The sequence below is a fragment of the Bombina bombina genome, chromosome 3 (genome assembly GCF_027579735.1).
Source record: "Bombina bombina isolate aBomBom1 chromosome 3, aBomBom1.pri, whole genome shotgun sequence".
NCBI lineage: Eukaryota > Metazoa > Chordata > Amphibia > Anura > Bombinatoridae > Bombina > Bombina bombina.
Genome location: NC_069501.1, coordinates 814,360,820 through 814,432,908, shown reverse-complemented (window position 1 = coordinate 814,432,908; position 72,089 = coordinate 814,360,820). Strand labels below are relative to the sequence as shown.

The window sequence follows — 72,089 nt, the reverse complement described above, 5'->3', positions numbered from 1 at the left end:
GATTGAGGAGAGTGTTGAAAGTGGAGAAGAGACGTTTAGGGTTTGAGGAGTGAGAAGATATGAGAGAAGAGAAGTAGTTTTGCTTGGCTAAGTGGAGGGCAGAGGAGTAAGAATAGAGAATGAACTTATAGTGTAGGAAATCGGGTTCAGAGTGGGATTTCCTCCAGGCACGTTCTGCAGCACGGGAGCATTTTTGTAGATAGAGTGTTTGCTGAGAGTGCCACGGCTGGAGCTGATGACGTGGTGTTTTGCATATTTGTGGAGGAGCAAGGGTGTCCAGTGCAGAGGAGAGAGTATTGTTATAGTGACTTGTAGCAAGGTCAGGGCAGGATACCGTGGAAGTGTGGGGAAGGCGTTTTTGAATAAGGTTAGAAAGTTGGAGAGGATCCACAGTGTGCAGATTTCTACAGGTGTGGAGGCGGGGGGTAGAAATAGGTTTAGCATGTACATGGTGGTCTGAGATGCAAACCTAGTAACAATTAATCGTCACCACTCAAGGGGGCGCAATAGATGGGAAATGGGCGACAGGTTACATCAGAATGGGAGCAGAGATAGGAGAATACAAGATCAAGAGAGTGTCCGTCACGGTGAGTAGGGAATAGGGTGGATTGTGAGAGTCTAAAGAAGTTTGTGAGTGAGAGAAGTTTAGAGGCAGCAGGGGCAGATGGGTTATCAATGAGGATGTTGAAGTCCCCTAGGATTAGAGCAGGTGTATTTGTAGAGAGAAAGTGAGAAATCCAGGCAGCAAAGTTGTCGAGGAATTGGGAGGTTAGTCCAGGGGGGCGATAGATAACTGCCACCTTGAGGGAGAGGGGGGAGAAAATGTGGATGTTTCAGTGGACTTCAAAGGAGGAGAAGGAGAGAGATGGATGAGGATGGAGGTGCTGATAGGAGCAGGAGTGGGATAGTAAGATTCCAACACCGCCATCATGTCTTTCACCTGGCCTAGGTGTGTGGCTAAAGTTGAGACCACCGTGCGTTAGAGCAGCAATGGAAGCAGTGTCAGAGGAAGATAGCCAGGTTTCAGTTATTGCTAGAAGATTGAAAGCGTTAGAAACAAACAGGTCGTGAACAGTTGTAAGTTTCTTACAGACAGAGCGTGCATTCCAGAGGGCACAAGAAAAGAGAGGGGATACGTGCTGTGGGTTAATGGAGATGAGATTGCTGGGATTGCGTGACCTTGAGTTTGTATTGTGGGAGACTGAGCAAGAGTGTAAGAGTGTGGTGATTGCTGCAGGCCCAGAGTTAGGAGAGATGTCACCAGCAGCAAGCAGTAGTAGCAGTGAGAGTGACAGAAGGTGAGAGTGAGACTTGTAGGAGCGCGTATGACTAGATACAGGAGAGTTAGATGGGGAAGTATTGCTAAGGAAACAGAGTAGTTCATGGACAGCATAGGGGATGAGAGAAGGGAGGGAGAGATAAGGATAGTGTGGGGATTATTGATGTTGTAAGGGCATGCAGTGAGTTTTAGGAATATGGCAGACAGAAAGAGCAGAAAGGACATAGAGAGCATTGTGCAGGTGTATAGTTAGTAAAGATTACCTGTTAGTGGGGTCTGCAGTTTCCCCTCCAGTTTCTTAACTCCAGTTCTTAACTCGGCCACTTATAATCCAGAGCCAAGGCTACACAGAGCAAGGTCTCAGCTGTATATAGTAGTGAAATTAGAGTTGGAATGATTTAATTCAAGGCAGCTGTGTTAAACATAGACCAGTTAGGTGGACTGGAGTTACACACTTGTAAATTAGATGGGGGGAGCAAATGGCTGGGGGATGCACACAGAAATTGTACAGTGGAACTGATAACAAATATACAGAAAAAGTAATAAATTCAGACATCAGAGGAAATGCATACCAGTATATTGAAAAAACATTAAAGGGACGTGGAATAGCAACCAGGGCAAGAAATGCAGGGGAGGAAATGCATACCAGTATACTGAAAAAAACATTAAAGGGACGTGGAATAGCAACCAGGGCAAGAAATGCAGAGGAGGAAATGCATGCCAGTATATTGAAAAAAACATTAAAGGGACGTGAAATAGCAACCAGGGCAAGAAATGCAGAGGAGGAAATGCATACCAGTATACTGAAAAAAACCCCCATTAAAGGGACATGGAATAGCAACCAGGACAAGAAATGCAGAGGAGGAAATGCATACCAGTGTATTGAAAAAACATTAAAGGGACATGGAATAGCAACCAGGGCAAGAAATGCAGAGGAGGAAATGCATACCAGTATGCTGGAAAAAAAAAAACATTAAAGGGACATGGAATAGCAACAGGGCAAGAAATGCAGAGGAGGAAATGCATACCAGTATGCTGAAAAAAAAAACATTAAAGGGACATGGAATAGCAACCAGGGCAAGAAATGCAGGGGAGGAAATGCATACCAGTATATTGAAAAAAAACATTAAAGGGACATGGAATAGCAACCAGGGCAAGAAATGCAGAGGAGGAAATGCATACCAGTATATTGAAAAAACATTAAAGGGACATGGAATAGCAACCAGGGCAAGAAATGCAGAAGAGGAAATGCATACCAGTATATTGAAAAAAACATTAAAGGGACATGGAATAGCAACCAGGGCAAGAAATGCAGGGGAGGAAATGCATACCAGTATATTGAAAAAAAACATTAAAGGGACATGGAATAGCAACCAGGGCAAGAAATGCAGGGGAGGAAATGCATACCAGTATATTGAAAAAAAACATTAAAGGGACATGGAATAGCAACCAGGGCAAGAAATGCAGAGGAGGAAATGCATACCAGTATATTGAAAAAACATTAAAGGGACATGGAATAGCAACCAGGGCAAGAAATGCAGAAGAGGAAATGCATACCAGTATATTGAAAAAAACATTAAAGGGACATGGAATAGCAACCAGGGCAAGAAATGCAGAAGAGAAAATGCATACCAGTATACTGAAAAAACATTAAAGGGAAGTGAAATAGCAACCAGGGCAAGAAATGCAAAAATGTGTTGTTAGTAGAGCATTCTAGATGATAGCATTATGGATTTAACTCCAGTTCTTAACTCGGCCACTTATAATCTAGAGCCACTTTGAATCTCAGAGCCAAGGCTTCACAGAGCCTGGTCTCAGCTGTATATAGTAGTGAAATTAGAGTTGGAAATATATAATCCAAAACTCCAGCGAGTGTACAAAAAAACAAAGTGGATACAAAAGTACAAATCAGATTGTTTCAACAATAACCTTTAAAAGAATGTTAAAAATACAATAATGTATTGGTTACATATTTGGAGGCTAAAAGATGACAGATATATATTAAGCACATATGTTATACATTTACCAAAATACTGACCAGTCATAGTCACGATTAAGACTTTTAGGGACCATGGTGTCTAAATTATATATCCAAAACATTTCTCTCTGATTTAATATCATCTCTCTATTACCCCCTCTCCTGGGTGTTTTTACATGTTTAATGATTTGAAAATGAAGTTGACTTATACTATAGCCTTCTTCCAAAAAATGTGCAGAAACTGGAGCATCTTTGTTTTTATGTCTGATGTTGGACTTATGTTCATTAATTCTTTCACTTATTTCTCTGGTCGTTTAACCAATGTAAAATAAAGAACATGGGCATTTAATTATGTATATTGCATATGTAGACCTACATGGCATGTATTCACGTATAGGATATTTCCTTCCTGTGTGTAGGTGGTAAAAAATATCTCCTTTAATCATTGAGTTACAATTGAAACAATTAAAACAAGGGAAACAACCTGTTCTTTTGCAGATGTATGAAGCTTGTCACTTCATACATCTGCTCTCACCAGTCTATATTTGAAGTTTCTCCCTCTTCTATAAGCTGGCATTGGATATTTAAAAAAATCACTTATCTCAGGGTGGCATAATTAAAACACATGCCAATGTTTTATAGAAATTCTGTTAATTTGACTACTTTTTGTGTTAAATTGAGAAACCAAAAAACAATCAGTTTTTTTGTTAAGTTCTAGATATTTTGTCAGAGCTTTGAGTTGTAACAAGTTTAACTGTATCTTGTATTAATTCACCTGGATAACCTCTTTGGGCGAATTTATCACTCATTTCTGTAAGTCTCTTATCACATATATCCTCATCAGTAACCAATCTTTTCACCCTTAGTAGTTGACTTTTAGTAATAGATTTAAGAACAGAAAAAGGATGAAAACTATCAAAAAACAATGTGTTATTCCTGTCAGGTCGTTTGACATAAATGTCAGTTTCCAATAGCCCATTGTCATTATATACCCTAGTTTCCAAAGAATGGATTTCCTCTTCACTGTATGTCAGGGTGAATGTAATGCCATTGACTGATTGGTTAAGATCATAAACAAATGCATGTAGGTATCCAATGTTGCCATACCATATGCCAAAAATGTCATCTATAAATCACCACCAGGTGACGCCATACTGTCTGAAAAGATGATTCTCATATACATGTGTTTCTTCATAATTACTCATGAACAAGTTGGCATATGTAGGGGTGATATTGGATCACATAGCCGTTCCCTGATTTTGCATGTAGTACGTGTCTCTATACAAAAAATAATTGCAGCTGAGTACAATGTTGAGGAGATTAAGAAAAAATTGTATCTGTTGTGGGGTATATTTATTATCTGATGTCAACATTTTATTAATTGAACACTAAAAGGATATTATTGGCACTGTGAACATGTAGTTAAAGGATTTTTGCTCATACTTTGTAAATAACTGTGACATTGAGAAAGGCGTATTACATGCCGAAACACGTTTGTTAGTGTAATTTACTGGCTCTCACACCTCTGTCACCTGATGCCAGTGTATGCAGTTACTGGCCAGGAAACAGGGAGGTGTGGAACCGTTTTAATAAGTGATTGTGTGGTGGGGTGAAGTAACAGGTGTTCCTGTACTTATTTTACCTAAATTAGTATTAAAAGTTATATTTTAAAATTACATATAAGTTAAAGGGTGAGTGCTACAACCCCTATCTTTGCCTGCTTTCTTTAAGTAGGTTTCTTTTGGAACATTTTATTAATTGTCATTATACCACTCAAATGTTTTATTGATGTATACAGACGTTTTACATCAAGTGTAAATAAAATACATTTCTTACTGGGTATATATCGATTTAAGCTTATCAAGAAAATCATAAGTGTCTTTAATGTATGAGGATGTCTTAAGTAAATAAGGTTGTAGGATTTTATCTAGGAATATTGCAATGTTGGTAAAACAGATCCAGACAATAGGCATCCCTGGGGGCTTAGCCTTGTGTTTGTAATTTTTTGGTAAGCAGTATAGCACTGGTCTGAATCTAAATCTGTCTTAGAAGCTGGGTCATTTGAACACTTTTCTTTAGTGTTAAGTGCTTATATTGTTTATAAACTGAGGTTTTAATTTCAGGCTAATTTATGCAATAAATGTATTAATATTCGAATGCATTCTGGCCTATCTAACGTTGTTTTTCTTCTAAGGGTGTACTGCTCCTTCTGTTTTTTCTTTTACAGGGCAATCCAACTGAATCCTGGAATATTGGATTTTATACAGTCTTCTTTGTCTGAAATGTTGGTGGCCATGCCTCCTCCAAGTACGCGTGAAATTAACTCTAAGCCTGATAGAGTTAATGTTAAGGTTTAGCTCTGATCATGAATCTGATATATATCATTATTCATTTAAATTGAGCATATTTGTTCTTTTTTTTTAAAGAAACTTTATTTACTTTAGAGGTTAAAGTCCTTAAATAGATGGGGAAAGGCTGGTTTACTGTTTAAATCCTGTTTTTATTCCTATCCCCTGATGTATTCCAGAGATTATTCCAGAGATTGGGTTTAGTCAGGTATTTCTTTTTATTTTTTTATAATAAAGCTTTATTGGTAAAAGATTTGACAATGTATACATGCATATGAAAACTATTACAACATAGCATCCATTTGTGACTATACACGATATTCTTAACATATCTTCTTTTGTACATCACATCTTTGGTAGTGTACCGTTAAGCAATTGAAGTCAAATCCTTTACTGTCCATATGAACTTCATACATAAGATTTAAACTATAAACTTTGGCAGAAACAGATTAATCAGGCTTTATAGAGAAGATAACAATTATCAGATCTTCGGCTTTTACTGAATACACCGCCGAGAGTATCTAGACACCTGATATTAGTTATTCTTCAGATGCAGAAAGAGAAAGGTAACCAGACAAGAAGATTAGTAAAAGAGTAGAGCGGAAATGGAAAGAGTCGAGTAATGAGGGAAGGGAGGGAGGAGGATGTGGAGAGAGAGGGAGAAAAAAAAAAAAAGGGGGGGGGAAGGGGGGGGGAAACGGAGAGAGATTTACACTATCCATCTACTGTCCACCGGGTCAAAGTCCTCGGCCCTCCCAGGTCAACAACATCATTTCATGAGTGCAGAGTTTGCCAAGTCTTAGGTAATGATATCTTTCTAACCTTAGTAGCTCTCCCACCTTAGCCTTCCATTCCAACATATTTGGAGTGTTTTGTTTTTTCCAGTATAAGGGAATGAGACCCTTTGCGGCATTCAACATTAAGAGGAGAAGCAGGTATTTGTCTTCCCCTATAATCTTGGGCAGCTGGTGATATATTAAATAGTTAGGGCTTGGGGGAATAATAACCCCTAACATTCTGCTCATTTCCCCCAGTACCACTTCCCAATAGGTTTTTATGTATGGACATGACCACCAGATATGAATAAGGGTACCCTCTTCTCCACATCCTCTCCAGCATCCCCCACCAGTCTGTGGATATATTTTTTTGAGTCTTTGGGGGGTGAGATACCATCTGCTTAGTAACTTATAATGTGATTCCTGTATTTTAGCTGAGACAGACACCCTCCTTGCCCTCTCAAATATCTTTAACCACTCTTTATCAGTGATTTCTTGTCTCAAATCTCTCTGCCAAGCCTGAGTGTAAGTCGGGAGGGAGGCCCTGTTACCCATGATCAATATTTTGTAAATTTGAGAAATCAGGTGTGTTGGGGTGTGCGACATGGTACAGAGCATCTCAAAAGGTACATATATAGGACTCCATGGCTGACTGAATTTGATGCAAATAGTGTGAGGCCGATGCCAAAGGAATGGTCTGGAGGATGTAGAGGACCCTGGGCAGCACATTCATTTTAACCACCCCCACCCAGCCCAACCACAAGATGGTTTTGTTCTTCCAATTTGCTAGATCCCACAGTACCTCATCTCTAATACACTTATAATTAATCTCTGCTATGTCTTTTATTTTCAATGTGAGTGAGATACCTAGATATTTTAAGGTATGATGTGCTACTTTTACCGGACAATCCTGGCTAAGGGCCTCAAACTCCCTATGTGGGACCGAGATGTTTAAGATCTCAGATTTGGAGGGGTTGAGTAAAAAATTCGACACATCGCCGAACTTTGTGAATTCGTTCAGGGCGGCCTTTAGAGACCGATCAGGGTCAGTGATCGTCAAAAGTACGTAATCGGCGTATATCGCGAGTTTGTATTCTGAGCCCTCGACTGTTACTCCCTTTATTTGTGGATCAGCCCTGATTTTACTGGCCAGTACCTCTATCGTAAGCGCAAAGAGGAGAGGGGAAATGGGACAACCCTGTCGCATCCCATTGTGAATCCGGAACGTATCAGACAGGGTTCCGTTTACCCTGACTTTCGCGTTAGGCGCGGAGTACAGTGACATAACTCTATTAATAAATTTGAGCCCGAAGCCGAATTTTCCCAATGTTTGTTGCATAAATGACCAGTTAATCCGGTCGAACGCTTTTTCAGCGTCGGTTGATACCAACGCCATTGGAATATTATTATTATGGGCATATGAGATTAGCTGTATGACTCTCAGGGTGTTATCCCTAGCCTCACGTCCGGGGATAAATCCCACCTGATCTGACGAGACCAGCTGTGGGAGGAATTTGTTAAGACGGTTGGCGATGACCCTGGCCAGAATCTTAATGTCCGAATTTAGCAGAGATATAGGACGGTAGTTTTCCGGTCTGTCCTCTGCTTTCCCTGGTTTTGGGATCACGGCTATATGCGCTTCTAACATGGTATGGGGCAATAGAGGGGTCTCCGTCAGTGCATTGAACATTTTCAGCATTTCTGGAGCCAGAATATCCACATAGAGTTTATAATACTTAGCTCCATAGCCATCCGGCCCTGGGCTTTTACCCGCGGTAAGGTCCTTTATGGCCTGCTTAATTTCCACTAGAGTGATAGGGGACTCAAGAGCCTCGGAATCTTGCTCTGTTAGTTTGGGCAAGTCTGCATCCAGAAGGTACTGTTTTATCTTCTGCTCTCTGACAGACAAATGGGGAATCCTCTCGCCCCCCTCCGCCTGTGGTTGAATATTATAGAGGGACTCATAATATGCACCAAAGGTTTCTGCTATTGACTTCCCGTCCTCTTTGAGAACACCCTCCCGATCCACCATTTGGTGGACGTAGTGTTTTGTCCGTTTACGCGCAAATGCTCTGGCCGACATCTTTCCCGCCTTGTCTCCCTGTTCAAAGAAACGCTGTTTCAGGTACAGCGCTTTTTTTTGATAATCTATCTGAAGGAACTCAAGTAAGGCTGCTCTTGCTTGAGCCAATTCCTCTTGAAGTTTATCATTTGTGGGGTGCAGCTTGTGTTCCCTTTCATTGATTTCAACCCTAGACAACAGAGCTTTGTACTGGTTATTTTTTTGTTTTGTCAGCTTAGCTTTTTGCTTTATTAAGAGACCTCTAATAGTACATTTATGGGCTTCCCAGATAACTGTGTCTTGAGACTCAGTATTTGCATGTATACGGAAGTATTCCACTAAAGCCCTCTCGACCTCTAGCCTAAAGATCTTATCCTCTAATAATGTGTCGTCCAACCTCCAAATATAAGAATTGACCGGCACATTAGGCCACAGGATGGTACAACTAACTGGTGCGTGATCAGACCATGTGATACTATTTATGTTACTACTTGTTGTCATGGTGAGGCCTGCTGAATCTGTGAGTAAGTAATCTATTCTAGAATACTTCCTGTGTGGGTGAGAATAGAATGTGAATTTTTTTGTGGTAGGCTGGTGTACACGCCAAATATCATGTAATGCTAACTCCCTCAGTGAGGAGGCCATACGTTTAAGGTTCCTGTGGGGGACACTGGAGAGTCCATCCGAGGTATCTAGTGCCGGGTTTAATGATGCATTTAGATCACCTCCCATGAATAAAACACCACTCTGCACCTCCAACACTTTATGTGATATTCTCTGAAGAAAAAGGTGTTGAGCTTTATTGGGACTATATATGTTAGCAAGCGTAACAAGTGTGCCACAAAGGGATCCCGTAAGGATGATGTACCTACTCTCAGGGTCACGATGTATTTGATGGAGCTGAAAAGGAGTCTTCGAATTAATAAGGATACCCACCCCATTTTGCTTCTTGGGACCTGACGCAAAATAAGCTTCGGGGTAGTGGCGACTAAACCATCTAGGCTCATGTGCAATAGAAAAATGAGTCTCCTGTACAAAGATAACATCCCCCTCCCCTGTCTCTGCAAGTCTCTTAACACTATGGAGCGCTTACCTGGGTTATTGAAACCCTTAACGTTGATCGAAATTAATTCAGTGGTTTGGTGCCCAGCTGTAGGCCGTGAACTTGCCATATTACCTGGAGGAGAGGGGGAGAGAAAAAAAAAAAAAGGGGGGGGTGGGGAGAGAGGTAAAGGAGAGGCAAGTAAAGATTAGGAGAAGAGCAAGAAGGTGAGGGAGGAGAGTTAAAGAAAACCAGGGGGTCTAGAAAAGAAGGGCTGTAAGGGGGAGAGTGAAAGAAAGAGAAAAGTCAGGGAAGAAAATCCCTGAAAGAACGAGATAAGAAAGATAAATAGTGCAAGACTAATGCAACAATATAGACAACAATTTGCAATCCTTGAGCATATATGGCACTATTTTGGCTTGATCTGTGAATCTAATGCAATCAAACTAAGTAAACTTACCAATTAGGGAAAGTGTTCCCTGTGTTCTCACAAAACATATGAACTTTTAAACATTTTACATTAAACAAATACATTCTTTAGGTTAAACCTTAGTCAATTTTCCATACCCATTGTTACTAACTAAATTATTATATAAAAAGAACAAAAGAAAAAATAAAGAAAAACACAAATTAGCACAGTATGTGAGGATGATAACCAGACTTTTACCAAGCCTTACTATCTCTGCACAATGCTTTTGACCCAATTGTGTGATTCACTATATCTATACCTGGAGAGTTATAGTCCCGGGCTTTGTATGGACCAATGCACTCTGCAATCTTCTCTAACGTGTCAAACATTATACAAGTGCAATATAACTGCAGAGTGTGTCCTAATCTGAAGTGTGTCTATAACATCCCCTTACTTCCCATTTAAGTGAGTCTTCTAAAGTGTCCTGAACAACAACAATCCCCCACAAATAAACCATTAACTATATGAGAACTTGTGGCTGAAATATATGAAACAAATGTGCTTAGGCATAGCAATTGTCCAAACCTATAAGGAACAGACTCTTGTCAGTGCCTTGATATATCCCCAGTGGGCATAACTAGAGGAGTATAATGTCAAACCTGACTCCCAGTCCAGATAAGGCTCGTCTCACCAAGAAACCTTGAGTCACCCAGGGAGTTGTTGGATCTCGTCATGCTCCTCAACAGCCTGGTCCGCTGGGGCCCCCGGCCTCCTTGGTGGTGGTCATATGCGGAGTCCTAAGGCTTGATTAAAAGAAGGCAGGTCTTCCATGTTTCTGAAAACATGTGTTGCGTTGTTCCTTGTGACAATTATACAAGTGGGGAAGCCCCATCTGTAGGGAATCTTTTTGTCCTTCAACATGGTAGTGATAAATCGGAGGTCCCGTCTTTTCTGTAGGGTGGCTGGGCAAAGATCGGAATATACCTGTATTTCAGATCCTCTAAATTCTATAAGCTGTTTGGACCTGGCCATCCGTAGAATGTCCTCTTTATCCTTAAAAGACAACAATTTTAAAATTATGTCTCTGGGAGGTGCCCTGTTTGGCGGTTTAGGGCGCAAGGCCCTGTGTGCCCTTTCTATCAGAATTTCAGGGCCTGCTTCTGTGTTCTTAAGGTATTTGACAAAGTCTTGTATGTAGGTCTGGATAGTCGGGGGTTCAACCGTTTCCGGGATTCCCCTCAATCTCAAGTTGTTTCTGCGGCTCCTGTTTTCCAGGTCCTCTATTCGGTCCATTAATGTGTGTACTGTGCTTTCCTGAGCCTGTATATAGCTGGCCTGGAGCTGGAGATCTGAGTTGAGTGCCTCATGTTTCTCTTCAATTTGAATGACTCTATGATCAACTGCAGCTATTTCTTTCTTCAGCTCACCAAACATGGACTTAAAATCTTTCATAGCCTCCTTTATGTCATCTTTAGAGGAGAGATGACTGATATCTTCCTTTGTAATGAAGTTTTGTTGCCTCCCAATAGGCTCAGAGCAATGGACTTGTGCTGTGGCAGCTATAATATGTTGTTCTGGCCTGGCAGCCGGAGGCGCTGTGTCCGCGGCAATCAGGTAGTTCTCCATCATGGAGGACTGGGTGCTTTTTGCAGGTTTAGGATTTCTTTTTCTGGTCATTACCGTGGCCAAGTTGCAGTTCTTACTGCCACTAGTAGCTAACAATTTCTGTGTACTGAAGTGAGGGCTGCAATATGCCTATGCAGGGATAGATCCAGTCAGCAGCTTAGAATTTAATTTAAAATTTAATTTATCCCTGGGGCTTCCGTTAATATAGAGGTATATGGGGGGATATGGTGTTGCTGTAAGGATAAGCCCTTTCAAGTTTACTGGGTTGCTCTCCAGAGAAAAGCCTACAGTTTTATTCGGCCACTCTCCTGTGAATATGGCAGTTCTTCTGCAAAGAGGTTCAAGAAATCTCTGCTGGATTAAATTTAGGTTCTGGGCCCAGCTCTGTGTGAGCTGCTTGTACTACTAGTGATGACACCCTCTGCTATGCTCGGGGAGTTATTCCCTTCGCCTGTATGATAGATATAGGGCGATGGTTTAGTGTCCCTCACAGGTCTGCCCGTGCAATTATAGGCCCAAATCCTAATAGTGCGTGATGTCTGTATAGTTCCGTGCACTTTGCCGCACTATCTGAGCCAGTATCAACCTCGCTGGTCAGTTTTGTAAGGCTATTTACTTCGGCCCCTCCCGCTGTAAGTAATCACAAAGTCCTGTAGCTGTGACCCGTGGAAGGCTTCTGCACCGCTCCGTCGCTATCTCACCTCAGTGACTTTGCCTCAGGGCCTCCGTAGCGGTTGTCGTCACGCTACTGCCAACCGCGGGATTTCAGCAAGATCGGTAGCCTGTTAAAGTGTCTCTGCACGGATCAGTAGCGGCAGCAGAGCGGTAAGGGGGGATAACAGATCGCCACCATCAGGGCTTTCAGCCGTTGCTCCTTCAGTCTGTTTGATAAATCTTTAGGCCGCAGTCAGGCACGCAGCTCCCCAAACACCGGGTCTCCTAGCCTGCTGTAGAAAATTAGTCTCTCAATCAGGGGAATCCGTTCAGTGCATCATCCAATATAATTTGTAGGATATAGAGTGATAATTAGAGTATTTGTTACATAGTGAGAACAACAGGGACTACGGAGCTTTTTCAGCAAGCAGCCATTTCCATTCGTGGCTTGGCTCTGCCCCCCGTCAGGTATTTCTTTTTAATCCTTCGGTAAGGTTGAAGAAAATGTATCTTTTTTTAGTTTCCAATGTTACATTTTGGGAAACTATTCCCAAAGTGCATGGGGGCTATTTCTACTCTGACTTTACATAACTCTATTTCCTTTGGGAGTTAGAATCTATTCAAAGGAAGTTTTTTTAAGCAGGTTATATTTTTATATCTGTAGTATATATTACTGTTATGGCTGTTGCTTTTTTCTTTTGGTTTAATAATCTTTTTGGGTGGTTGTCTGGTGATTCTGCTAGTGAAGATTTTTTTAAAACATTTTGACAAATGTGCTCATGTTTTCATTAAATGTTATGCTATGCATGTCTTTGGCAGTACTTCTTTAAGGGATTTTTGGTTGTCTTGGTCTGCTGATATGATTTCTAAATCCAGACTTTTATTATTAGAATTTGTATTATTTGGGTCTGGTCTGGATTCTATTATCTCTAAGGTGATGGAAGGTAAAATTTTAATCGCCTAATCGTCGCTCTTCCTTTCCTCAGTACCGGGTAAAAATGTGATTCCTTCTTTTAGAAGCTGATTTCTCTGGTTCTGTTTGGAAGCTAATTTCTAACCGGAAAACCCCAAGGCAGAACATGTTTTAATCCAAGGTGTCATTGCAGAAAATGCAGCATGTCTGCAGAAAGAAAAATACATATGCATTAATGATTAGTGCTTTTGCTTGCCGTGCTGCTCCACATCGGGCAGTTCTCTTAAAGCAGTGCTGTGCTCTGGCTGCACTGTGTAAGTTTTCTTTAACACAGTGCAACCAGAGTGAAACACTGTTATTATTTGAGACATTTTAATAATGCAACATTTTTTTTCCACTGCAGTTCATTTGAAATGCAATTTTCAACTGCTGCAATATATTATAAAACTTTATAATTAGATTTATTCTCCAGACAATCAACACATCACAATTGAGCTGGTTCTTTAGTGTAATAATTTAAAATTCCCTTTTAAAATGACCTGTAGAAAATGTTTTGCAAAAAAAAAATTTCATTGCAGAAAGTGAAAAAGAACCTTGCGCAGTCCAACTAATCTCCCTGATCTCAGTTTGCTTGAAGGTGCGGCTCTTGTTCCAGAGAGTCTAGTTAGGGGCAGGTTTAGCTTCTTTCTAGAAGTTCAAGATCCCTGGGTTATTAAAATAGTCTCCCAATGAATAGGTTTCAGAATGAGGCCTTACTTGGAACTTTTTTCTGTCTTATAATTTGTAAACTCCTGTGAAGGCTCAGGCCTTTTTTTGGTCAGTTTTGGATCTAGAATTTATCGGAGTAATTGTTTCTGTATTTGTTGGTACAGGGAATGGGGTTTTATTCTCACCGCTTCTTTATTCCTTTATAGGAAGGAACTTTCAGACCAATTCTGGATCTAAAGGCTCTGAACTATTTTTTCAGAGTTTTTATTCTCTTTTTCTGCTTTTTATTTTGCAAGGTCAGTTTATGTCCATAATAGTTTTACGGGTTATTTATTTTTATGTTCCTATTTTCTAGGAACATCAACGGTTTCCTAAGTTTGCCTTTCTGGACTAACATTTTTAGCTTGTTGCTTTACCATGTGGTCTGGGTTCAGCTTTCAGAATGTTTCCCTAGGTCTTGAGTTACCCTTTTGTTTGCAATCAGAACTCAGGTTATTGCAGTTTCCTTTCTTGGATGATATTTTGGTTCAAACTTTTTATTTATCAGATTCTCTAACCACCAAACTGTTGTCATTTCTCCAGCATTTTGGTTAGAAAAAAAAATGTTTCCAAAGAGTTCACTGGTTCCTCAGACTAAGATTTCTGCTTCTTAGGGTCTCCATTAATCTTTTCTTGACAGTTTTAAGGAGTATGTCTGCCTGTCTAAACCTTCTGTTTCTTTTGTCTCAGTTGTTCTTTCATGGAGCTGTTAGGTTGCATGTTGACGGCTTCAGGTGCTATTCTATTTGCTCACTTTCTCGTGAACCCTCTTCAGCTTTGTATGCTTCGGTAGTGATGCAGGGGTCTAACTTTGCTTTTTCATGGATTAATTCAGATTGAGCCAGTCTATGTCTTGGTGGCTGTATTTATGCTTATTTTGCAGGGGACTCATTAAAATCATTTTATTGTTTACAGATGCAAGTCTGTCAGGATGGGGGGGGGCCTGGGGGTCTCAGATAGTGCACATTTATTTTGGTTTCCTCTGGGATGAGGTTTCCTTTTAAGATTTTCAGAGTCCTTTAGAGCTGGCCTCTGTTGGAAAGGGAGTCTTATCTCCAATTTCAGTTGAACTATATTTTAGCAGTAGCTTATGTCAATAATCATAGTGGGGACTCTCAGTTCCCTTGCCATACCGAAAGTATAATTCATGGCATCCAGGACAGTGGTCTCTTCTGAATATCTTATATCAGATAGTTGATCTTTGGGATCTCCTATAGATACATTGATGGTCTTTTGTTTCATTCTCAGACTTTCCAGGTACTGTGTGAGGTCTATGGATCTTCAACCAGTGTTTGTGGATGCTAAGGTAGTTCTTTCAGTTATTTTCCTTTGGCAGATTGCTAATACTTCAGATATTCATAGCTTTGTTCTAGTTTTGGCAAGTTAAGTCTATTGTTAAATCAATTTTCTGCTTCTTGAAGTCTTATTTTGGTTTTGAAGATTTTACAGGCTTCTCTTTTTGAACCTATTCATTAGGTTTGGTTTATTTTGCCTGTTTTTCTTATAGAAAGTGTTTTCTGCTCTTTTATGTGATCTTCCTTTTCTTATTTTTTAGGATACGGCAGTTTCTTAGGGCTAGATTTGTTTTCTTTCCTAGTTTTGTATCTAATGTTTGTATCAGACAGGAATGTGTTGTTAATGTGTCAAAGTATTATATTGACTCTACTGTAATTTTCAAAAAACTTCTAGATTGTTTGTGTTCTTTTCTGGATACAGAAAAGGGCAGTAAGCCCCTGCCATTTCTTCTTCTTGGTTGAGACTTCTGTTCCATGGCATCCAGGACAGTGGTCTCTTCTGGATATCTTATATCAGATAGTTGATCTTTGGGGTCTCCTATAGATACATTTGATGGTCTTTTGTTTCAATCTCAGACTTTCTAGGTACTATGTGAGGTCTATTGATCTTCAACCAGTGTTTGTGGATGCTTAGGTAGTTATTTTAGTTATTTTCCTTTGGCAGATTGCTAATACTTCAGATATTCATAGCTTTGTTCTAGTTTTGGCTAGTTAAGTCTATAGTTAAAACAATTTTCTGCTTCTTAATGTCTTATTTTGGTTTTGAAGATTTTACAGGCTTCTCTTTTTGAACCTATGTATTAGGTTTTGTTTATTTTGCCTGTTTTTCTTATAGAAAGTGTTTCCTGCTCTTTTATGTGATCTTCCTTATATTATTTTTAGGATAAGGCAGTTTCTTAGGGCTAGATTTGTTTTCTTTTCTAGTATTGTATCTTCGATCTGTTTCAGAAAGGACTTAGACTATATTGGTTTTCTTTCCTAGTTTTTATCTAATGTTTGTATCAGACAGGAATTTGTTGTTAATGTGTCAAAGTATTTTATTGACTTTATTGTAATTTTCAAAAAACTTCTAGATTGTTTGTGTTCTTTTCTGAATACAGAAAATGGCAGTAAGCCTCTGCCATTTCTTTGTCTTCTTGGTTGAGACTTCTGTTCCATAAGGCTTTTTTGGAGGCCTTAATGTATTACTGCTCGTTCTATTAGATAAATTACCATTTATTGTCCTTTTAGGAATTAGGTTTCAGTTATTCAACTTTGCAAGGCAGCAGTGTTTTCCTAAATTCTACCATTTTGATGTTTTTGCTTCTTCTGAGGTGGCCTTTGGTAGGAAAAATAAGTAGCACTTACCGTAACAGGCAGGAAACCAGAGAAAGGCAGTTCATGGGCAAACCACTAGGATGGTCAGGCAGGCAGGGTTTGGCAACAGAAAATCAATCAAGCAGTTAAGGGCTAAACAGGCAGAGTGGTCAGACAGGCAAGGTTCAGCAGCAGTATATCAATCCAGCAGTTAAGGGTTAAACAGGCAGAGTGGTCAGACAGGCAAGGTTCAGCAGCAGTATATCAATCCGGCAGTTAAGGGTTAAACAGGCAGAGTGGTCAGACAGGCAAGGTTCAGCAGCAGTATATCAATCCAGCAGTTAAGGGTTAAACAGGCAGAGTGGTCAGACAACAAGGTTCAGCAACATTATAACTGTGATATCCCTTTAAATCTGAACCTGCTTAAGCACTTCCTTCCTATTTAAGGAAGTGCTTACCACTCAATCAGGGCCTGAAAATTGAAGCTGTTTATCTCTTCTCCTTGCTCCTCTGTGGAGCTACTACCACATTGTGCTATTGTTGCTTTAACCTTCAGGTCTTTTACTTCGCCTTCGATACCCGCTGGGTATCTACAGTTACCTCTATTCAGACCGGGATCATCTTCCGGATTCATCCGCCAATCGGAACTTCTTTCACCACGCCGAAGTCGCGCTCACACCAAACAGACGCTGAACCTAAGAGCTGCAACTTACCTCTCAGCCTTTATTTCTAAAAGGCATTACCGCTCTCCACGCTTCTTACCACCGCTACTGTTAAGATAAGTACCGCTCTCCACGCTACAATTTATTCCAGAGCTTTCCAAACTTTTCATGTTGGTGACACACTTTTTAGACCTAAATCATTTCGCGACACAGTAATTAATTCAGTTGTACTAGCAAACAGGAGGTTAAACTAACTTGTTTTAAGAGATACGGACAGATACATAAATGATATAATAACTAAATGTATTTACAAGTAACAGTATGTGCAAGAATTAAAAAAAAAAAGTTTAATACCACCAATAGCTACTTACTATTTTAATGGGGTGTATGAGGATGAAAACAGTTTCTGAATATTTGGTGAAATATTAGCTAAAGAAACTCACATTTCATCATCAAGCATTTTTAAGCTTCCACTTCCTATCCATATATCAAGAGCAGGAGCAGCAATGCACTACTGGAAGCTAGCTGCAATAAAACCCCACTTTGACTTCTGACTTCAGCTCAGCGTTTAAGCTGCCACCCTCAGAGCTCCGCGAGTCCGATTGACTACTGTCTGCGCTGCAAACACACTGCTGTCCCACTCACTGACTACACATGCAGTCACGAGCCAATTAAGGAGACTTCACGTGCAGTCAGGAGCCAATGTCCTGCCAAAGCCGCCAATGGGAATAGTTTCAATTCCCACTGAGCCGCGCCAATTGGTTAAGATGATCAGTGACCCACTAGGTATCAATCACGTGTCAACCATGTGATATCCGTAGCAGGCAGAAAGTCGGAAACCAAAAAAATAAAAATTTAAAAAATTTGTGCTGAAGCAGGGACACACCTACACACTGCTGCCGACACACTAGTGTGTCCCGACACACAGTTTGGAAAGCACTGATTTATTCATTCATAAAGGTTAAACCTTAAACACCATTGTTTGTTATTGGAGATATCTATAACCTTTATTGTGATTTTCATCTGACTCAATATATTGCGGTTTGGGATTCAAGCTAGTATGTCTGGACTGTGTATATATTTTATTGCGTGAAAGTGTGAGTGTGTGAAGAAATTACCTTTACTTTATCAAGCAGTCTAAACCTTTGCTTTGCTTTATCTGCTTTAATCAGCATTAACTGTTGCATTATTTTGTAACACATATGACATACTCTGAATTTAAATCTCAGTTACTCATAATCTTTCCTGAATATTTATATATTCGTATCTTAGTGAAGTTTCATATTATTCTATCAATTACAAAATTAATGACTCACCTTAAATAAGTAAGTTTAATAAATCATTTTCTCTTGCTTATTTTAAGAAAAGAGCAACAAAACCTTTATTTTTCATATTCTAATTATCACACTATTAGATAACTTTTGGTTATCACAGAATTTTCAGGCCAATAAGGTTATAACCTGTAAAATATAGGATGGATCCTAGTGAAATAAAAAATTAATTCACCAACATTCATCAAAAATTAGAATATCTAGCCAGGGCCTTAACTGAGGTACAATCAGAAAATAAAGCACTTAAAACTCTAGTAAAAGAATGTTTACCAGCCAAGAGCTCAGAAGTCCCTGAACCTCACATTAACTATCCTCAACCCTTTTCTGGTAAACAAAGTGAATATAGAGACTTTAAAAATGCTTGCAAATTACTTTTTTCATTAAGGCCTAAAACTTATCACTCTGAGAGAATCAAGGTTTGTACTACCATCTCCTTCCTCCAGGGGGAGCCTCGCTCATGGGCTAATAGATATTTTGAGAATAACCATCCAATCTTAGATTCCCTGGAAGAATTTTTTTTAGCCATGACATCCTTATATGAGGACTCTCATTCCCAGATGACGGCAGAAACGAAATTGAGATCCCTAAAACAGGGTAAGAGGAATATAGAAGACTATATTACCGAATTCCAAATGTGGATAGATGATTCCAAATGGAATTAAATTAGTTTGAAGAACCAGTTCAGACTGGGCCTTTCAGAATTGTTAAAATTTGGAGATGCCCAAAACCCTGAATGGACTGATGAAATTAAGTACTACCCTGGATCGGCGATTACGTGAAAGGAAGGCTGAGAGAGCTACCTATGACGTACCACCTAGACGTCCGTATCTTTACACACCCAACCAGGAAAAGGGTACTTCAAATCAAACCCCAATGGAGATTGGTGCCATAAAAGGACCTTTAACACCTGAAGAAAAGGCCAGACGCAGATCTGAGAATCTTTGCTTATATTGTGGGCAAAAAGAACACTCAGTTAATAATTGCCCAATTCTTCAAAAGCAGAAGAAGGGTAAGATTCATTCAAAACATAATATTTTATACTTCACTCAAAACCCTCAACTGACTCTTAACCTTTCTTTACAGTGGGATCAGAAAAACGTGCAGTCTAATGCATTGATCGATTCTGGGGCAGCCGGAAATTATATCGATATTTCTTTTGTTGATTTAAATAAAATTCCTATTGTTTGCAAGGCACAACCAGTCTCTGTTAAACTCATTGATGGTTCCCTCATACAACATGGTCCCATTACCCATCAAACGATACCTTTACTAGTGACAACTGACAATGGACATACTGAATATCTTACTTTTGACTTAATTTCCATCCACATGCATACACTTATTTTTGGCTTTACATGGTTAAAAAAACATAACCCCAGCATTGACTGGTCCACTCCACAGGTATCATTAGCATCACCATTCTGTTTAAAAACATGTTATCCATATCAGTTAATCTCTGCTATTGAACCCGAACTACCAGAAATTTATCAGGATCTGGCAGAGGTGTTTGATCTAAAAGAGGCAGAAAACCTCCCCCCTCATAGGGAGTTTGATTGTCCAATTGATCTGATACCGGGCTCTCAAATTCCTCACGGAAAAATATACCCACTTTCACAAGAGGAACTTACTTACTTACGTTCCTATTTAGACGACAATCTCCGAAAAGGTTTTATATCCCACTCAACATCTCCAGCTGCTGCTGGAATGTTCTTAGTACGTAATAAGGACGGAACAATAAGACCCATTATTGATTATAGAGCTTTAAATGAAATTACTGTTAAAAACAGGTATCCTCTACCCCTCATACCCGAATTATTGGAACGTTTAAACGAAGCTACAATTTATTCAAAACTTGATCTTAAGGGGGCTTACAATCTTATCCGTATGAAAGAAGGTCATGAGTGGAAAACCGCCTTTAGAACCCGTTATGGGCTTTTTCAATATAATGTAATGCCCTTCGGCTTAAGCAATGCTCCTGCAACATTCCAGCATTCTATTAATGAAATATTCCACGACCTTATGGACATCTGTGTTATAATTTACTTAGATGATATTCTAATATACTCCAAAACACCCTCTGATCACGAAAAGCATGTAAGATGGGTACTCACCCGTCTCAAGGAGCACAAATTATATGCTAAATTAGAAAAATGTGTATTCCATGTCTCTAAGATAACATTTTTAGGTTATATAATAACTCCTAACCATGTACAAATGGATCCTGACAAAGTGTCCGCCATTAAAGATTGGCCAGCTCCCACTACTGTAAAAGCGTTACAACGCTTTATCGGTTTCGCTAATTTTTATCGAAAGTTTATTAAAAACTTTTCTTCAATAGTAAGACCACTGACACAACTGACTAGTGTTAATCAAAAATTTAAATGGTCTCAAAAAGCTCAAGAAACCTTCGAAAAACTTAAAGAGTTATTTTCTACAGCCCCAATCTTATCACTACCCAACTTTGATCTCCAATTCCAACTTGAAGTAGATGCCTCTAATACTGGCATAGAAGCAGTACTCTCCCAACAACAAGTTGAGAATGGGGAAATTCACCCCATTGCGTTTTATTCAAGAACCTTAACTAGTGCAGAAAGTAATTATAGTGTGGGGGACAAAGAATTGTTAGCAATAAAGAGTGCCCTTGAACAATGGAGACACCTCCTAGAAGGATCTAAACTTCCATTCATTATTTTTACTGACCATAAGAATCTTGAATATTTAAAAAAGAACAAGACTTTGACAGCCAGACAAGCGAGATGGTCTCTATTTTTAGACCGTTTTAACTTTCTAATTACCTACAAACCAGGCAGTCAAAATACTAAGGCTGATGCTTTATCACGTATAAACGAAAGCTTAACTCATGAACCACCTAATTTTACTATCCCTCCTGAAAAAATCATAGGTGTCCTGACACCTATAGAACAAGAGGTTCATAAGGCTTTAAAACAAGATTCAATACCCCACCAAACTTGTGTTAAAGACTCTCAATCTGGATTGTACTATCATAACAGTCAATTGTATATACCCAAGAGCATGAGATCTTCAATACTCACACACACCCATGATGATACAATGTCTGGTCATCCTGGAATTAAAAAGACCATTGAACTAACCCGACGTAATTTCTGGTGGCCTGGCATGAACAAATATATTTATGACTATGTATCAGGATGTGAAAATTGTGTCCGAAATAAATTAGTTCATAAGAAACCAATTGGTCTACTTACACCTCTGCCTATCCCAGATAAACCATGGAGTACCATAGTGTCATGAACCAAGCCTCCAGACGAAAAAGAAAAAGAAAAGGTCTGGGAGGCATTCTGCTAAGAAGGGCTGTATAGGGATTTGAACCTGTGGCTCTGTGGTTGCTATTTCTGTTTGCTTACATGTTGAGCCACAGCCAGTTCCAACAATAGCATGGATCTTAAAAGATCTGATAAATAACTATTTGCCTTACTTGTTATTACACCTGTGCAACACACAGGTGTTCTCAATTCTGGAATTAATCAGAACCAACCCTGTGCAAAACCTCCCTATTTAAGGATGGCTTTTAGTCTGCATTAGTGTCTTCACATTGGATCTGTTTTGTCAAGTCAGAACCTGTTTCCTGTACTTCTTTGGAGAAAGATTTCCTTTGCACCTGTTTACAAGGTATTACCAGGAGAAAGCCTTTACCTTTAAACCTGTTACCAATCTTCAAGTTTGTTTCCTGCTTTATGCAAATTCCTGCACTCAGCTATTGCCAGGAGAAAGACTTCACCTTTGCACCTGTTTACAAGGTATTACCAGGAGAAAGCCTTTACCTTTAAACCTGTTACCAATCTTCAAGTTTGTTTCCTGCTTTATGCAAATTCCTGCACTCAGCTATTGCCAGGAGAAAGACTTCACCTTTGCACCTGTTTACAAGGTATTACCAGGAGAAAGCCTTTACCTTTAAACCTGTTACCAATCTACAAGTTTGTTTCCTGCTTTATGCAATTCCTGCACTTGGCCATTGCCAGGAGAAAGATTTCCTTTGCACCTGTTTACAAGGTATTACCAGGGCAAAGCCTTTACCTTTAAACCTGTTACCAGTTTGCAAGTTTGTTTCCTGCCTTCAGCAATTACAAGGAGAGAGACTTTACCTTTAAACCTGTTACCAGTTTGCAAGTTGTTTCCTGCATTGTGCAATTCCTGCACTCAGCAATTACAAGGAGAGAGACTTTACCTTTAAACCTGTTACCAGTTTGCAAGTTTGTATCCTGCCTTGTGCAAATCCTGCACTCAGCAATTAGTAGGAGAAAGACTTTCCTTTCTGAATCTGCATCTCTGCTTACTTTGTTTGTTTATTTTCACTCCTGCTGTATGTGGTCTTAACATACCTGAGTAGCATATTTAAATATTCTGCAAGTATTTGCTTAAACAAAGTATTCTGTTGTTTAAATAAATTTGTTTTCATTTTCAATCAGTATGGCTTCTACTAATCTTCCTTTAAAGCAACTGTTCCAGACAATGAGGCTCTCACATGATATCCTGAGACATAACATGACAGAATGTGAAGACCTTAAAAGAGAGCCCTCTGGGATTATTGCTGTATTGGAATCAGTGTTAAAGTTTATTAAGGACATACTGATTAACTTCATGGAGCTGGTGGAAATGTTATCTCTCCCAACCAAAACCTTGTCTGAAGTTACCTCCCAAACAAGGAAAGGTTTTAAAGAACCCTTAACAGAAGAGGAAAAGACTCGGCGAAGACAGCTTAACCTCTGTTTCTATTGTGGGGGAACTGGTCACCGCATCACAGGGTGTCCAGTAAGACCCCCTAGAGGATCAAGTCGAGATACAGCCAAGTTTAAAATGGACTCTGATGTTAAGGGAACAAATTATTCTTCCACTAGCAAACTTATAGATACCCCTGGAGAGGATCCAGCTACTGAGAATACATCTATTCTACAAGCAACCGTTTCTAACACGCTTCAAGAAATGGTACCTGATTTGAAACAGATGGTTGTTGGCAGTACAACTTCAACAACATCCACTACCCATGCCACTGCCTCTGTTTCTGCATCTACCACATTGGGGAACTCTGCAAAAACACCTCCTGGAAATCCTGCACATTACCTTGTTTCTGCCTTGGTTGGAGATCCATCTAACAAAAGTCACTCATCAGACATAAAAGTGACAAATCTTCCAGCTGAATCAGACCCTGACAAATCTAAAGTTCCACACCTCCCTGCACCACCTTCACCCAGCTACTCATTGACTGAGAAAGAATTGAATGAGATGGTTGAATTGGATATAAATGACACAGAAAATGAATTCCTGGACTCTGAAGGAGAGGTCATACCTTACCCGGAGGTACTCTACCCATCAGGCAGATATGACCCAGATAACAAATTCCTTGACTCTGAAGGAGAGGTCTTTTCCTACCCGGAGGTACCCTGCCCATCAGCCAGTCCATTGCAAGCTGCTGGGTATAATCAGGAACCTCTAAATCAAAACTGTCTTGGTTTTTCAGCTCTTGTTATGCCTACAGGGATATCTTCTAAGGGTCCCCAATCTCAGGCAGCTGTTCCAAGCAAAGAATCCATTCCATCTGATTGTATTAGGGCTTCAAATGGAACACTTGTTCGTAAATCCCACCTTCAGATGTTTGAACAGGCTTTGAGCGCCCAGAGTGCGCTCTTTGGAGGGGGCATCTGTCATGAACCAAGCCTCCAGACGAAAAAGAAAAAGAAAAGGTCTGGGAGGCATTCTGCTAAGAAGGGCTGTATAGGGATTTGAACCTGTGGCTCTGTGGTTGCTATTTCTGTTTGCTTACATGTTGAGCCACAGCCAGTTCCAACAATAGCATGGATCTTAAAAGATCTGATAAATAACTATTTGCCTTACTTGTTATTACACCTGTGCAACACACAGGTGTTCTCAATTCTGGAATTAATCAGAACCAACCCTGTGCAAAACCTCCCTATTTAAGGATGGCTTTTAGTCTGCATTAGTGTCTTCACATTGGATCTGTTTTGTCAAGTCAGAACCTGTTTCCTGTACTTCTTTGGAGAAAGATTTCCTTTGCACCTGTTTACAAGGTATTACCAGGAGAAAGCCTTTACCTTTAAACCTGTTACCAATCTTCAAGTTTGTTTCCTGCCTTCAGCAATTACAAGGAGAGAGACTTTACCTTTAAACCTGTTACCAGTTTGCAAGTTGTTTCCTGCATTGTGCAATTCCTGCACTCAGCAATTAGTAGGAGAAAGACTTTCCTTTCTGAATCTGCATCTCTGCTTACTTTGTTTGTTTATTTTCACTCCTGCTGTATGTGGTCTTAACATACCTGAGTAGCATATTTAAATATTCTGCAAGTATTTGCTTAAACAAAGTATTCTGTTGTTTAAATAAATTTGTTTTCATTTTCAATCAGTATGGCTTCTACTAATCTTCCTTTAAAGCAACTGTTCCAGACAATGAGGCTCTCACATGATATCCTGAGACATAACATGACACATAGCCATGGATTTTATTGTTGAACTCCCACTCACTCAACAATATAATACTATCATGGTAATAATTGACCATTTAACCAGACTAGCTCATTTTATCCCACTTAAGGGATTACCCTCAGCTATGACTACGGCTAAGGTATTTATCGACCACATAGTCAGACTACATGGTTTACCTACCAACATAATTACAGATAGGGGAACGCAATTTACCTCATCCTTCTGGAGATCTCTGTGTAAATTGCTAAAGATTGACCACCTTTATACCACTGCTTTCCATCCCCAGACTAATGGACTCACAGAGAGACTTAATCAGACCATAGAACAATTCTTACGATGTTACATATCACATCTCCAAGATGATTGGACAGTTTTTCTTCCCATGGCCGAATTCACATATAACAATTCCATAAGTACTTCTATCAAAACTTCCCCCTTTTTTGCAACATATGGTTACCACCCAAACACTATATCTCTTTCTAACAAATCTGTAAACTCTCCCACAGCAACTGAATTTACATCTAACCTCCACGAAAGGTTAATTGTCCTGAAAAGACATCTACATGAAGCCAAACAATATCAAAAATCATATTATGACTTAAAACATCGTAAGGGTCCTGATTATAAGGTTGGGGACTTAGTACTTCTCTCAACAAAAAATCTTAAACTCAAGGTTCCTAGCAAGAAACTTGCAAATCAATTCTTGGGTCCATTTCCAATAGAACATGTGATAAATTCCAATGTGGTTAGACTTAAACTGCTAAAAGACTACAAAATACATCCTTCTTTCCATATCTCATTGTTGAAACCATTCCCAACCAAAAACCATCCTTCTTCTATTCCGCCACCACCTGTTATGGTTGATCATCAAGAAGAATTCGAGGTTGAATCCATACTGGATTCTAGGATACACAGAAATAAACTGGAATATCTCATTAAATGTAAGGGTTACGGCCCTGAGGAAAACTCCTGGCTCATTCATTCCGAAGTCCATTCGCCCCGATTGATCAGGTTCTTCCATAAGAAATATCCACTTAAACCTCACACAGAATCCCCAGGGGTGATTCCCTGAGGAGGGGGGCATGTGATATCCCTTTAAATCTGAACCTGCTTAAGCACTTCCTTCCTATTTAAGGAAGTGCTTACCCCTCAATCAGGGCCTGAAAATTGAAGCTGTTTATCTCTTCTCCTTGCTCCTCTGTGGAGCTACTACCACATTGTGCTATTGTTGCTTTAACCTTCAGGTCTTTTACTTCGCCTTCGATACCCGCTGGGTATCTACAGTTACCTCTATTCAGACCGGGATCATCTTCCGGATTCATCCGCCAATCGGAACTTCTTTCACCACGCCGAAGTCGCGCTCACACCAAACAGACGCTGAACCTAAGAGCTGCAACTTACCTCTCAGCCTTTATTTCTAAAAGGCATTACCGCTCTCCACGCTTCTTACCACCGCTACTGTTAAGATAAGTACCGCTCTCCACGCTACAATTTATTCATTCATAAAGGTTAAACCTTAAACACCATTGTTTGTTATTGGAGATATCTATAACCTTTATTGTGATTTTCATCTGACTCAATATATTGTGGTTTGGGATTCAAGCTAGTATGTCTGGACTGTGTATATATTTTATTGCGTGAAAGTGTGAGTGCGTGAAGAAATTACCTTTACTTTATCAAGCAGTCTAAACCTTTGCTTTGCTTTATCTGCTTTAATCAGCATTAACTGTTGCATTATTTTGTAACACATATGACATACTCTGAATTTAAATCTCAGTTACTCATAATCTTTCCTGAATATTTATATATTCGTATCTTAGTGAAGTTTCATATTATTCTATCAATTACAAAATTAATGACTCACCTTAAATAAGTAAGTTTAATAAATCATTTTCTCTTGCTTATTTTAAGAAAAGAGCAACAAAACCTTTATTTTTCATATTCTAATTATCACACTATTAGATAACTTTTGGTTATCACAATAACAGTCCAGCATATAAATAAGCACAACCCAGGAGAACAGTAAGTAACACCTATACTTGGGCAGTGATAGGTATGACTGCAGTTACTTACATAGGCGCAGGATTCGTGCCACAGGAGATTCTAAACGGCTTCTGAGGGAGAAAGCGTGCGGCAATGATGTTACCGCCACATGCAGAAAGGAGCTGACTCCCCCCTAGGCAACAAGCATACAGGTCACACTGCATCCCTAGCAATGGCTAGAGCGGCGCAGAGCGACATAGCCCCCCTCTCTCAAAGGATGAGCAGTCTGGAATCTAGAGACCAAAGATGGAGCAGTTGGTCTCAAAGAATGAGCAGCATGGAATCTAGAGACCAAAGATGGAGCATGCACATCACAGGCAGGAACCCAGGAACGATCTGCCACAGAGAAACCTTAAAGACTAGAATATGCAAGTATGTGAGGGGGGTATACATATATACAATAAATGCAGACTTCTCATTTAAAAGCAATACTGTGACGACACTAAGTGTTCATAGGAGAAAGGAATAATCAAAAAACTTTGCAACACCTTACCAGAGGACAGCCTCAACTTTTAAGGAAGGGAAATGCTGTCATGGATAGAAAAAGGATCTATGCAGTTTTTTTTAATTGCCCCTTTGCATGCAGCATATGTAAATAGACATTAGTGTATGCCTGAACAACATGTAAACAATATGCTTAGTAATTAAACATTATTTGCTAAGGGTACAAGACAATGCACTTGAATATTATAATCAGAGAGGGGGTTTGCACTTAACTTTGACCATGAATCAATCCACTGGAAAGATATTCTGCCAGATTACGAGTTTTGCGTTAGCCTTAAAAAGCAGCGTTGAGAGGTCCCAAAGCTGCTTTTTTTCTAACGCTGGCATTACAAGTTTGGCAGGTAGAGGCTCACCGCTCACTTTTCTTCCGCGACTCGAGGCTACCGCAAATCCCCTTACGTCAATTGCGTATCCTATCTTTTCTATGGGATTTTCCTAATGCCGGTATTAAGAGTCTTGGAAGAAGTGAGCGGTAGACCCTCTCCTGTCCAGACTCCTACCGCATATAAAAGTCAGTAGTTAAGAGTTTTATGGGCTTACGCCGGAACAAGCTCTTAACTAAAGTGCTAACAAGTACACTAACACCCATAAACTACCTATTAACCCCTAAACCGAGGCCCCCCCACATCGCAAACACTATAATAAATATTTTTAACCCCTAATCTGCCGACCGGACATCGCCGCCACCTACATTATACTTATGAACCCCTAATCTGCTGCCCCTAACATCGCCGACACCTACATTATATTTTTTAACCCCTAATCTGCCGCCCCCAACGTCGCCGCAACCTAACTACACTTATTAACCCCGAATCTGCCGACCGGACATCGCAGCTACTTTAATAAATGTATTAACCCCTAAACCGCCGCACTCCCACCTCACAAACACTAGTTAATTTTTATTAACCCCTAATCTGCCTGCCCTAACATCGCCGACACCTACTTATGTTTATTAACCCCTAATCTGCCACCCCCAACGTCGCCGCTACTATAATAAAGTTATTAACCCCTAAACCTAAGTCTAACCCTAACCCTAACCCCCCCTAATATAAATATAATTTAAATACATCTAAATAAAATAACTACAATTAAATAAATTATTCCTATTTAAAACTAAATACTTACCTATAAAATAAACCATAAGATAGCTACAATATAACTAATAATTACATTGTAGCTAGCTTATGATTTATTTTTATTTTACTGGCAACGTTGTATTTATTTTAACTAGGTAGAATAGTTATTAAATAGTTATTAACTATTTAATAACTACCTAGCTAAAATAAATACAAAATTACCTGTAAAATAAATCCTAACCTAAGTTACAATTACACCTACACTACACTATCATTAAATAAATTACCTAAACTACCTACAATTAATTACAATTAAATACAATAAACTAAATTACGAAAAAAAATAAACACTAAATTACAGAAAATAAAAAAAATTACAAGAAGTTTAAACAAATTACACCTAATCTAATCCCCCTAATAAAATAAAAAAGCCCCCCAAAAATAATAAAATTCCCTACCCTACACTAAATTACAAATAGCCCTTAAAGGGCCTTTTGCGAGGCATTGCCCCAAAGTAATCAGCTCTTTTACCAGCCCTTAAAAGGGCTTTTTGCGGGGCATTGCCCCAAAGTAATCAGCTCTTTTACCTGTAAAAAAAAGAAATACAATACCCCCCCAACATTACATCCCACCACCCACACACCCCTACTCTAAAACCCACCCGATCCCCCCTTAAAAAAACCTAACACTACCCCATTGAAGATCACCCTACCTTGAGCCGTCTTCACCCAGCCGGGCACCACTGGTCATCCGATGGGGTAGAAGAGGACATCCGGACTGGCAGAAGTCTTCATCCTATCCAGGCAGAAGAGGACATCCGGACCGGTAGACATCTTCATCCAAGCGGCATCTTCTATCTTCATCCATCTGATGAGGAACGGCTCCATCTTGAAGACCTCTGGCGCGGAACATCCTTCTAGGCCGACGGACTAACGACAAATGAATATTCCTTTAAATGATGTCATCCAAGATGGCGTCCCTCGAATTCCGATTGTAAACTTGTAATACCAGCGTTGTCAAACATACCAGTGCTGGAAACAAAAGGCTCGTTAGCACCGCACAGCTTTACCGACAAAACTCGTAATCTGGCCGATTGTTTTTCCAATGATAATAAAAAATGATAGATGGTATGTCCAGAATCAAAAGTTCCTTTTGAAGTAACAAAGACTTCTGTATCCACATGAAATTCCCAAGAAACAGTGCAGACTTGTGCAAAACTCCTCAAGCTCATTCAGCCTTTTTCCAACAGACCAAACACTGTGTGTGTGACATCACCTGATTAAGCCTACAGAGTGTTTCCACTGTGTGTGTGACATCACGTGATTAAGCCTACACAGTGTTTGGTCTGTTGGAGAAAGGCTGAATGAGCTTGAGGAATTTTGCATAAGTCTGCACTGTTTCTTGGGAATTTCATGTGGATACAGAAGTCTTGGAGTTATCCCCAGCACCTAGGTATGTGAGTTGGTGACTGTTTCCTTTTTGAAAAAGTAACATTGTTGCTAAACTGTTGCTTACAATACACACAACACTTTGGAAGTAAGCTTACTGCTTTTGTCTGTACACAGCATTACAAATATGCACACTGGTATACTGGATTATACACCTGCTACAGCTTTAACATTGTTTGTGCATATGACAGCTATGGAAGCTTTTGCTGTATTAAATAAAAGTGTGCATTCTACCATCCGTTAAGCTTGCTTTTTTCCTTCAAAAGGAACTTTTGTTTCTGGACATACCATCTATCATGTTTTATTATCATTGGATAAACTTTATCTTTCCAGTGGATTGAATCATGGACAAAATTAAGTGCAAACCCCCTCTCTGATTATAATATTCAAGTACATTGTCTTGTACCCTTATCAAATAATGTTTAATTACTAAGCATATTGTTTACATGTTGTTAAGGCATACACTGATGCCTATTTACATATGCTGCGTGCAAAGGGGCAATTAAAAAAAACGCATAGATCCTTTTTCTATCCATGACAGCATTTCCCTTCCTTAAAAGTTGGGGATGTCCTCTGGTAAGGTGTTGCAAAGTTTTTTGATTATTCATTTCTCCTATGAACACTTAGTGACGTCACAGTACTGCTTTCAAATGAGAAGTCTGCATTTATTGTATATATGTATAGTATTGCAAATATTAAAATATGGTTTATTACAATATTACATTGATTTAGTAATGAATAGTGTTGTACAGTTTCTTTTGTGAGAGTGTGTCTCTATATTGGATTATTTGCAATTTAGGCATTGCAAAAATCCATAAGATAAATCAATAAAAAGTTAAAAGAGTGCTTGATTCCCTGTATTTTTATGATAAGTGGATCTCACTATCATTTTCTCTCTTTAAATTTTTTTGAAAAACAGAGTAACCCTTCCAATGTATCAGATACTGCAGTTGCCTGTGCCTGTATCTGGAGTCCAGGATCTTAGCTACCTTATATTAAGGGTCACCATGGACCAGGAGCGGAGGAGGAGGAGGAGATTGGAGCCGAGTTTATCTATTCTTGATGTAAGGCTTGAGTAGCGAGATGTGGAAGACTGGGTGTATGCACAGGGTTTTAGGCAAGACCACTTTGTAGGCAACAGGAGACAGTCCAAGGCCCTGTAGTCGATGCAGGGTCTGAGCCCACCATCCTTCTCCTTACTGACAAAAAAGAAGCCTGCCTCGGCAGGAGAGGAGGAAGGGTGAATTAAACCTTTAGTTAGGTTCTCTTGGATGTACTCCTCCATGGATTTGGTTTCAGCTTTGGATAGAGGATAAGTCCTCCCTTTAGGAAGTGGGGCTCCGAGAAAGAGGTTGATCTTGCAGTCATAAGGACAGTGGGGTGGCAGCACATTGGCTGCTTTTTTCTCAAACACAGACCGCATATACTGCATGAAGGTTTGGGGGAGTCTGTATACTGGCTATGGGGATGCAGGGCAGAGGAGTGACTTTAGCAAGGCAGGAGTGGAAACAGGAGGTACCCCAGGAGGCCAATTGTCCTTCAGTGCAGTCGAACTGTGGATTGTATACCCAAAGCCAAGGAAGACCAAGGATGACGGACTGTGCTGGGGAGTGAATGACATCGAACTGCAGCTGTTCGGTATGAAGGACTCCCACAGTTAGGGTAAGAGGTGCTGACTCAAAATGGATCAACCCTGAACCAAGGGGGGTGCCATCCAGAGTAGTTATTTTGAGACAATGTCTTTTCTGCAGAAGAGGCAAGCCAGCTTGGATCATAAAACGGTGATCCAGAAAGTTTCCAGCTGCCTCTGAATCAATGAAGGCTTGAGTGTGGACTGTATTCTGAAAGAAGGTAAGGGTTCCAGGTTCCAGAATAAAGGGTATTTAATAGTGATCATGCTTAGAGATACCCCAGTGTTATCCCCTAAGCATTGGCTTTTCCAGGCCGAATATCACAGTCCTTTAGTTGGTGGGTGTTAGACCCACAATAAAAGCATAATATCAATCTCATTCTTCTCTGTCTTTCTGATTCTGAGGGTTTGAAGGAGGAGAGATCCATGGGTTCCTCCACTGGGGTAACTGGAGCTGTTGAAGGGGTAGAGGATACTGCAGAAACCGGATGGATAGGAGGAAGGGAGGGAAAGAGCCTCCTGGTTCTGTCTCTTTCAGCTTGTCTCTCCTGGAAGCGAGAGTCCAGACTGATGCAAAGCTATATAAAGTCATCCAAAGAAGATGGAATGTCATGAACTGAGTTCATCTTTGATGCGCTCATTCAGACCCCTCCTAAAGGCTGCATTGAGAGCACTGCCCTCCCAAGTGGTTTCAAGTGCCAGGGTGCGAAACTCAATGGCAAATTGTGACACAGTTCTATTGCCTGGCGGAGGTCTAGGAGAGAAAATTCTGCAGCAGAGGTACGGCCAGAAGTCCCAAACACAGAAGATAATGCAGAAATGAAATAATCAGCATAATGCAGGTGTGGAGCATTCTGTTCCAAAAGGGGTGAAACCCAGGCTAGGGCCTTGTCTTTCAGTAAGGAAATTATAAAGGTGACCCTTGACTGGTGAGACTGAAAGGTGTGAGGATCATTGCGGAAGTGCAGCGTGCATTGGTTAAGAAAACCCCTACAATCGGTAGTACATTCATACTTGTCAGGCAATGGTATCTGGGGTATACTTCCAGAAGCAGAGGAAGAAGCCACAGCACTAGGAGTAGAGACTGGTGGTACAACAACAGGAGGGGTATTCCTCGCTGTAACTAGTAAGGAGAGTTGAGCAGTAATAGCCTCTAGCTTGGAATCCATATTCTGCAACTGTGTGGTATGGGTTCCCAACATCTGTCCCTGAAGATAAACCGCTCGTGCCACCTCATCTAGCTCCAGGCCCAAGTATAATGTAATGCTCGTGGGATACTCCTCTATCAGACTGAACTCTGCCAGTAGTCTTGTTATCCCGGTGTTGAGCCAGAATGATAGGGAATATACCAGAGCAGAGAAGGTTTGCAAGATGATATAAGTGGCACTTACCACAGGCAGGACAGTCCTTGATGACAACAGGCAGGAAACCAGAGAAAGGCAGTTATGGGGCAAACCATTAGGATGGTAAGGCAGGCAGGGATCAGCAACAGTAAGGCAGTCCAGAGGTAAACCACTAGGATGGTAAGGCAGGCAGGGTTTGGCAATAGAAGATCAATCCAGCAGTTAAGGGTTAAACAGGCAGAGAGGTCACACAGGAAAGGTTCAGCAGCAGTATATCAATCCAGCAGTTAAGGGTTAAACAGGCAGAGTGGTCAGACAGGCAAGGTTCAGCAACAATATAACAGTCACAGTAAGTAACACCTATACTTGGGCAGTGATAGGTATGACTGCAGTTACTTACATAGGCGCAGAATTCACGCCACAGGAGATCCTAACTGGCTTCTGAGGGAGAAAGTGTGCGACGATGACGTCACTACCACACACAGTAAGGAGCCGACTCGCCCCTAGGCAATGAGCATACATGTCGCGACGCATCCCTAGCAGCCGCGTGACAAAGCGGAAGTTAAGAAGCAGCGGTCCTAAGACCGCTGCTCCTTAACTCGTCCGCCACCTCTGAGGTGGCGGACAGCAATCAGCCCAATTGAATACGATCAGGTTGATTGACACCCACTGTTAGCGGCCGATTGGCCGAGAATCTGCAGGGGGTAGTATTGCACCATCAGTTCACCAGAACTGCTGGTGCAATGATAAATGCTGACATCGTATGCTGTCGGCATTTATTAATGTGCGGCGGACATGATTCGCTATAGCGGATCATCTCTGTCTGCACCTACATAAATAGACCCCATATACTCATATATATATATATATATATATATATATATATATATATAAATATATGCACACACACATAGATATATTTACACATATATACAGATTGGAGCCCTTCCCAGTCAAACACTTTGCCATATAAATGTGTCTAGCACCTTATTTTAATGGGTTTTACATGTGTTTTTTGCAGCTTTTTTTTAACCTTTAGAGTTTACTTCATGGGGCCGATTTATCATCGGCCTGTCCAACAGACATCGATGAATGCCAACAGCATACGCTGTCAGTATTTATCATTGCACAAGCAGTTCTTGTGAACTGCTTGTGCAATGCCGCCTCCTGCTTTCATTCAAGTACAAACTATAACTTTCAACTTGGGATACCAGCGCAAGTTAGAGCAGTCCACTGGGGTAACTGGAGCTGTTGAAGGGGTAGAGGATACTGCAGAAACCGGATGGATAGGAGGAAGGGAGGGAAAGAGCCTCCTGGTTCTGTCTCTTTCAGCTTGTCTCTCCTGGAAGCGAGAGTCCAGACTGATGCAAAGCTATATAAAGTCATCCAAAGAAGATGGAATGTCATGAACTGAGTTCATCTTTGATGCGCTCATTCAGACCCCTCCTAAAGGCTGCATTGAGAGCACTGCCCTCCCAAGTGGTTTCAAGTGCCAGGGTGCGAAACTCAATGGCAAATTGTGACACAGTTCTATTGCCTGGCGGAGGTCTAGGAGAGAAAATTCTGCAGCAGAGGTACGGCCAGAAGTCCCAAACACAGAAGATAATGCAGAAATGAAATAATCAGCATAATGCAGGTGTGGAGCATTCTGTTCCAAAAGGGGTGAAACCCAGGCTAGGGCCTTGTCTTTCAGTAAGGAAATTATAAAGGTGACCCTTGACTGGTGAGACTGAAAGGTGTGAGGATCATTGCGGAAGTGCAGCGTGCATTGGTTAAGAAAACCCCTACAATCGGTAGTACATTCATACTTGTCAGGCAATGGTATCTGGGGTATACTTCCAGAAGCAGAGGAAGAAGCCACAGCACTAGGAGTAGAGACTGGTGGTACAACAACAGGAGGGGTATTCCTCGCTGTAACTAGTAAGGAGAGTTGAGCAGTAATAGCCTCTAGCTTGGAATCCATATTCTGCAACTGTGTGGTATGGGTTCCCAACATCTGTCCCTGAAGATAAACCGCTCGTGCCACCTCATCTAGCTCCAGGCCCAAGTATAATGTAATGCTCGTGGGATACTCCTCTATCAGACTGAACTCTGCCAGTAGTCTTGTTATCCCGGTGTTGAGCCAGAATGATAGGGAATATACCAGAGCAGAGAAGGTTTGCAAGATGATATAAGTGGCACTTACCACAGGCAGGACAGTCCTTGATGACAACAGGCAGGAAACCAGAGAAAGGCAGTTATGGGGCAAACCATTAGGATGGTAAGGCAGGCAGGGATCAGCAACAGTAAGGCAGTCCAGAGGTAAACCACTAGGATGGTAAGGCAGGCAGGGTTTGGCAATAGAAGATCAATCCAGCAGTTAAGGGTTAAACAGGCAGAGAGGTCACACAGGAAAGGTTCAGCAGCAGTATATCAATCCAGCAGTTAAGGGTTAAACAGGCAGAGTGGTCAGACAGGCAAGGTTCAGCAACAATATAACAGTAACAGTAAGTAACACCTATACTTGGGCAGTGATAGGTATGACTGCAGTTACTTACATAGGCGCAGAATTCACGCCACAGGAGATCCTAACTGGCTTCTGAGGGAGAAAGTGTGCGACGATGACGTCACTACCACACACAGTAAGGAGCCGACTCGCCCCTAGGCAACGAGCATACAGGTCGCGACGCATCCCTAGCAGCCGCGTGACAAAGCGGAAGTTAAGAAGCAGCGGTCCTAAGACCGCTGCTCCTTAACTCGTCCGCCACCTCTGAGGTGGCGGACAGCAATCAGCCCAATTGAATACGATCAGGTTGATTGACACCCACTGTTAGCGGCCGATTGGCCGAGAATCTGCAGGGGGTAGTATTGCACCATCAGTTCACCAGAACTGCTGGTGCAATGATAAATGCTGACATCGTATGCTGTCGGCATTTATTAATGTGCGACGGACATGATTCGCTATAGCGGATCATCTCTGTCTGCACCTACATAAATAGACCCCATATACTCATATATATATATATATATATATATATATATAAATATATGCACACACACATAGATATATTTACACATATATACAGATTGGAGCCCTTCCCAGTCAAACACTTTGCCATATAAATGTGTCTAGCACCTTATTTTAATGGGTTTTACATGTGTTTTTTGCAGCTTTTTTTTAACCTTTAGAGTTTACTTCATGGGGCCGATTTATCATCGGCCTGTCCAACAGACATCGATGAATGCCAACAGCATACGCTGTCAGTATTTATCATTGCACAAGCAGTTCTTGTGAACTGCTTGTGCAATGCCGCCTCCTGCTTTCATTCAAGTACAAACTATAACTTTCAACTTGGGATACCAGCGCAAGTTAGAGCAGTCACGATAGTCTGCGCTTGAGCAAAGTCAGCAGCGATAACCCTTCTCTGGTTAACACACTTTGCAATGAATATCAAAGTCGTACGCTAATGGTAGCACGGTCAACCAATATTGCTTATCGCAAACGCACTGTCATTAGTGCTCCACTTGTAATCTATCCTCAAGTGTTGTTTTCTGAACAATAACATAACTGTCTGCAACAAGCGTTATACTCATTACTGGCCGCTGATATAAATCTTTGTACTTTCTGTCTTAGACTAGATACATTTTCAGATTTTTTCATCATGTATTTTTAGTGAGTTTTGTGATTGTGTGGGAAACAGTCTGAAAACATAACATGAAAGCTTTTTTTTCCCCTATAAGTTTGTACATTTCTGATAACACAATACTTAGCATTACCATTGTGAAGCAAGCAATGATTGTTATCTTTTTTATAGGCATGTTGCAATCTAAAGAATAAACATCTTTAGACGTAGGAGGGGATTTTTTCTTATTAAGGAAGGGACAGGATATATTGAAAGAAATGATGCATTTGTCAAAACGTACAAAAAACAACTGATTAAAGATTATTTTTCTGCTACAGACTTTATATATTTACCATTTCAAAACATAAATGGTCTTATGTGTAAGACCATTTATTTATTTCTCTAAACACAGCTATATTTATTGTTTAATCAAACAGAAAATAGGGACAACACAGCTCCATCATAATTATACAGACCAATAATAAACAGAATAACATAAACAGAATAATTTAAAAAACTATAAAGAACAGCTAAGCAGATTAACCATCTCAGCTGACAGAGCAAAATTGTTACTATGGAAATAATAGATAGCCACTCTGCCTGTGAACTTCAAAGGCAGAGTGGCTATCTAGTTATAGTGTTAAGTGTAAAACTGTCCATACTCTCTTTGTATTGTGTGAGAGAATTTTATTATTGCACTATCTCTAGCATATAACTGTGTGTTAAGCCCCAGCCACGGGGTTAAACACATTGTTAAAGGAACAGTAAAGACAGGGGTTAAACACATTGTTAAAGGAACAGTAAAGACAGGGGTTAAACACATTGTTAAAGGGACAGTAAAGACAGGGGTTAAACACATTGTTAAAGGGACAGTAAAGTAAAAAATAAACTTTCATGATTCAGATAGAGCATGCGTTTTTAAACAACTTTCCAAATTTCCTTCTATTGTTTGATTTGTTTTGTTTTCTTGGTATTCTTTGTTGAAAAACATACCTAGTTAGGCTCTGGTGCAGCCATGCACTACTGGTAGCTAGCTACTGATTTATGACTGTACATATATGCCCCTTGTCAGTGGCTCACCTGATGTGCTCACTTAATTCCCAGCAGTGCATTGGTGCCCCTTCTCCAAGGATACCAAGAGAATGAAGCATATTTGATAACAGAAGTAAATGGGAAAGTTGTTGGGTTTCATGTCCCTTTAATCTCAGCAAATGAATAAGAGTGCAGGAATCCGGGGACAAAAAAAGCAGCAGCAAAAAATCTGTGGTTTAAAACTTAAACGCTTTATTGTCCATTATTAAAATTACATGGAAAAACGAAAAACATGAAAGATAATTGTGTGCAGTCAGAGAACATTTCAGCTCCATTACCGTAGGAAAAGCAACCACACCAATAGTAACACATTTCTCACAGAAACACCAGAAAGACCTATCCTTCTTTAGCTGGAAAGCTATAGAACAGGTCCTTCCCCTAAAAGATGTGGGGATAGGGAGAAATTGCTTTACAAGCGAGAGATGTTTTGGATTTTCCACCTGGAGACAAGATATCCAGGTAGTTTAAATTTGCAGTATGACTTAATTAACTACTGGGAGTAAATACTGAGAAAACATCTAAAATCATGTACACCAAGTAGTTTAAGTCCAGCTTTCTTTAACATCCATCATAGCATGTTGTATTACTTATTACTACCTTGTACATTGATAATTACTAATGTTCACAGGGATTCTCTCTGATAATGCTGCATATGGGTTGATGCTCATGGCTAGCAACTGTATCTATGTGCTTAAAGCTTATATTAAACATTTAATTAATCTTTGTTATAAATATAGATTAATTTGTTTTTATTTACTCTCAAACTAACACATATATTATTTGGCTCTTATTCAGAGATACCATATAGGTTAGCATATATATGCCCAGGGCCAATAATTTATCGATGTGTTTATCCATGTGTTAATCTCTTTTGATCATGCAACAAACATTATAATTTAGATCTATTTGCTTCTATCTAAGTCTAAGATGATATAACAAATATTTAGATTAGATTTAGAGGTTAACAATAGTAGGTCACAGATGAATTGACCGATATATATATATATATATATATATACATACATACTTATACTCATATACATAATTTTGAAATGTAGATCTATGCAAAACGCAATGAAATGATTTCAGCAAAATATTTATATATATTTATATTTTTTCTTTCAGTCCCTTTGAATCCTAGATTTTCCATTTTTTCTGCTAAAGATTATTATTTTTCAAATTTATTAGTTGAGATGCAATTTATTACGCTTTAATTCATTAAACTTTATTTTATTTTACCTTAAGCAATGCAACATTTTTGAGTCCCCTTTTCCCTTTAAGGGTATTTTTTGTTCAGGGAGCTCTGGTCAAATATATGCAGATAGGGTTAATTTTTAACACACATTAGAAGTTCCTTGAGTGTTGGTTAATTATGCAGAACTGCCCCCTTTTGTTTTACCCTATCACAGTTTTATTTTTCTTGATAAATACACATCTTAGAGTATCTTGTAATCAAGCTAAGAGTAAGGCTACGGCCGAAACGCGTAAGCTTGTTTGTTTGGTGGCGACTGCACACAATTATCTTTCATGTTTTTCGTTTTTCCATGTAATTTTAATTATGGACAATAAAGCGTTTAAGTTTTAAACCACAGATTTTTTGCTGCTGCTTTTTTGGCCCCGGATTCCTGCACTCTTATTCATTTGTTCATTTGCCGGTTTCTCCTTTGGAATCTGAAGTTTGGCCGGAGCTTTTTGCACTCAGGGATTCAAACAACCAATAGGAGGTGGTGGAGGTCAAGCGGCGGTGTGGCCGCGAGCGAACAGGTTGTGTACACCCCGTGGATCAGCGAGAGCGAGGGACAACCCAGGACCGCCGTGTAAGCCAACTCCCGACAGAGGCTATTCATACAGCGAACCAGCACTGCCTGGCTATGGATCATCGCAAGGAAGTCTTATACATTGAGTGAGCCATTATATCATATGTGGGATTGTTCGGTTGAGGAAGGATTACAGTGACAAGTATAAGATTTACCCTCATCCACACTGCGGCTACGACAATACTATAGACTTTACTTTGACTTTATAACAATACAACATTTTGTATGTCTCACATATATTGCTTCTTGCTGAACCCTGGGGCATTTATTACCTCTTTTGGGGCACTTTGAAAAGGACTGTCAGAGGTTAAATAAGGGGAAATAAGTACCGAATTACAAACTGTCAAATAAGTATATTTATACTATTGGTGACCTCTTATCTGTTTAACAGCATATTATGGACAGATTGACAGCTTATAGTGTCCTTGTTTCCCATTGAATTTGGCACGCTTCTCCACCACCAGTTATAAATGTCCCGTGTGCAAGTACCCATCATTCTCTGACCAATACAGAGTGGGTACTGTAGGTTATAATCACTACCAGGCATCTTTATCTTGTTTTTTTTTTCTATATCCTTTAATCTCAGCTCCAGAGAAACAATCCACTACTGGGACTTACCTGAACACCTCTTGTGAGCCAATGACAAGAAACATATGTGTGAAGCCACCAATCACCAACTATCTCCCAATATTGCATTGTTCTTGAGTCTACTTTGGAATGCATTTAAACAAAGCAAACCCAGAGAACATACTAAATATCATAACAGAAGTAAATTGAAATGTCTCTTAAAGGGACAGTCTACTCCAGATTTTTTATTGTTTAAAAAGATAGATAATCCCTTTCCCCATTCCTCAGTTTTGCATAACCAACACGATTATATATACTTTTTACCTCTGTGATTACCTTGTAGCTAAGCCTCTGCAGACTGCTCCCTTTTTTCAGTTCTTTTGACAGACTTGCATTGTACCCAATCAGTGCAGACTCCTATAGGTGACTCCATGGTAGTGAACACAATGTTATCTGTATGGCACACATGAACTAGCGCTTTCTAGCTGTAAAAAATGTCAAAAGCCCTTCTAGGGCTTAAAAATTAGCATATGAGCCTACCTAAATTTAGCTTTCAACAAAGAATACCAAAAGAACGAAGCAAAATTGATGATAAACGTAAATTGGAAAGTTGTTTAAAATTGCATGCCCTAACTGAATCCTGAAAGTTTAATTTTGACTTGACTGTCCCTATAAAATTGCATGCTCTATCTAAATCATGATAGTTACATTTTTTATATAACTTTAAGTAGTACATTTTAATATCTTTGGCCGATCTTGGTGTCCTTCAATGCATTTTTTATTTCATATGTATTAAAATCTCACAGAAATTGGTTTCATTATTGCCAGAATAGATTACTTTAGATTTAAGAGTGTTAAACATCAACTCTGTTGAAGTTAAAGTATAGCAAACATTTTAGGTGTTATTGGAGACATTGTAAAGCTCTAATCATATAACTTTAACACAAACACAATCTTTGCAGCTGTGAATGCCAAAGCAAACCTCATACACAAAAACTACAGACAAACACTGGTTTCAGTTATGCAAACTACCAGATAGTGTATGATAAACAATTTATTGTAATCTTTCAAAGTTTTAAATAACAAATGATTAACAATGAAGCAAGGTCATGTGATTTTGCCTCTTATATTGCTGTTTGTGTTTCTATTTATTTTTTGTGTTTTATTTTTTATGCAAATGAAGTTGTCTATGCTCAGAAATAGAGAAATATATTTAAAAGGAACATACAATATTTGTTATTAACTACAAATAAACCTGTGAAGACACAGCTTATGTATACTAGTTTTTTGTTCTCTTAACCTTAGTTATAAATGTATAATGCTAAAATATAAAAAAACTGTCTACGATGATTCATTTTACAAGTGGCAATGCAAATGAATTTTATAAAAGCTCATCATTTTAGACAGATTTTTCAATGCTTATTAATTATGGAAGAACAAAATCGGCATTCAAGTTCCTGGCTTTTTAGTTATGAGAAATTCCATATTTAAAGTTACATTAAAATACAAGCATATTTAGGATTTGTGCTGCCCTAGGCACTCAAAATGTATGCACATGGATGTCTGCCATTCCTGTTTGGCTAACACCAGCCATGCATTTCTCTTAAACAACAATGTAATACAGCTGCATTTTATTACAAGGACAGAGACTCCTACTTTGCTCAATGTTTTGTGTAACAATGCACAATAATAAAAAATAACATAGAAACAATGGTAATGAACACAATAGCCAATGAAATAAAGCTCTGAATGGTCCAATCTGGCAATGACCAATCCAAAACGTTCAAATGGCTATAAACTGTCTAGAATGTATCCAGACATTCTCTTTTCTTCTCAATGAGATAAGTATCAACATTTACTTTGACATTTTAATGCATAACTGCTTATTTATTAATACATTTAGGGCTAGATTACAAGTGGAGCGCTAATTTATCACGTGCCTGCAAATGGGCAAATTTGCCCTTTTGCGGGTGCACAATAAATAACCAGCCATTACAAGTGGCTCGTTATTGCTATCTCAAGTTCGCGGTAGCAATTAGCTCTCAAAAATTTAACCGAAGGTCAGACCTCTGGTTAATTTTTTAAAAGTGTCACAATTGCCCCTCAAAAAAGTGTAGTGCGCCTTTTCAAAAATAAAAAATTGTTTTATGTAAGTTGCAGGAGTCCATGAGCTAGTGACGTATGGGATATACATTCCTACCAGGAGGGGGCAAAGTTTCCCAAACCTCAAAAAGCCTATAAATACACCCCTCACCACACTCATACCTTAGTTTTACAAACTTTGCCTCTCATGGAGGTGGTGAAGCAAGTTGTGCTTGATTTTTCTTCTGTGATAGGCGCATCTAAGCATATTGAAGCCCAGTTCCTCTCAAAGTACAGTGTTTGTCTGAGGGATGTGAAGGGAGTATTGCCTGATGATACCATGTTTTCACCTATGGGAAATCTTTTCTAAAGCTCTCTGTAAATCGGTTGCAGGGATTCATCTGCTGCCTCCCTTTACAGATCGACATTATACTCCTCTACCATTACCTCTGCTGATATGTTTCAGTACTGGTTTGGCTGTCTGCTGTATGTGGATGGGTGGCTTCTGGTAAGTATATATCATTTTTTAAGACACTCTCAGCTATGTTTAGCACTTTATCTTATAAAGTTTTTTTGTTTTTTTTCAGGCACTTTAAAGATCATCATTTATTTACTTATAATAAAAAGCTAGTATACAGATATGAGGGAATCTGATCATTGCAAAGAGTTACTCAACATTTTTGCTCTATATTCGAAGAAAAAAAAAAAAAAGTTAGTGCTTTGTCTATAAAGCTCCACCATCATCTCTTCTTGTGCTGTATGGCCCTGCAAAATGACTTAAATATGCTCAAGACCTTCTGACACTCATCTGGATGATTTATATAAGCTATATACAGAATAAATTGAACAAAAATAGAGTGACAAGCAGCAATATAGAAGAAAAACATGAATTTTCCACAAGATCAAACAGTGATAACCTGCATAATTTTATATATAAAAATGAAATCTCAGTTTAGTGTTTTATAGAAACTTTGTAATTGTTTGAGCTGGTTATTACTTGCCAACATATGCATGCAACATCTCATAGGTGCGATTGCGTCCGAGGCTAAACAGACAAAGACAGGCCTGGAAAAATAACTTAGTACATAAAAACTAAGACAAACAAAAACCCGCAAATACAAAATGGCTGAACAGCTCATGTTTGAAAGCATTTATAAGTGAATGACATTTCATGATATCTTAGGTTGGGATCTAAACATTATGGACTTGTTGAATCTAATATAGGGTGCAGCTGAAAAGTCTCAAATAACTTTGCAAGGAGAGAAAAGTATTACTATACAACAGATACTATTTACATTTAATGGAATGTTCATCATCCCAAGATGGCTTTCAAACACCATAGGATCTTTCAACACTATACTATTGTTAACATTTAAAATTAGTTAGTTGAAGTGTACAGGGAGTGCAGAATTATTAGGCAAATGAGTATTTTGACCACATCATCCTCTTTATGCATGTTGTCTTACTCCAAGCTGTATAGGCTCGAAAGCCTACTACCAATTAAGCATATTAGGTGATGTGCATCTCTGTAATGAGAAGGGGTGTGGTCTAATGACATCAACACCCTATATCAGGTGTGCATAATTATTAGGCAACTTCCTTTCCTTTGGCAAAATGGGTCAAAAGAAGGACTTGACAGGCTCAGAAAAGTAAAAAATAGTGAGATATCTTGCAGAGGGATGCAGCACTCTTAAAATTGCAAAGCTTCTGAAGCGTGATCATCGAACAATCAAGCGTTTCATTCAAAATAGTCAACAGGGTCACAAGAAGCGTGTGGAAAAACCAAGGCGCAAAATAACTGCCCATGAACTGAGAAAAGTCAAGCGTGCAGCTGCCAAGATGCCACTTGCCACCAGTTTGGCCATATTTCAGAGCTGCAACATCACTGGAGTGCCCAAAAGCACAAGGTGTGCAATACTCAGAGACATGGCCAAGGTAAGAAAGGCTGAAAGACGACCACCACTGAACAAGACACACAAGCTGAAACGTCAAGACTGGGCCAAGAAATATCTCAAGACTGATTTTTCTAAGGTTTTATGGACTGATGAAATGAGAGTGAGTCTTGATGGGCCAGATGGATGGGCCCGTGGCTGGATTGGTAAAGGGCAGAGAGCTCCAGTCTGACTCAGACGCCAGCAAGGTGGAGGTGGAGTACTGGTTTGGGCTGGTATCATCAAAGATGAGCTTGTGGGGCCTTTTCGGGTTGAGGATGGAGTCAAGCTCAACTCCCAGTCCTACTGCCAGTTTCTGGAAGACACCTTCTTCAAGCAGTGGTACAGGAAGAAGTCTGCATCCTTCAAGAAAAACATGATTTTCATGCAGGACAATGCTCCATCACACGCATCCAAGTACTCCACAGCGTGGCTGGCAAGAAAGGGTATAAAAGAAGAAAATCTAATGACATGGCCTCCTTGTTCACCTGATCTGAACCCCATTGAGAACCTGTGGTCCATCATCAAATGTGAGATTTACAAGGAGGGAAAACAGTACACCTCTCTGAACAGTGTCTGGGAGGCTGTGGTTGCTGCTGCACGCAATGTTGATGGTGAACAGATCAAAACACTGACAGAATCCATGGATGGCAGGCTTTTGAGTGTCCTTGCAAAGAAAGGTGGCTATATTGGTCACTGATTTGTTTTTGTTTTGTTTTTGAATGTCAGAAATGTATATTTGTGAATGTTGAGATGTTATATTGGTTTCACTGGTAAAAATAAATAATTGAAATGGGTATATATTTGTTTTTTGTTAAGTTGCCTAATAATTATGCACAGTAATAGTCACCTGCACACACAGATATCCCCCTAAAATAGCTATAACTAAAAACAAACTAAAAACTACTTCCAAAACTATTCAGCTTTGATATTAATGAGTTTTTTGGGTTCATTGAGAACATGGTTGTTGTTCAATAATAAAATGAATCCTCAAAAATACAACTTGCCTAATAATTCTGCACTCCCTGTATATGTACTATACAGAAACAAGAAGCAAATAATGAGCAGCTTTAAAAAAAACAACAACAAAAAAACAATTATTAAAATTGCTATAACAAGCATTGACTGGAGACTGTAAAAAGTAATGTAGACAGGAAAAAGGAGTTATAAACTTTGGTGATTCAAAGGCCTTTTTTTTTTGTAACGTTCTCTCTGAAAAAGTCTGCAAATCCTAACTGCTGCACAAGCACTTGAGGCAAGCTCATCAAGCTATGGATAAATGTGCCTTGCTACCAGCTAAAGAAAATAAACCCTTCAATAGCTAGAATACAAGTTTACAAGTTAAGGAGTAATGGAATGCCAATATGGCAATAAAAACTTCTCTTTCAACAGGAAGGTTTTTTCGTACCAGCAGCATCCTGCATAGAGACACAAATTAATGTCCTCTGAGCTGATTAAAAAATAAGCAAAAAGTTACAAATTACCAAAAATATCAAGCAGAAACAACTGGATTTACATAAAATGAGCACTCCAGTCCACTGTATTTACTTGGTAAAGGTAGCTACCACGGCCCAAAGGATTTCATTAGCATTTGCCTTTGTACACTCAACTTCTGGGTCTAGATCAAGCAGTTGCCGCACTCTCTTCATAGCCAAGTCATATTGATCATCCAAAAGGGGAGCAAATGCATTCTCAATGACGTTGGAAGAATGGGCTAGGTAGATAAGGGCCAGCAAACGTTTGTCCATGCGATGAGGATCTTTCACCCATTTGTCAAGAACTGCTTCCTGTACTTTCTTGATGAGACGCTGCTTGATATTATTATTGGTGAGAGGATGTGTAGTCATGTCAAAGAGAAGAAAGTTTTGTTTTTCTGTTGTCAAAACACCCTTTTCTACAAGGTTTTTAGCTAAACGTTCACGCACATTTCTTAACTGGTAGTGTAGCGTCAATGGATTCCATGTCTCTCCACTGTGGAGTTCAATCCAACTTTGTACAGTCTCTGGAGCTGGGGTTTCCTTTATATGCTTTAAGGCTTCATCAAGCATAACATCTCCCGTTGGGGCGTCAGATTTACAAATTACCTTTCTTGAGAGGAGACTTTTGCGTCTCATACCAACAGCTTCAAGAGTAATTCTGCCCCTAAATGCCAGTTCAATTAACATACAAGCACGTAAGCCAGCAGAAATGCAATCATTCCAAAATGATGTATATCCCTCCCTGTCCTTCAGCCCCAACAGCAACACTTCCTCCATCAGGGTAAGCCTGGCCTCCTTGTCCCCGGCCCTCTCGTCCTCGTTCTGCTCCTCATGGCCCTTGTCCTCATCCTCCCCCTCAGCTGCTCTCTCCCTGTCATTCCGGGAGGCCTCCGTGCGCCGCTGCACCAGGCCGGACCTGCGCTGGGTAAGAGTAGTCATGATACGGCAGGATTACAACGGACAGCAGCGGGGCTCTATACGCACAGCAGGGATTGGGGAGGGCTATCTGCCGCCCCGAGCAGAGCTCATGAGGCCGAGCTACCCTGCGCCTTAGTCTGCTATACCCCTTTAGCTTGCTACAGCTATCCGCAGGAGGCAGCGAGAAGGTGCTCTGCCAAGATGGCGGCTCTCGCTGACGTCACTAAAGAATGTGGCACGGACACTAAGATGGGAGGTGGAGGAGGATGTCTATCTTATAAAGTATTAAATGTATATTCTATATATTTGCCATGAGTCAGGTCTGTGTATTTCCCTTTGCAGTCTAACACTTTCAGCATGGAAATTATGTTTATGGGAGTTTTTAGGCTTACCTGGGGTTCCAGTTAGTTTCAGAATAAGACCTCCAATGGGAAGATTCTTTCTTTCTCATGTTCCAACAAACCCTGTGAAAGCTCAGGCTTTTCGGAAATGTTTTTCAGATCTAGAGTTTTCAGGGGTGATTATTCCAGTTCCTTGGCAGAAATGGGGGTCTGGGTTTTTATTCAAATCTATTCATTGTCCCAAAGAAAGAAGATTCGTTCAGACCAATTCTCGATCTGAAATTTTAAAATCGTTTTGTAAGAGTCCCAACTTTCAAGATGGTGACTTTAAGGACTATTCTGCCTTTTGTTCAGCAAGGTCATTTCATGTCCACAATAGACTTACCCAACGCTTATCTTCACATTCCAATTCATCCAGACCACTATCGTTTTCTGAGATTCTCTTTTCTAGACAAGCATTACCCAATTTGTCGCTCTTCCGTTTGGCCTAGCGACAGCTCCGAGAATATTTTCAAAGGTTCTCGGTGCCCTTCTATCTGTAATCAGAGAGCAGGGTATTGCAGTGTTTCCTTATTTGGACAATATCTTGGTACTAGCTCAATCTTTTCATTTAGCAGAATCTGACACAGAACAACTATTGTGGTTTCTTCAAAAACATGGTTGGAGGATCAATTTACAAAAGAGTTTGTTGATTCCTCAGACAAGGGTCATCTTTTTAGGTTTCCAGATAGATTTAGTGTCCATGACTCTTTCCCTGACAGACAAGAGACTAATGAAGTTAGCTTTAGCTTGTCTAAATCTTCAGTCTCTTTTATTCCCTTCAGTGGCTATGTGCATGGAAGTATTAGGTCTCATGACTGCAGCATCGGACGGGATCCCCTTTGCTCGTTTTCATATGAGGCCTCTACAGCTTTGCATGTTGCACCAATGGTGCAGGGATTAAACTCAGATACCACAAATGATATACTTAAATCCCAACGCTCAACTCTCTCTGACTTTGTGGTTAGACCATCACCTTTTTGTTCAAGGGGCCTAATTTGTTTGTCCTACCTGGGCTGTGATCACAACAAATGCAAGTCTTACAGGTTGGGAAGCTGTCTGTGGGTCTCTGACAGCACAACTGGTTTGGAAACCTCAAGAGGCGAGGTTACCAATCAATATTTTAGAACTCCGTGCTATTTTCAGGGCTCTGCAGGTGTGGTCTCTATTGAAGAGAGAAATTTTCATTCGTTTTCAAACAGACAATTTCACAACAGTGACATATGTCAATCATCAAGGAGGGACTTGCAGTCCTTCAGCAATGAAGGAAGTATCTCTGATACTTTCTTGGACGGAATCCAACTCTTGTCAAATTTCTGCAATTCATATCCCAGCTATAGACAATTGGGAAGTCGATTATCTCAGCTGTCAGACATCCGGGGGATTGGTTTCTCCATCCAGATGTGTTTTTTCATCTTGTACAGATGTGGGGTCTTCCAGAAATAGATCTGATGGCCTCTGGTCTAAACTAAAAGCTTGAAAAAAATAAAGAATGGAGGCTCACCAGTATGCCAAAAAGTGATTTACTTTATTGTAGAGACAGCAGGGTCCAGTAACCATGACGTTTCGGGGCAGTGTGCCCCTTAATCATGTGATAACCACCTATACAGATACACCTGTTTAAATAGCTTACCTGGGATTTAACCCTTACAATCTTTCTAACAATACAACAATGAAGGGACAGCGCCATCTAGCGGCCCCATAGGTGTATAATCTCCTAAAAAATAATAACTAAAAACAAACAGCTATGAAGCCCTAATTTCAGATTCAAACAATGTCAAATATTGAACCTACCAAACCAAATATTATTTACAATATAATTGTATGTAATTGTAGAAAATGACAAAACAGATTTATCTTTAAAAAAGACATAATAGAAAAAGATTAATAAAAAACTGACCAATCTATTTCTCTATTAAGCCCCTTCGGTTCCAAGGTGTCAAGGTGAAAAATCCAGAAGGACTCTTGCTGCTTGAATAAAACTTCCCTATTGCCACCCCTTCTAGGGACTTTCACCTGTTCAATCACATGGATCCGAAGTTGGCTTATTTGGTGGCCTGCTGCCAAAAAGTGATAGGCCACAGGAGCTGACAATTTACCACACCTGATGTTACTCTTGTGTTCAGTTATTCTATCACGTACCCTCCTAGTGGACTCGCCAATGTAGGCCTTCCCACATGGACACTTGATCATATATATATAACGTAACTACTGTTGCAAGTGAAGAAATCCCTATAATAGAATTTGTGCCCACTATGTGGATGTGCAAAATAGGGACTTTTCACAATGCAACTGCAGTTACTGCACCCAAGACAAGGGAAACAACCAAGATTCTTTTTGGTGATAAACTGTTGAGATATAGATTTGACAGAACCAATGTGAGCCCGTATTAGAGAATCTCTAAAGCTTTTACTGCGCTTGTAAGCTGGCATAGGAAACTTATCAAACTCCTCAACATCCGCATTACATCTCCTCAAGATGCCCCAATGTTTCTGTATTATTTTCAACACCTGATCACTCTGTCTAGAAAACTCAGATACAAAAACCATCCTATTTTGATTTTTATCTGATGGTTTTTTAGATTTTAACAGGGCGTCACGGTCCAACTTGGACACGATATCAATGGTGTTCATAATTAGATCATGCGGATAGCCACGTTCCAGGAATTTCTCCTCTCCTCAATAGTCGACCGCATCTCTGCAAGTAATTCCTTGTTAGCCGTGAATAACTTGTCAAAATCAGCTGATGACATCATTTGCCGAATCTCCTCCTCTAGAACAGATATATCTCCTTTGAGCTTATCCAGATCAATCTGAAGATATTCCACGGTCAGGACGATTAAATCAAAGGAACACTTATTGAGAATCTGCTCAAACTTACGGCAATATTCAGGCCACGTTCCAGGAATTTCTAACCCATCTCAGCCAATCTTATGGGAACCTTGGATTCTTCTGTGACAATCCATTTGACCCTGAGTAATTGACTTTTAGGTAGTGACCTGATCACGGAGGAATGATGTGCACTGTCATACACTAATAGATTATTTCTATCAGTTTCTTTCCTGAAGATATCAGTTTTAAAACTAAATCCATCCTTGATCACGGTCACATCCAAAAAGTCAATAGAGCTTTCACTGAAGGTCAATGTAAATTTAATGTTGCTGGTTGAATTATTCAATTCAGATACAAAAAGCTCAAGGGCCCCAACGTCGCCCAGCCAAACCCCAAAAATATCATCAATGTAGCGCCACCAGGTGGCGCCACACTGACGAAATAGGGCACTCTCAAAGACAAACTTCTCCTCAAAGAGATTCATAAAAATGTTGGCATAATATGAAAAATTCACTAAAAAGCAACTGGCTTATGACCTGCATGCAACTACTTTAGCTGAATATCATCGGGTGAAAAGAATCCCCAGAGGATCACGGATGAACATCAGACCCACCTTGTTGAAGGACAATCCTGAATATTGCCGTAAGTTTGAGCAGATTCTCAATAAGTGTTCCTTTGATTTAATCGTCCTGACCGTGGAATATCTTCAGATTGATCTGGATAAGCTCAAAGGAGAGATATCTGTTCTAGAGGAGGATATTCGGCAAACGATGTTATCAGCTGATTTTGACAAGTTATTCACGGCTAACAAGGAATTACTTGAAGAGATGCGGTCGACTATTGAGGAGAGGAAACGGTTAAAGTTTCAGAGAGACTCTGACGATTACTCCTCCAATACGGTATACAGGTGGGTCTATGATCCAATGGGGAAGGAGCGCCGCGTCACTTCTGGTTCACAGAGAAGGCAGCAGTCTCACCATGCAGCATCAGGGAGCAGCTCCGATTCTTCTATGGATTTTTCCCAGGGGGAAGGCAACGACAGCCCAGGAGACGTGGTCGCAGACACCGCAGGGGCCCAAAGGGGAGCCAAAGCAAGATCTCAGGTAACAGCCAAAACGGGCAAGGCAACCTCACAGAGGGTGACGAGAGCCCGCAACAAAATATAGTCTTTAACATCTCAGAATGTCCACTTGTTGGGAGAGAGGCATCAGTCCTCCAGAAGGGACTATCATTCTGCCCATTCAAAGACTGTGATTTTTTCAATTTGAATAGAGACATTCATAGATTTTTTTGTAATGTACGTTTAAAATTTTGGCATAACAATAAGACAAGCAATGCATCTCAGATTGGTACAAAGTTAAATTGCAGTGGGTCTGTTGGGTCTAGCACTGTTGGGGATAATAAAGTTAATGTTTTGAGCATCAAACAACTAGGGTTATTTAATAAAAGCTCCTTTTTACCTTCTGCTACTGACCATAGCATTGAGACCTTTGAAAAACTGGTACTGTCTGATTTGAATGAATTACAGGCTAAGACTAGGCAATATAAATCCAAAGGTAAACCTAGGTTGTCTAACTTTACGTCTGCAGATCATTCAGCCTTGAAATCATTGAAATCTAACAACAAAGTGATATTGAAGCAGGCTGATAAGGGCGGAGTGACAGTTGTTTTAAATAAGACAGATTATAAAACAGAGGTTTACCGCCAACTTAATACTAGGGAGGTATACAAGGTAATTGCAGGTAATCCCATTAACAGGATTTCTAAAGAGATTCAATCGATTGTTAAATTTGCTTTGAACAATGCTTTGATTGATGACAAAACAGCTAAATTTTTAATTGTTACTGATCCAATCACACCTGTGCTATATGTGCTGCCTAAGATTCACAAGTCCTTGACTGCTCCACCAGGGCGTCCTATTGTAGCTGGTACTAATTCTGTTTTCTCAAATATTTCCATTTTTTTTGGATAGAGTTTTGAGACCACTGGTGGAGCAGTCAAATACTTTTATCAAAGATACTAATGATTTTTTGATCAAGCTCAGCAACTTGCAACTCCAGACTGATAAGTTTATTCTTTTCAGTTTGGATGTTTCTAGTTTGTACACATCTATCACTCATGAAAGTGGCCTAGGAGCTGTGCAATATGCCTTGCTCACTGCTGGGTCACATTCAGAAACTCAGGTCGAATTTATCTTGCAACTACTGGAGTTAATTCTTTACAATAATTATTTCCTCTTTGAGGATTTATATTATTTGCAGCTGCAAGGTACAGCTATGGGCTCCAACGTCACCCCGAATTATGCCAACATTTTTATGAATCTCTTTGAGGAGAAGTTTGTCTTTGAGAGTGCCCTATTTCGTCAGTGTGGCGCCACCTGGTGGTGCTACATTGATGATATTTTTGTGGTTTGGCTGGGCGACGTTGGGGCCCTTGAGCTTTTTGTATCTCAATTGAATAATTCAACCAGCAACATTAAATTTACATTGACCTTCAGTGAAAGCTCTATTGACTTTCTGGATGTGACCGTGATCAAGGATGGATTTAGTTTTAAAACTGATATCTTCAGGAAAGAAACTGATAGAAATAATCTATTAGTGTATGACAGTGCACATCATCCCTCCGTGATCAGGTCACTACCTAAAAGTCAATTACTCAGGGTCAAACGGATTGTCACAGAAGAATCCAAGGTTCCCATAAGATTGGCTGAGATGGGTGAGAAATTCCTGGAACGTGGCTATCCGCATGATCTAATTATGAACACCATTGATATGGTGTCCAAGTTGGACCGTGACGCCCTGTTAAAATCTAAAAAACCATCAGATAAAAATCAAAAGAGGATGGTTTTTGTATCTGAGTTTTCTAGACAGAGTGATCAGGTGTTGAAAATAATACAGAGACATTGGGGCATCTTGAGGAGATGTAATGCGGATGTTGAGGAGTTTGATAAGTTTCCTATGCCAGCTTACAAGCGGAGTAAAAGCCTTAGAGATTCTCTAATACGGGCTTACATTGGTTCTGTCAAATCTATATCTCAACAGTTTATCACCAAAAAGAATCTTGGTTGTTTCCCTTGTCTTGGGTGCAGTAACTGCAGGTGCATTGTGAAAAGTCCCTATTTTGCACATCCACATAGTGGGCACAAATTCTATTATAGGGATTTCTTCACTTGCAACAGTAGTTACGTTATATATATGATCAAGTGTCCATGTGGGAAGGCCTACATTGGCGAGTCCACTAGGAGGGTACGTGATAGAATAACTGAACACAAGAGTAACATCAGGTGTGGTAAATTGTCAGCTCCTGTGGCCTATCACAGCAGACCACCAAATAAGCCAACTTCGGTTCCAGGTGATTGAACAGGTGAAGTCCCTAGAAGGGGTGGCAATAGGGAAGTTTTACTCAAGCAGCGAGAGTCCTTCTGGATTTTTCACCTTGACACCTTGGAACCGAAGGGGCTTAATAGAGAAATAGATTGGTCAGTTTTTTATTAATCTTTTTCTATTATTTCTTTTTTAAAGATAAATCTGTTTTGTCATTTTCTACAATAACATACAATTATATTGTAAATAATATTTGGTTTGGTAGGTTCAATATTTGACATTGTTTGAATTTGTAATTAGGGCTTCATAGCTGTTTGTTTTTAGTTATTATTTTTTAGGAGATTATACACCTATGGGGCCGCTAGATGGCGCTGTCCCTTCATTGTTGCATTGTTAGAAAGATTGTAAGGGTTAAATCCCAGGTAAGCTATTTAAACAGGTGTTCACCATATGTAGAAATAAAAGTCTTATGAGAGACAGAGCATTAAATCAATGCAGTAGATTTATTTGAATAAACAAACAGGTGAACACCACTCCACACACACCTCACAGCCACATCCGACGCGTTTCCTGCCGCTAAACGGCACTTCGTCAGGGATATTGACAGCTGCTGTGAACCTCCCTTAAAAAGGCTAATCCCTCGTGTTCAAATTTAAAGGTATAGTACTTTTTCTAAAGCCTTTCATACAAGGGGGTTAAACAAACACATTGTTACAAAATAAAATGATGTAAAATATTCAATACAATGTTGCAACTTGAGCACACTAAAGTTAACACCTAATTTCACATAAATAGGAACTTTTAGCCTCATACAATATAAACAAATAAACAAATGTATGACTCTCTATATACACCATTATTATTCTTACAGTTCATGGCTAGTCTATAATTAAATTTATTTGTATGAAAATGATTTACAATTAATATACTAGGCTTTGTCTTATTCCATAATGATGTCAGTATAGTGAATATTTGAATAGTATGATACAGAAAAATTAAAACTTGATCTGTTCCTATTTTCAAATATAACATTATTTTATGACTGGACCCACAATGTTAAGATACTAACAGTTATTTTAGGCATTAAAACGAATTTCATATCAGTTGCCTATATATAATTTAACATCTGAAATCATATTTATACCCAAAGGACTTCCGGTTTTCAATGTGTATATCCAATAGACTTCACTCCTATTTAGGGCTTGAACTCTATTTCCCCCAACATTATATTTTGGTATTAAATCAATACCTTGAACGGAGAAAAGTGTATTGATATATTCCAATTCTTGTTTATCATAATTATCATTTCTTCTGTGTAGTGCAAAGTGCTTTGATACAGGTGTTTTTGGAATATCATTTTCTAAGGAAAGCAAGTGCTCCCTCACTCTATCCTTGAACATTCTTGTAGTTCTTCCTGTATATTGACTATTACACAGTTTGCATGTGATCAAATATATAACAAATCTTGAGTTACAATCTATATGGTGGTTTATCTTATATGTATTGCCAGTGACAGTTGAGGTAAAGGTATCACTTTTTTTCATGTAGCTGCAAGATTTACAAGGTATTCCTCCACACTTAAAACTACCATTACATTTTCCTAACCACATTTTATTTTCTGTTTTAGCTTTGTCAGCAAAATTCTGTTTCAGACTATTCTCTATAGTTTCAGATCTTCTAGAAACACATCTAACACCTTTTTCTATGGTTGTTCTTAATTTAGGATCGTTTTTCAACAATGGAATAAATCTTTGTACAATTCTACATATATCCTGATACTGTCTACTATATTTTGTTGAAAATGTTAGCCTATCTATGTCTCCATTTATTTTCTTCGGCTTATCCTTTAGCAAAACCTGTCTATCCATCTCATTGACTGCCTTCATAGTTTTAATTAAATCCTTCTTGTTATACCCTCTATCACTCAATCTATCGACTAAATTATTGGCTTGATCCAAATACGTCTCATTATCGCTACAATTGCGCCTAAGGCGCATAAATTGCCCCTTAGGAATTCCTTTCTTTACACAATAGGGGTGGCCTGAGTCTGCCCTCAAAATAGTATTACCAGAAGTTTTTTTCCTAAAGGTCCTAGTATTTATGCAACCTTTCTTGCCATCTCCTACTAATGTTAGATCTAAATAATCTACACTTTCATCAGAGTTATAATGTGTAAATTGTAAATTGTTATTATTGTCATTCAGGTATTTTATAAATTCTTCTATGCTGGTTGTGTCTTTTTTCCAGACGATCAAAAGATCGTCTATAAATCTGGTATAGAAACAAATCTTAGATAGAAAGGGATTATTGCTAGTAAACAATTTATTGAGTTCAAAATACCCCAAATAGAGGTTAGCATACGAGGGGGCGAATTTCGCCCCCATCGCAGTGCCCTGATTTTGGACATAATAAGTCCCTTCGAAAAGAAAGTAATTATGGCTCAGAAGGAACCTCACTATGTCAACAATATAATCTATAAAACCAGATTCAAAATTAGTATGAATATGTAACATTTCCCTGAGGGCCATAAGGCCCTCTCTGTGAGGTATACAGGAGTATAGAGATACCACATCTACAGTTAAAAAAGTAAGGTTATCTGACCAATCTAGATGTTCCAGTTTTCTAAGTAAATGTTTGGTATCTCTCAGATATCCTGGTAAATTTTTAACAATTGGTTGTAGGAAATCATCGACCCATTTGCCTAAATTTTCCCCTATAGTACCTATAGTGGAAATAATGGGCCTTCCTGGCGGATTAAGCCTAGACTTATGGATTTTTGGAAGATGTTTGAAAACTGATATTGTTGGACTTTCATTAATAAAACATTCAGCCTGTGTACGTGTGAGATAATTTAGGTGGATACCTTCATCTAAGAGCATTTTTAGTTCCCTATTAAACTTCTCAGTGGGGTTAAATGTAAGTTTGCGATATGTTTCCCTGTCAGACAGCTGTCTTTCAGCTTCTTGAACATAAGCTACTCTATCCTGCACAACAATAGTGCCCCCTTTGTCAGATTTTGATATCACCACATTTTTATTATCTTTAATTTGTTTAAGTGCTGCTCTTTCTCTATATGACAAGTTATCCCAACTTTTTTTCTTTTTGTTTTCACAATTGACTTTAGTGTTATAAAGTTGTGTTAATTCCTCTTCTACTACTGTATGGAATACTTCTATAAGGTCCCCTCTCGCATGAACCAGGTAGAAGTGACTAGTGTGGCCTATCTTACATTGTGAGCTAGGTATACTTAAATTGCTCTAGTTATATCTTAAACTTTCACTGTTTAGCAATCTCAAGCTATTAGTATCACATAATTCTTCAAATGACAAAGATTCCAGATTTTTAGTAATAACGTCACTATTGGACATATCATTAGAACTAGTGTTAGTAGGATTTTCTTCAATAGATTGTGGATCCTCATTAAAGAAATGTCTCCTCAGGGTTATCTTCCTTACAAATTTATTAAGATCTATTATAGTGTCAAATAAGTTCATATTTCTATCCGGAGAGAAACCCATCCCTTTTGAAAGGGCAGTCTCTTGTATTTTAGTTAGCGGATATGATGATAAATTGACAACATTTAATTGCTCTTCTCTTTTGTAGCCCTGGTCACCCTGCTCGGATACTTTGCCTTTGGCTCCTCCTCTTTTTTCTTTTTTATTCTCTTTGGATCTCCGTCTTTTACTTTATCTTCAGTGCCTGGTGTATTAGGGGTAATCCCCAGATCAACCAAAGATCTATGACTTGCATTATCTTTAGATCTTGCTCCCATTTTATCGCTCTCATAGCTGCTGCAAATCGGAGTGGAGGATTTTGGACTATAGGCATATGTACTCCCCTCAGCATCCGAGAAAGTCACTTTTCTCTGATCTTCCTTGTTTGTTGCTTCCCCTTGTGAGTCCATTCTTTTTCCTTTTTGTTTACTGTGATGGTTCTTTCTTTTGTTTTTATTTTTATGTTTAATCATGGTATTTGATTGCAAACCAGTGCTCCAACTGTACACGACATCCAGATCGTAATCTTTACAGTCTCTTTGATATTTTCCTAATTTCTTATTCACTATTTCATTGTCAATCCTTTCTGTAGTATCTTTCAACTGTTTTGTATAATCCTCAAATCTTTCATCATCCTTGAGGTCATCTATCTGTATTTGGAGTTCAGCTAGCTCACACAGAATTTGTTCTCTTTCTTTTGTTCTCCTCTTTAGCAATTGTTTCATGAGGACCACAGAACAATCTGTTAAATTTTGATTCCACTCTTTCATGAAGTCAGTATCCAATTTTTCCGCTGCTGGATACTTTTTCATTCTGAGTCCCCTTGGTATTTTATTTTCTGTGATATATAATTGTAAAAATTCCATTTCCCACCATGTTTTTAGTTCCTTAATAGTTAACTTTTCCTTTTGTGAAAATAGTGTGCTCAAATCAACAGGTGTGTGTGTAGGAGCGGTGTCCCCTTTAATAAGTAAATCAAGTTTTGCTCGTCTATTTGTGATTTCTTCCTGATCCATGGTTAGGATACACCAATATTCAAGTATCCACACTGAATGCTAACACAGTCTTGTGCAAAAAGGAGAATTTTTCAATGCATAAACATACAAACTCATGCACACTGTGTTACAAGCCACGGAAAGATATAGTACAATGCCTTTAGCTATTTTATGACCAGTATTTGAATATAACACTGTCACTCTCTAACAGTGTAAATATAGCCGGTATATTGTCAGGACTAGAAACCACTACACAGGATACTCCACTTTGGTTATTCTCAGGTATTTAAGCAAATGCATCAAGTGAAAGCAAAACACAAGGTTTGTCACATTTCTCGTTATAGGTGTATATTCACACTTCTTATTATAGGTATAGGATCTTGTATCACTCTTGGTATACAGAAGTAGTGATAATATTCGAAGTCAACCTTCTCAAAAAGTAAATAATGGACAAGCTTGGTTACTCACTGTTATCCGGCCTCACTCATGCAAGATGGCGGAATTACTGTTGTAAACCGTTTCACCGGACAGCGTTACCTGTGGAAAGCCTGTGACTTGTATTTCTTTTAGCAGCAACCTCCAAATGCTGCAATTTTTAACCAATTTTCACCATATGTAGAAATAAAAGTCTTATGAGAGACAGAGTATTAAATCAATGCAGTAGATTCATTCGAATAAACAAACAGGTGAACACCACTCCACACACACCTCACAGCCACATCCGACGAGTTTCCTGCCGCTAAACGGCACTTCGTCAGGGATATTGACAGCTGCTGTGAACCTCCCTTAAAAAGGCTAATCCCTCGTGTTCAAATTTAAAGGTATAGTACTTTTTCTAAAGCCTTTCATACAAGGGGGTTAAACAAACACATTGTTACAAAATAAAATGATGTAAAATATTCAATACAATGTTGCAAATGGGTCGATGATTTCCTACAACCAATTGTTAAAAATTTACCAGGATATCTGAGAGATACCAAACATTTACTTAGAAAACTGGAACATCTAGATTGGTCAGATAACCTTACTTTTTTAACTGTAGATGTGGTATCTCTATACTCCTGTATACCTCACAGAGAGGGCCTTATGGCCCTCAGGGAAATGTTACATATTCATACTAATTTTGAATCTGGTTTTATAGATTATATTGTTGACATAGTGAGGTTCCTTCTGAGCCATAATTACTTTCTTTTCGAAGGGACTTATTATGTCTAAAATCAGGGCACTGCGATGGGGGCGAAATTTGCCCCCTCGTATGCTAACCTCTATTTGGGGTATTTTGAACTCAATAAATTGTTTACTAGCAATAATCCCTTTCTATCTAAGATTTGTTTCTATACCAGATTTATAGACGATCTTTTGATCGTCTGGAAAAAAGACACAACCAGCATAGAAGAATTTATAAAATACCTGAATGACAATAATAACAATTTACAATTTACACATTATAATTCTGATGAAAGTGTAGATTATTTAGATAGGATATAGCAAGAAAGGTTGCATAAATACTAGGACCTTTAGGAAAAAAACTTCTGGTAATACTATTTTGAGGGCACACTCAGGCCACCCCTATTGTGTAAAGAAAGGAATTCCTAAGGGGCAATTTATGCGCCTTAGGCGCAATTGTAGCGATAATGAGACGTATTTGGATCAAGCCAATAATTTAGTCGATAGACTGAGTGATAGAGGGTATAACAAGAAGGATTTATTTAAAACTATGAAGGCAGTCAATGAGATGGATAGACAGGTTTTGCTAAAGGATAAGCCGAAGAAAATAAATGGAGACATAGATAGGCTAACGTTTTCAACAAAATATAGTAGACAGTATCAGGATATATGTAGAATTGTACAAAGATTTATTCCATTGTTGAAAAACGATCCTAAATTAAGAACAACCATAGAAAAAGGTGTTAGATGTGTTTCTAGAAGATCTGAAACTATAGAGAATAGTCTGAAACAGAATTTTGCTGACAAAGCTAAAACAGAAAATAAAATGTGGTTAGGAAAATGTAATGGTAGTTTTAAGTGTGGAGGAATACCTTGTAAATCTTGCAGCTACATGAAAAAAAGTGATACCTTTACCTCAACTGTCACTGGCAATACATATAAGATAAACCACCATATAGATTGTAACTCAAGATTTGTTATATATTTGATCACATGCAAACTGTGTAATAGTCAATATACAGGAAGAACTACAAGAATGTTCAAGGATAGAGTGAGGGAGCACTTGCTTTCCTTAGAAAATGATATTCCAAAAACACCTGTATCAAAGCACTTTGCACTACACAGAAGAAATGATAATTATGATAAACAAGAATTGGAATATATCAATACACTTTTCTCCGTTCAAGGTATTGATTTAATACCAAAATATAATGTTGGGGGAAATAGAGTTCAAGCCCTAAATAGGAGTGAAGTCTATTGGATATACACATTGAAAACCGGAAGTCCTTTGGGTATAAATATGATTTCAGATGTTAAATTATATATAGGCAACTGATATGAAATTCGTTTTAATGCCTAAAATAACTGTTAGTATCTTAACATTGTGGGTCCAGTCATAAAATAATGTTATATTTGAAAATAGGAACAGATCAAGTTTTAATTTTTCTGTATCATACTATTCAAATATTCACTATACTGACATCATTATGGAATAAGACAAAGCCTAGTATATTAATTGTAAATCATTTTCATACAAATAAATTTAATTATAGACTAGCCATGAACTGTAAGAATAATAATGGTGTATATAGAGAGTCATACATTTGTTTATTTGTTTATATTGTATGAGGCTAAAAGTTCCTATTTATGTGAAATTAGGTGTTAACTTTAGTGTGCTCAAGTTGCAACATTGTATTGAATATTTTACATCATTTTATTTTGTAACAATGTGTTTGTTTAACCCCCTTGTATGAAAGGCTTTAGAAAAAGTACTATACCTTTAAATTTGAACACGAGGGATTAGCCTTTTTAAGGGAGGTTCACAGCAGCTGTCAATATCCCTGACGAAGTGCCGTTTAGCGGCAGGAAACGCGTCGGATGTGGCTGTGAGGTGTGTGTGGAGTGGTGTTCACCTGTTTGTTTATTCGAATAAATCTACTGCATTGATTTAATGCTCTGTCTCTCATAAGACTTTTATTTCTACATATGGTGAAAATTGGTTAAAAATTGCAGCATTTGGAGGTTGCTGCTAAAAGAAATACAAGTCACAGGCTTTCCACAGGTAACGCTGTCCGGTGAAACGGTTTACAACAGTAATTCCGCCATCTTGCATGAGTGAGGCCGGATAACAGTGAGTAACCAAGCTTGTCCATTATTTACTTTTTGAGAAGGTTGACTTCGAATATTATCACTACTTCTGTATACCAAGAGTGATACAAGATCCTATACCTATAATAAGAAGTGTGAATATACACCTATAACGAGAAATGTGACAAACCTTGTGTTTTGCTTTCACTTGATGCATTTGCTTAAATACCTGAGAATAACCAAAGTGGAGTATCCTGTGTAGTGGTTTCTAGTCCTGACAATATACCGGCTATATTTACACTGTTAGAGAGTGACAGTGTTATATTCAAATACTGATCATAAAATAGCTAAAGGCATTGTACTATATCTTTCCGTGGTTTGTAACACAGTGTGCATGAGTTTGTATGTTTATTTAAACAGGTGTATCTGTATAGGTGGTTATCACATGATTAAGGGGCACACTGCCCCGAAACGTTGTGGTTACTGGACCCTACTGTCTCAACAATAAAGTAAATCACTTTTTGGCATACTGGTGAGCCTCCATTCTTCATTTTTTCTACTGTTATATGGGAGTTTGGTAGTTACTCCCTGGAGCTCAGACCATTGGCGTTGGTGCTGGATATTACTGACTTTCTAAACTAAAAGCTTCCCAGATACCTTTCCAGGTCCAGGAATACTCAGGTGAAGATGGTGGATGCCTTAGCAGTTCCTTGGTTTTATAAAACATGCTTATATTTTTTTGCCTCTGCTTCTTCTTCCAAGAGTGATATCCAATAACATATTGGAACAATCTCATGTGTTTTTGATAGCACCAGCATGGCCTCACAGGTTTTGGTATGTGGATCTTGTCCGGATGTCCAGTTGCCAGCCTTGGCCACTTCCTTTAAGGCCAGACCTTCTGTCTCAAGCGTCGTTTTTCCATCAGGATGGTTTGGATAAGGGTTTGTCTGCAAATACTTTGAAAGGACAAATTTCTGCTCTTTCTGTTTTGTTTCATAGAAAGATTGCTAAACTGCCTGATATTCACTGGTTTGTTCAGGCTTTGATTCTTATCAAACCTGTTATTAAATCTATTTCTCCTCCTTGGAGTCATAATTTGGTTTTGAAGATTTTACAGGCTCCTCCTTTTGAGCCTATGCATTCTTTGGATTATAAATTACTTTCTTGGAAAGTGTTATTTCTTTTGGCTATCTCTTCTGCTAGATAAAGCTGTTTTGCGGACTTTATTAAAATGTTTGCCTAAAGTTGTGAATTCTAACAACATCAATAGGGAAATTGTTGTTCCCTCTTTGTGTCCTAATTCTAAAAATACTCTTGAAAGGTCTTTACATTCTTTGGATGTGGTAAGAATTTTGAAATATTATGTTGAGGCTACTAAAGATTTCAGAAAGACTTCTAGTCTATTTGTTATTTTTTCTGGCTCCAGGAAAAGTCAGAAAGCCTGTGCTATTTTTCTGGCACCTTGGTTGAAACTTTTGTTTCACAAAGCTTATTTGGAGGTGGAATTACAGCTCATTCTACTAGTTTTTTCGTGTGAAATTTTTAAAGAAAACAATTATTTTTTGGATTTCATTTCTCAGCGGATTTAGCTGTTGTTATTTAATCCCTCCCTCTCTAGTGACTCATGAATTTCCACATCTTGGGTATTATATCCCATACATCACTAGCTCATGGACTCTTGCCACTTATATGAAAGAAAACATAATTTATGTAAGAACTTACCTGATAAATTCATTTCTTTTATACTGACAAGAGTCCATGAAACTGTAATAAACTGAGTTTAATTAACAACAGAATTAAGTAGAGTTTGCCTTCTAAGAATAAGTAAATGCAAAACAGTTCCAGTATTAGGCAAAAGTCTCAGGATAATATTCACTTGAAATATGGTTATTTGCGTCACTGAATTAACCACAACAGAAAGCTTAAAGGGTTAACTCTGTGACTTGCTATTTGCCCAAGCTACAGACTGTGTGTGGAAACATAAGCAGATAACACACAATAGTCTGGTAGGCAGAGAGTGAATATAATAGAAATATGCAGTAAGGTAAATTGTACTCACAGCTCCCATGCAGCACGGAAGGTACTAAACACACAGACCGCAGTAAGATAGCAGGCAGCTGGTAGTCCTGGTCTGGTCACAGGGGAGAGGAGTTTGTTTGTACCTGGAAAACCTCAGTGCGGTGCAAAGAAGGAGAAGCTGAGGTAAGGAGGTTTGTCTGTGTGAGAGCCACGCTCTCGTCTGTAGCTGATGACGTCAGCAGGAAGCACAGTAGTTGAGAAACTGACAGGAGCAGGCAGCGTTAGTGAGAGCTGAGAATAGGTCAGACGTAACAACAAGGAAATTCCTTAGGAGGTTGGTCTGCAATAATCCAGCAATGTGATGTCTGGGAGGCGGCCTTAAATAGGGGAGAATAGCCAGGCTTAAAGGAACAGCACAAGTAAGTAATCATAAGCCACAACACCTGACACAGGCCCCCCCCCTAGGAAACCACAGCGAGGTTTCAGGGTCGAGGACGATCAGGGTACCTTCGGTGGAAAAGAGACAACAGGCGGGGGGCAGTGATGTTAGCGGCAGGCTCCCAAGTATCCTCCTCATGACTGTAACCCTTCCAGTGGATTAGATAGAACAACTTGCCAGAACGAATACGCGAATCAAGAATACTGTGAACTTCGTATTGAACATCAGGCACAGTCCCATAAGCGGCATCACAGGAGGCAGCAGAGGGTGTATTGGAGGTACAGGGTTTGACCAAAGATATATGAAAGGTGGGATGCACCTTTACATTGGGAGGGAGTTGCAAGGTAACGGTGAGTGGATTTTTGATGGAAACAACAGGGTATGGACCAATGAAGAGTTTTCCCAATTTTCTGCTGGGGTAATGTAGTTTAAGGTTCTTTGTAGATAACCATACCAACTGTCCGACCTTATATTCCGGAGGTTTCCTATGGCGGAGGTTGCAGTACTTTTGTTGAGAGGCTTGAACGTCGAGAATATGAAGTCTCACCGAGGTGAAGATGCTGGAGATGTCATTTACAAGGTCATTAACTTGCGGACTTTGGGTGTCAACTCTAGGGAGCAGGTTGAAACGTGGATGCAGTCCATAGTTTATAAAAAAGGGAGTGTAACCAGTGGAAGTGTTGACATGATTATTGTAAGTGAATTCAGCTAGGGGTAGGTAGGAAACCCAAGAATCCTGTTGAGAACAGAAGCAAGGTAAGTATTGTTCTATCCACTGGTTTACACGCTCAGTCTGTCCATTTGTTTGTGGGTGAAATGAGGTGCTCAATTTCTGATCCATATGTAAAGATTGGCAGAGGTGTCTCCAAAATTTGGATGTAAATTGTGTTCCCCTGTCACTCAACACAGAGGTAGGTAGACCATGAAGGCGTAAAATTTCCTTAATTAATAATTCAGAGGTGACCTTAGAGGTGGGTACACCTGAAACCGGGATGAAATGTGCCATTTTTGAAAATAAGTCAGTAACTACATATATTGTAGTATGAGAATGAGATGGTGGAAGGTCCACAATAAAGTCCATTGAGAGGGAATGCCAAGGATGCTGAGGAACCGGGAGAGGTTGTAGTAAACCCATTGAATGTTGACGGGAATGTTTGGAGGTAGCACAGATATCACATTGAGATATGTAAGTTTTCACTGAGTTGGATAAGGAGGGCCACCAATAGCTTCTGCTGATTAGATTCAGAGTTTTATCATTTCCCATATGACCGGCGAGTGGAGAGTCATGTGATAATTTAAATACATAGTATCGTAGAGATGGAGGTATATAGAGTTTGTCGTTCATGTAAAGTAGACCATCGTCTTGTTGAACTAGTAAGTTGATGGGTTTTGAAAGATCTGAAGACTGTGCATTCCTAATTTGTGTTTTAAGATCATCAGTAGAGTCAGTCAGTAAACCCAAGAAGCTATGTTTAGGGATAACGGTGGAAGGGGTTCTGTTTATAGGAACCTTGGTATCCTTACGAGTGAGGGCATCAGCCTTTCCATTCCTTGCACCAGGTCTATAACAGATAGTAAATTGGAACCTGGAGAAGTATAAACTCCATCGGAGTTGTCTGGAAGAAAGGGTTCTATTGGATTGAAGGTACTGGAGGTTTTTATGATCTGTGTAGATGATTGTAGGGAATGAAGCTCCCTCTAGCAGATGACGCCACTGATCAAAGGAGGATTTAATCGCCAAAAGTTCCTTCTCTCCGACTGGGTAATTCAACTCGGCCGGTTGCATAATTCTTGAGAAATATGCCACAGGATGTATGGGATCCTTGAAGGATTTTCTCTGTGAAAGTATAGCGCCTATGGCGTAATCGGATGCATCTACCTCCAAGATGAACTGTTTATTGAGATCAGGAAATTGAAGAATAGGAGCCGAGGAGAACTTAGACTTCAATAAATCAAAAACGGTTTGAGTAGTCTCTGTCCAATGGAAAGTGGAAGTGAGTTTGGTCAAGTCCGATAGTGGTTTTGTAATAGCAGCAAAACCGGGGATGAACTTCCGATAAAAATTGGAAAATCCCAAAAATCGTTGAACATCTTTTTTTGAACGGGGAATAGGCCAGTCTTTTATTGCTTGAACTTTATTGTTTTCCATGCTAATACCATGAGGAGTGATATGGTAACCTAAAAATGTGATGTCTTGGGAATCGAAAATACATTTTTCTAATTTAGCGAACAACTGATGTTGTCGCAACCGTTCTAGAATGGTAGCCACATGAATTTTATGATCAACAAGGTTTTGGGAGAAAATCAAAATGTCATCCAAATAGACAACAACATAAGTATCCAAAATGTCTCTGAAGATGTCATTAATGAGGCACTGAAATGTAGCAGGTGCATTGCACAACCCGAATGGCATTACTGTATACTCAAACAGGCCATATCTGGTCCTGAATGCAGTAAGCCATTCGTCACCTGCTCTTACTCTGACAAGATTGTATGCTCCCCTAAGATCCAACTTGGTGAAAATAGAGGAGCCACGTAGTCGTTCTATTAACTCGGGTATAAGGGGGAGTGGATACCTATTCTTGCGGGTACGTTTATTTAACTCCCTGTAATCCACGATCGGGCGAAGAGAACCATCTTTGTTTGTAACAAAAAAGATACCCACACCAGCGGGAGAGGTACTAGGTCTTATGAAACCCTTCCTCAAATTCTCATCAATGTAAGTTTTTAGGTGTTCAAGCTCGGGTTTGGGGAGGGGATATATATGCCCAAAGGGTATAGAGACCCCTGGTAAGAGGTCAATGGGGCAATCGTAGGCCCTGTGGGGTGGTAGAGACTCTGCTTCTATTTTGTTAAAAACATCAGAGTACTGATTATAGTGAAGAGGCAGGGAATTGTCACATACCTGAGAATTTGGAGCGTTGAACATACAACTGACCTGACTAGGTGGGGGAGTAAAATGTAAACTAAGGTTTTCCCAATTAATTACCGGTTTGTGAGTGTGTAACCAGTTTATGCCTAAAATGACATCAAACATGGGTGAATTTATAACGTCAAATGACAACTGGTCAACATAACCGGTAGGAGTGGTGGTTTGAATATTAGAAGTGTGATGTGTGACAGCAAGTAAAGTACCATCAATGACTTTAACTGAGACTGGTTTCTGCTTAGTGACAAGTGGTATTTTATTTTTTCTCACAAAACCCCAGTGCATGAAATTCCCATAAGAGCCAGTGTCGATGATAGCTGTGGCTTTAATCTTGTGTTGTTCCCACTGTAAAAGAAGAGAAACAGTTATGTAAGGGTTTGTGGTACGTGGTACGATAGGATCAAGGTGGAGGATAGAATCCTTACCCATTTTTTGTTTATTAAGGACTGGGCATTCCTTTACCACATGTGCAGGGGATGCAAAATACATGCATAAGTTTTGGTTCTTCCTCCTAGTCTTCTCTTGAGGACTTAGGGGACCCTTGATGAACCCGATATCCATGGGTTGTGTGAGCTCCTTGCTAACGTAGGTAGGTGAGGAGAGATATTTCTTAGTTGTGCTAGTCTTTTCAGAGCGTCTTTCTCTCAGACGTCTGTCAATACTGATTGATAGACTGTACAATTCTTCGAGAGTATCAGGTATGCTTGTACGAGACAGCTCGTCCTTTACCTCCTCAGATAGTCCCAATCTGAATTGGTTTTTTAGTGAGACATGGTTCCATTGAGAATCTGTGGCTGCAATCTTAAATTGTGGGATGTATGTCTCCACTGGGTACTTTAGTTGCCTTAGAGACCTGAGAGTATTCTCAGCAGAAACCTGCTTGAAGGGATCGTCATAAAGTACAGACATTTCAGAGAAAAACCCATCTAAAGAACCCAGGATATAAGACTGCTGTTCATAGAAGGAATCAGCCCAAGCCCTGGGCTCCCCTCTAAGATAGGAGATTACTGTGAGGACTTTAACTCTATCCGTGGGATAAGTTTTTGGCTTTAGTTCAAACATTAGGTTACACGAATTCCTAAACTCCCTAAAAAGGGAGCGGTCTCCAGAGAATCTCTCAGGTGCAGAGACTAGTGGTTCAGGATGTGAATCAGGAGAAGGAGTCTTTGAAGAGAGCACCTCCCTGAGACAAGTTTTCAGAGCTTGATTTTCCACCTGGAGCTCATGAAAGGAATTAGTTAAAATGTCAATCCTGTCAGAGAGGCTTTGTATTTGGCCAGCTACCTGAGTAGGATCCATCTTGTAAATGTACAAACTGAGGTGTAAAACAGTGGAATTAAGGCAAACAGGAAAATCAACACACTCCTGTGTGATTACTTTTGGCTGGATTATTATGTAATAAACTGAGTTTAATTAACAACAGAATTAAGTAGAGTTTGCCTTCTAAGAATAAGTAAATGCAAAACAGTTCCAGTATTAGGCAAAAGTCTCAGGATAATATTCACTTGAAATATGGTTATTTGTGTCACTGAATTAACCACAACAGAAAGCTTAAAGGGTTAACTCTGTGACTTGCTATTTGCCCAAGCTACAGACTGTTTGTGGAAACATAAGCAGATAACACACAATAGTCTGGTAGGCAGAGGGTGAATATAATAGAAATATGCAGTAAGGTAAATTGTACTCACAGCTCCCATGCAGCACGGAAGGTACTAAACACACAGACCGCAGTAAGATAGCAGGCAGCTGGTAGTCCTGGTCTGGTCACAGGGGAGAGGAGTTTGTTTGTACCTGGAAAATCTCAGTGCGGTGCAAAGAAGGAGGTTTGTCTGTGTGAGAGCCACGCTCTCGTCTGTAGCTGATGACGTCAGCAGGAAGCACAGTAGTTGAGAAACTGACAGGAGCAGGCAGCGTTAGTGAGAGCTGAGAATAGGTCAGACGTAACAACAAGGAAATTCCTTAGGAGGTTGGTCTGCAATAATCCAGCAATGTGATGTCTGGGAGGCGGCCTTAAATAGGAGAGAATAGCCAGGCTTAAAGGAACAGCACAAGTAAGTAATCATAAGCCACAACACCTTACAGAAACCCACCCTTTTGTGGTTATAATATTTTGTATAAAGCACTTTATTTTTTCCAGTTCCTCTTTTTGTATGCATTTTACTCCTTCTTTTACACCTCACTTCTTGACTACACATTAAACTAAGGTATGAGTGAGGTGGGAGGTGTATTTATAGGCATTTTGAGGTTTGAGAAACTTTGCCCCCTCCTGGAATGAATGTATATCCCATACGTCACTAGCTCATGGACTCTTGCCACTATGAAAGAAATGAATTTATCAGGTAAGTTCTTACATAAATTACGTTTTTTTTTAAAAGAATTACTGCACTAGGCAGTTTTTGGGGTCTAAAGTTGACGGCTGTGGGGTGCCTTTACATTGCAGTCTATGGTAACTGTGTATTCCCTTAAAATATATATGTATATGCTTATATACATACATATTTATGTGTTAATATATGTATCTAATCATATACAGGTACATATATATTTATATTTGCTGCCAATCACTGCAAGACGTACCCCCTTCGGTGCGATAGTTCTCATGCCGTCTCTGACGTTTTTGATATTAGAATAGAATTACATTTTGAATTTTTGGGTAGTTACTTTTTTATTTTCTGTAATCTTAGTCTTTTATTATTTTTTGTAATGTTATTTTTTTTTTCTGTAATATTAGATTTTTTTTATTTTTAGTAGTGTTGCGGCTAGATTACGAGTTTTGCGGTAAGAGGGGTGCGTTTCTAACTTGAACATTATTCTCACCGCTCACTTCTCTACAGCGCTGGTATTACAGGTTTTCAGAAACCCGGCGTTAACAGGAAAGAAGTGAGCGTAGAGCTCCATACCGCACTCCAATACCAGCGCTACTTAAGTCAGCGGTGAGCTGGTTGTACGTGCTCGTGCACGATTTCCCCATAGACATCAATGGGGAGAGTTGGCTGAGAAAAAGTCTAACACCTGCAAATAAGCAGCGTTTAGCTCAGTAAAGCAGCCCCATTGATTCCTATGGGGAAACTAAGGCCTAGATTTGGAGTTTGGCGGTAAAAGAGCTGTTAACGCTCCGCGGGCTTTTTTCTGGCCGCACCATAAATTTAACTCTGGTATCGAGAGTTCAAACAAATGCTGCGTTAGGCTCCAAAAAAGGAGCGTAGAGCATTTGTACCGCAAATGCAACTCTCGATACCAGAGTTGCTTACGGACGCGGCCAGCCTCAAAAACGTGCTCGTGCACGATTCTCCCATAGGAAACAATGGGACTGTTTGAGCTGAAAAAAAAACCTAACACCTGCAAAAAAGCAGCGTTCAGCTCCTAACGCAGCCCCATTGTTTCCTATGGGGAAACACTTCCTACGTCTGCACCTAAAACTCTAACATGTACCCCGAGTCTAAACACCCCTAACCTTACACTTATTAACCCCTAATCTGCCGCCCCCGCTATCGCTGACCCCTGCATATTTTTTTTAACCCCTAATCTGCCGCTCCGTAAACCGCCGCAACCTACGTTATCCCTATGTACCCCTAATCTGCTGCCCTAACATCGCCGACCCCTATATTATATTTATTAACCCCTAATCTGCCCCCCTCAACGTCGCCGACACCTGCCTACACTTATTAACCCCTAATCTGCCGAGCGGACCTGAGCGCTACTATAATAAAGTTATTAACCCCTAACCCGCCTCACTAACCCTATCATAAATAGTATTAACCCCTAATCTGCCCTCCCTAACATCGCCGACACCTACCTTCAATTATTAACCCCTAATCTGCCGAGCGGAGCTCACCGCTATTCTAATAAATGTATTAACCCCTAAAGCTAAGTCTAACCCTAACACTAACACCCCCCTAACTTAAATATAATTTACATCTAACGAAATAAATTAACTCTTATTAAATAAATGATTCCTATTTAAAGCTAAATACTTACCTGTAAAATAAATCCTAATATAGCTACAATATAAATTATAATTATATTATAGCTATTTTAGGATTAATATTTATTTTACAGGCAACTTTGTAATTATTTTAACCAGGTACAATAGCTATTAAATAGTTAAGAACTATTTAATAGTTACCTAGTTAAAATAATAACAAATTTACCTGTAAAATAAATCCTAACCTAAGATATAATTAAACCTAACACTACCCTATCAATAAAATAATTAAATAAACTACCTACAATTACCTACAATTAACCTAACACTACACTATCAATAAATTAATTAAACACAATTCCTACAAATAAATACAATTAAATAAACTAGCTAAAGTACAAAAAATAAAAAAGAACTAAGTTACAAAAAATAAAAAAATATTTACAAACATAAGAAAAATATTACAACAATTTTAAACTAATTACACCTACTCTAAGCCCCCTAATAAAATAACAAAGCCCCCCAAAATAAAAAATTCCCTACCCTATTCTAAATTAAAAAAGTTACAAGCTCTTTTACCTTACCAGCCCTGAACAGGGCCCTTTGCGGGGCATGCCCCAAGAATTTCAGCTCTTTTGCCTGTAAAAGAATAAATACAATACCCCCCCCCAACATTACAACCCACCACCCACATACCCCTAATCTAACCCAAACCCCCCTTAAATAAACCTAACACTAAGCCCCTGAAGATCTTCCTACCTTGTCTTCACCATCCAGGTATCACCGATCCGTCCTGGCTCCAACATCTTCATCCAACCCAAGCGGGGGTTGGCGATCCATCATCCGGTGCTGAAGAGGTCCAGAAGAGGCTCCAAAGTCTTCCTCCTATCCGGCAAGAAGAGGACATCCGGACCGGCAAACATCTTCTCCAAGCGGCATCTTCGATCTTCTTCCATCCGGTGAGGAGCGGGTCCATCTTGAAGCAGGCGACGCGGATCCATCCTCTTCTTCCGTTGTCTCCCGACTAATGCCGGTTCCTTTAAGGGACGTCATCCAAGATGGCGTCCCTCGAATTCCGATTGGCTGATAGGATTCTATCAGCCAATCGGAATTAAGGTAGGAATTTTCTGATTGGCTGATGGAATCCGCCAATCAGAATCAAGTTCAATCCGATTGGCTGATCCAATCAGCCAATCAGATTGAGCTCGCATTCTATTGGCTGTTCCGATCAGCCAATAGAATGCGAGCTCAATCTGATTGGCTGATTGGATCAGCCAATCGGAATGAACTTGATTCTGATTGGCTGATTCCATCAGCCAATCAGAAAATTCCTACCTTAATTCCGATTGGCTGATAGAATCCTATCAGCCAATCGGAATTCGAGGGACGCCATCTTGGATGATGTCCCTTAAAGGAACCGTCATTAGTCGGGAGACAACGGAAGAAGAGGATGGATCCGCGTTGCCTGCTTCAAGATGGACCCGCTCCGCACCGGATGGAAGAAGATCGAAGATGCCGCTTGGAGAAGATGTTTGCCGGTCCGGATGTCCTCTTCTTGCCGGATAGGAGGAAGACTTTGGAGCCTCTTCTGGACCTCTTCAGCACCGGATGATGGATCGCCAACCCCCGCTTGGGTTGGATGAAGATGTTGGAGCCAGGACGGATCGGTGATACCTGGATGGTGAAGACAAGGTAGGAAGATCTTCAGGGGCTTAGTGTTAGGTTTATTTAAGGGGGGTTTAGGTTAGATTAGGGGTATGTGGGTGGTGGGTTGTAATGTTGGGGGGGTTATTGTATTTATTCTTTTACAGGCAAAAGAGCTGAAATTCTTGGGGCATGCCCCGCAAAGGGCCCTGTTCAGGGCTGGTAAGGTAAAAGAGCTTGTAACTTTTTTAATTTAGAATAGGGTAGGGAATTTTTTATTTTGGGGGGCTTTGTTATTTTATTAGGGGGCTTAGAGTAGGTGTAATTAGTTTAAAATTGTTGTAATATTTTTCTTATGTTTGTAAATATTTTTTTATTTTTTGTAACTTAGTTCTTTTTTATTTTTTGTACTTTAGCTAGTTTATTTAAT

General features: G+C 39.4%; 1 protein-coding gene across 1 annotated transcript; it reads right to left on the bottom strand.

Annotated features, from left to right (window-relative positions):
* Positions 1-45,513: 45,513 nt before the first annotated feature.
* LOC128651942 (Golgi phosphoprotein 3-like) lies at positions 45,514-46,446 on the bottom strand. Its single transcript, XM_053704903.1, has one exon. It carries the CDS (start codon positions 46,444-46,446, stop codon positions 45,574-45,576), a length of 873 nt encoding a protein of 290 aa, XP_053560878.1. The 3' UTR covers positions 45,514-45,573.
* Positions 46,447-72,089: the final 25,643 nt, after the last annotated feature.

Excerpts from the sequence above, each read along its gene's own strand:
- LOC128651942 (XM_053704903.1), bottom strand. The coding sequence starts at position 46,446 with ATGACTACTCTTACCCAGCGCAGGTCCGGCCTGGTGCAGCGGCGCACG.